Source organism: Setaria viridis, chromosome 8 (assembly GCF_005286985.2).
Source record: "Setaria viridis chromosome 8, Setaria_viridis_v4.0, whole genome shotgun sequence".
In the NCBI taxonomy this organism is placed as follows: Eukaryota; Viridiplantae; Streptophyta; class Magnoliopsida; order Poales; family Poaceae; genus Setaria; species Setaria viridis.
Window position 1 is genome coordinate 24719851 of NC_048270.2, and position 72089 is coordinate 24791939.

Below are 72089 nucleotides of genomic sequence, written 5' to 3' on the forward strand. Positions count from 1 at the left end.
AAGATGAGGGGATGGCAAAACCCGGCCCAACAAAATGGGCGAAGGTTACTGTCTCATTGGGATGTACCTCGAACGGCCATGGGTTGTTGAAGGCACTCCTACAACCCACGATTGCTCGGTCTTGCAGCAGCTTCACATGCACTAGCACCTAGATCTCCTCCTCCTTCATGGTCGCCCCTCTTCCAGGCCAAGGCCTCAACTGGCGGCGTGGTTTGGTTCGTCTTCCCGTACTTGGGCGGAGGTAGCTGTGGCTCCTTCCCCTTTTTGGATCCCTTCTTGGAACCCTCAGCACCCTTAGCAGCAGCAACTTTCCTCCCCATCCTGATTGTCGCAAGCTTCTTCACGCGCATATGCTTGGGGGCTCATAAAAGGGAGGCGGCGCTGGCAATCTAAGATCGGATTGCGGCGGCGGCGCTGGGAAGTAGGGTTTTTTCGCAAAGAGCAAATAGCAGATGGTAATGGTGGAATAAATGGAGGTAATGGCCCTGATATTTTTGCTTCTAGCCATCAATTTCGCATCTAGCCATCAGTTACCGAAGTTACCGCAAGAGATAAGGGTACTATTGGCGACGGTCATGATGACCAGTGGTTGACCCTTATACCTCCTAAAACTAGTCACGTAACAACTCGGGGACTGTGTGCCACGCGCCCGTCGACTAAAAATTTTTGTCCGGAGGTTAAGGCGAAGACAATGCAAATGCAGATTGACCCTCAGCCTGATTCTTCAATTCAACCTAAGGCTCGAAGGCTACTCCATATGAAGTGCGATTTCCATTATAAATTCAAGGACAGATATTCAAGACAGCGTCAAGTGAGGCATGAGCACATTCTAGCCGCATGATAGTACTCGAGTAACTTGAAGGTTCAACTTCGACAGAGTACTCAGAAGAGCACCAACAACTAGTCGGATGAAGCCTGTGAAGGTACTCGGGACAGCTGCATTTGACTAAAACGTACTCGGGGGCTTGTTGTACATACATCTATGGGCCCACTAGAGGGTTTGGACAGATCCGTATACTACACCGAGACGTGTCGCACATAGAGACTACGAAGTAGGATGGCGTAGTCTATGTGAAGGATAGGAACTAGTCGAGGACTCAGAAAACTACTCAGAGCAGTTAGAGTAGAACTCTCTTCGAATTCGACTAGTACTCCTGTAAGATAGACTGACCTACAACCCTGCTCCTCCGATATATAAGGATGGGCAGGGACCCCTCCAAACAAGTTCAATCCAATACAAGAAAACAGCACACAGGACGTAGGGTATTACCCGATCTAGCGGCCCGAACCTGTCTAAATCGCGTGCCTACGTACACCATCGAGCTCCTGATTTCGACGACACCCACCAACCAAAACTCTACTGCGGGTACTCCCTGGGTAGCTTACCAGGTTTAAACACCGACACTAGCCTTTAGTTCCAGATCTTTGACCCGAGACTTGTTTTGTGCTAAAAAAATATTAGAAATTCCTGGGAGGCCCCCACATGCGTACGTGGCAAGTCACAAGTCACGCAATTTTTCACGCGAAATATGCTCGTGCATGGTGCGTGAGATTCGAACCCACGACCTCAAGCCTCTCGCGTAGCTTCCTTACTGTCTCACCTACACAGCACATCTGACTGAGTAGGGGATGCAATCCTTTTATAGTAGCTCGTGGGGGACACTTTAGTTCCGGTTGGTAGTACCAACCGGGACTGAAGCCCTCGAAGGCTTTAGTTCGGGTTTGTAACACCAACCGGGACTAAAGGATCACTTGGACTAAAGGTGTTTCCACGGACAAGCTTTTTATTGAGGATCACCTTTAGTCCCGTTTGGTGTTACCAACCAGGACTAAAGCCTCTTTAATCCCGGGTCCAAAAATAATCAAGAATTTTGTAACTGGATGGAAGGTCGTTTCTCTAACAATGTACTATAGTAAAATGGCTCGAGCTGTTTCCAAAATGAACAAGAAGGTGAAGTGAGAAAAACTAGCTTCACTAGCTCTCGGTAGGAAAATGGAGGACTTGGGCTCTCTCAAACGGGAGCTAAGAAGCGATTTTAGAAAGCAATAAGAGTTACTCCACTTAGAAAGGGAAGCAATAACCAGTGTATGATAAATTGGGGGCACGTCAATGATAACTTTGCAGTGCAACCATGTCGTAGCCACGACATGATCCCAACCCAATCACCAGATAAAGCATACCCTACATAGCATACAATGTCCATATGCCATTGAGGCATGGCAATCACCACCAGCGATGACGTGAAACAATAAGAGGGTGATCTCTTGCTATGTAGCATTCAATTTAGTCGATGGCCGAGAGTTGAAACTTTTAAAAGAGGGAAGAACGAGTCATCGTAGTCATGATGTGATATAGAATACAGCAACTCAAAACTTGATGTGTTGGCATGCCATGCATGCAGTGTTGAACGAGGGGACGACACGAACAATCAAGGCTGCATATTGGATGACCGCAATGTAGCAGGCCACGCTCCTTGGCAAAACAGGGGGGGGGGGGGGGGGGGGGGGGGGGGGTTTGGCGGCGGCGAGAGTTGTTCATGCTGGGGAAGGTGCAACAACCACAGGATAATATAGGTTCATGCATGTCGACTGTCGTTATGGGAATATAGCAAACAGTATCGGAGAACAAAGAATGAAAAAGGAGATTTGGATATGCTAAGAACTAACAAGGTGTTTATAATCGAACTCAAACTTAAATTATAATTATTACTTTTGGTAGTATATATTAAACCATCCACCTAGATGTTCTACTAAAATATAAGGATAATTTATCATTGTAGAAAAAACTCACAAACAAAATGTACATTGCTAATAAAAAATAATAAATATATTCCTACTAAAAAGTATAAACATTTATATTGGTTTAGTAAATACCCCAAAATATTTTTTATGTGTACGGTATTCCCTTTTCTCATGAATTCATGTTTTAAAAATATATGCCACAAAATATGATGATATCTTAATTTACAATGGCGACTATTTGCATCCATTTATTTTAAAATAAAAATACTCAAAAAGGTATAAAAAGCTAGCTACCTGCGCTATTTGCGAGTAGACCTTGCTAGTTATATATACAGGGATGGTGTTATAAGCTATTTGGCAGGTGCCTAAAATGGGCGACATGAACAGGCCATGCTCTAAGCTATCAAATCTCCATGGCACAATCCTCGTTCCTACTTCTTGGTCCTTAGTTCATGCATTGTTCTTCTTCCCCAATCAACCCGACAGTGTGTAACAACCTGGCCTAGGAAAACAGCTAAGGCCTATTTTACATGTTGAATGGACCGCACCTGCTAATTAACTCGCTTGCCTTGCTTCGCAAGGAAGTTACAATCGGAGTTAACAGCTTCCTACAATCACCTATTTAAGCTGGTTTGGCTCCCTCTCCGTTTCCGATTTGGGACTATCCTTGCGTCGCTATAGTGTTTTGGCGCTATAGTAACCCGAATTCAGTCCGACCCATGGGCTAGGATGTCACATACACCCACGTCACATACACCCACCCTAAAGAACTCGACATCCTCGTCGAGCTATCAAACTAGCTTACTCTCACGGGACAAGGATTCAGGAACGACTTTCCTAGGCCCACTCTACATGTTGAATGGACCACACCTGCTAATTAACTCGCTTGCACTTTCGTCCTTGCTTCATACAAAAGGTTGCAACACGAGTTAACAGCTTCCTACAATCACCTATTTAAGCTGGTTCGGCTCCGTCTCCATTTTCGGTTTGGGACTATCCTTGCGTCGCTACAGTGTTTTTGGCACTACAGTAACCTGAATTCAATCCGGTCCAACCAGCCCATGGGCTGGGATGTCACACAGTGCCGCCGCCCTCACTTCCCTGCCTCCTACGCCCACCTGCCGACATCCTCAGCGGTGTGCACACTAGTTCCACTAGTATCTACTCACAGGCGATACGGGCCATGACTAATGCTCGGTTGTGAGCTGCGACATTCAGTTCTGGTGCGCATTTTCGGTATGCGCATGGTATAGGCCTGCGAGTGTGCACCGATGAAAAATTTACCTTTAGTCCCGGTTGGTAAGCCACATACCTCCCGAAAAACCAACTGGGACTAAATATTCAGGACTAAAGGTCCCCCTCTTTAGTTTCGGGTCACCCAGGACTAAAGACCCTAGAAAGGTTCAAAAAAATTAAAAAAAAAGTGCCGGCCGCTTGCGCCGGCCCCGTGGCGTGCCACGCCAGCCCCGCGCCCGCCTGGAAGAAAGGGAGAAGAGGGGGAGAGAACATAAGGAAGAAGATAAGGGTGAAAGGGAGAGAAGGAGAAGATAATAAAGTGGAGAGAGAGCGGGGGGCTGCGTGGAAAGGGATGTTTTAGTCCTAGTTGAAAACACCAACCGGGACTACAAGCCCTCACTTCAGTCTCAGTTGGTATGCCCCACCAGATTTTTATGCCCCACTAGCCGTTACAACCAGGACTAAAGGAAAGTCTTTAGTCCCAATTAATATTACCAATTGAGACTAAAGCTCCCCCGTCGGTGGCCGTTAGTGGTGGCTTTTTGACCCGGGACTATAGACCCTTTAGTCCTGGATTCAAAGATAACCGGGACTAATAACGTTGGATGGAAGGTCTCTCCTCTGCACGGTGTCGTCTACGAGCGGTACTCAGATTCAGACGGCGAGCGCAGTGCAGATTCAGATGCGGTGTACAAGGTTGCCGATACATCGGCTTCCTTTAGGGCGATGTCCGATTTGCAGATCGGTACGTGTGTATCTGCAGGATGCATATATGTGTGGTCTTTTCATAATCTGCCAGCGTACAAGCCAATGGCGAGTTTCTGGCTGTGACTGCTTGTCTTTGTGCCAGTAATGTTGTACACACAAAGTCCCCGTTTTTTTAATAATTTCATGCCCTAAGATACTGACGTACAGATCGTAAAAACGCTTAATCTTGCGAGATAACCAAAAGAGCTAGAGTAGTCATGTACTATACGGTGTAGATTGGGTTTATAGCAGATTAAATCTTCCAATTCGATGATTGGATTCACGGATCTAATCTACTAACTGAAAATATTCATACCGTGTAGCTTGATTCAACGAACGGATTCGAAGCCTGTCGCGTAGGAAGTTCGGCTAGGCCGGGAACCTGCCGGATCGGTGGAAAGTCGGTGCATGCAGATCCGGCTGCTAACAACGTTGATGTAGTCGACATCGTTGAAAGAGTCGATGGCAAGATCATCAGCATCGAGCTTGACGGTGACTCCTCCTGTGCGTGTGGTCGACGAAGAGCGATCGTGCTGATAATGTGTCTTGAAACACGTCATTAACGGTTGGATCTTCTCCCTCTCACGTTTTTCATGACAAGCACAACAACAAAGCTTCTCTTTATTTCTCATATCGATGTATTACAATAGGGGGTGTTTGGATACCCTTGTTAAATTTTAGCAGCTAAAGTTTAGCAACTTTTAGCAAAAAATTTGCCAAACACTCTTGCTAAAGTTTGCTAAACTATGGTTGCTAAGCTTTAGCCCTTTAGCAAGTTTTTGGTTGCTAAACCTTGCTAAAAGGTGGGGTGGACACCCTTTGCTCCTCATTATTGCTTGTCTGTTTAGCATTCATTAAGGGCAAATAGGTCTTTATCCACCTCATTAAATGTTGTTTAGCAAAGGTATCCAAACAGCCTTGACTAAACTTTAGCAACTAAAGTTTAGCACCTTTTAGCTGCTAAAGTTTAGCAAAGGTATCCAAACACCCGCTAGAGGTGCTCCACCTATATACATAAGCCTAGAGTTTTGGTAAGAACACGTAACCAACCAGATAAGGAGGACTTCTTCCATCTGTACGAAATCCGACAACATCCACCACCCCCAACCTCAACCGCAACCCCAACCCCTCATTTTCCAGCCTCGCAGCACACGCACACGGACAGGCACACACCGACAAAAAGGGAGAAAATGTTTGTTAGAAAGGGGAAAAAAGAGTAGGGATAGGGACCACAAAAAAATTATCTAGCCATTCTAATATAATGGGAATGCAATTTTCTTTTTTTTTACCCTAGGAATAACCATGACAATTTATGCTTGAAGTTGAATTGAACTGCTTTCACCATGTAAGGTTGTGGTTTTTGACTGGATGCTCTAAGACATTAGGATGATTATATACGGTTTTATTATCTGCTGCCTACGATATTCAAGAGTTTCAAATAGTGACAAAATTGAATCAATGTGTAGTTGAATGGCATTCCAGCATTGATCTGCGAAGGGGCGGTGCAGGAAGAAGTGCTCGACTACGGACACGCCTTTTGAGAGCAGTAGTTAACATGGCCCAAAAATATATTGTAGAAAACACTGCGATGACAAAACAGCGGAAAGAAATAGAAGAAAACGTCACTACAGCAGAGAATCTTGATGTCTATGTTCTAATCTTCAGCTCTTGTCGTCTCTGTCTGGCAGGTCTCCCGTGGTCTCTCTGTCTGCATAGTGCATATATAATAAAGTAGCGGACGTGGGGGCCATCATAGAAATTTCAGACTGTTCCAAAATAGAAATTGATAACTAGTCTGTTTCATTTGAAAAATCAACACCTTTATAATTAAATAATGTGTTTTTAGATAAGACTAACTATATAGTATGTATAAGAGGGATGTATTACTGATATAATACAATCATCTAAAATAGCTACATTTAGGTTTTTATAATTCAAAGTACATAAAATTTGACAAAGAAGAAGACACATAAAATAAGTAAATCATAAAAATATATTTTCGTATAAATTTGATTTAACTTAAGACTTACAAGAAATTTAAAACTAACTATATTTTTGGACAAAAAGAGTGTACGCCCATATTATCTCAATTAGATATACATCAAGGCTCATATTTAATGTTATAGAAAGTTTAAAGTACTTAATTCTACATTAGTAGTTAAAGAGGATCCTTGCTAGCTTAATAGGTGGATACTATGAAGCTTTGTTACCCCGATACTTAAAACATGACCTGTATTATGTATCCACGTATCCGTATTCGATACTCTGATATGCCTTTGTGCCCTTAACTTTTGCAAAAAAAAAATGATGTATCTATGTATTCGTGTCAGGCCAATACTGATACACATCCATATTGGTTCTGCATGGCTATGAAGTATTTGTTGGCGGCTCTTAAGTGCTAAATCTATACCGTTAACTCCTGCATAAACACATAAACGATAATCATCAGCAGTAGTGGTAGGAGTTATTACTAATGAATTCCACAATGTTGGTGAATATTTGTACGCAGGTCTATTAAAGGAGAAAACACACCTCAAGAGCAAGGAAACACACTCTCAACCAATCAGCAGCAAGCACACGGATCCATGAGCCCACAAACGGGAGGAAACTGACTAGATTCGTCGTGGAACACCCCGTACCCAAGCATGGACCCACAGGGCAGTGTTGTCTATGGCGGTTAGCTTGGGTCGGCCGAACCCAGGGTAGCCCCGCTCGCCTCCAGCCGCCACATGTCACCAGTTACCGACATTTCAATGGCGGTTAGGGAAGATTCCCCGAACGCAATCTTCATACATCGACTAAGTACGATTACATCGAATAGCTTATACTCAATGCCTGGAAAGGATACATCCAGTGTCTCTGGCACTGGCCCTATCTCTGGTTAGTTTTTGAACGGTTCTTGTTTTTATTTCTGTTCACGGTTAATAATGGTTTGAACATGAAAACATACACATGCCTTGTTATCCAAGATCACTATTCAACTTTATCTTTTACATAGTTAATTTCGGAATTAAAATGTATCCGCCTGAATATCTAACAGAGAGTATTAGATTATTCCGGTGTTCGAACCAAATAAACTAATTAGGTTTAAAATCAGGATGGAATGATTTGTTACCAAACCGGTCTCGTGCCAGAGAGTAGAGACTACTCAATACTCATGACTTGGTCTACCGGCTTTATTTTTTCTTGGCGCAGTGGGCCCTGCGACTGGTCTACCTAACTTTAGCACGGGCTGGTGGAACAGAGGGTCACTCTCGCTCTCGCAGTCCACTTGTGGAGTTGTGGACAAGAGCAGTCGATTGAATTGAAGATCGGAGAGATCCAGAGAGTGGCATGGCAGGAGCAGATCTGGAAAGAGTGGTGGAGTTGCTGCGCTCGGAGCGCATGGATGAGCAGCTCCGGCTGCTTGGGGCGGGCACCCTGCTCGCAGAGCTGCGTTCAGCCGTCTCCGTCATCCACAGCAACGGCACCGTCTCCAGGGGGGGGAACCAGAGGCTCATGCTCTTCATCCAGTCTCAGGCCGCTCCCCTGCGTGAGCTGCTGGACACATTGCTGCACACGCGGATAAGAGCAGAGGGATGGCATCAGGTGACTGCTGTCCTGTTTTGTCGCCGCTTCTCCCGCTCGTCCGCCCTCCGTGATCTGGGCCTGTTCTTGGACAGGTTCAGATCACTGGCATCCTACGTGGACAGGCCCTCCTACGGCCCTGGCCTCCCGGCTCCTCCGAACAGAGACGCCCTCCCAGTCCCAGCGACAGCATCCATGGTGGGAAGATCGGACCTGTTGGAGAAGATGGTGAGCGTCTTGCTCGCCGATCGAACCCGCTCCGACGGGCTGCTGGTGATGCCCATTGTCGGGGGTCCCGGCGTTGGCAAGACCGCCCTCGCCAGGGCCCTGCTGCGCGACGACAGGGTGAAGCGCAAGTTCGGCGTGCGGCTCGCGGTGCCAGTCACGCGGAAATTCTTCCTCGAGACGACGCTGATTCTGCTCATCTCTCCAGAGGTAGCCGCCCATGTCCAGTACAACTATACTCCGGAGGTCATGGCGAGCCGCATCAGCCGCTCGCTGAGGGGACGGGACTACCTGATCGTCCTGGATGATATGTGGAGCGACAAGGAAGGAAAATGGTTGGAGATAGGTGCCCTGATGAGGTCCCTGCCTTGGAATGGCGCGGTGGTCGTCACCACCCGGACTCGTGACGTCGCAGCCAAGCTTGCCGGCACCATCACAGAAGCCTCCTGCACAAACAAGCCCTTCTATCTGCAGTCTCTGGAGCCGGAATTCTCCTCCTCGTTCGTGGATGAATGGGCCGCCGCGTACTGTGGCGATTGGCCCGGTGAGCTCTTCAGAGAAGCAGGTACCAAGATTGCCGATAGATGCAGCGGCGTGCCATTGCTATTGCAGTATGCAGGTGCACGTTTTTGCCAGCCGCAGGGCGACAAGTTCTGGCAAGGATTTCTGGGGGATACTACGGATTCCAGCGTCCGACATCCGGGCATTTACTTCTGGCGAGAGGTGCTGTGGTGCATCGACGAACTGCCACACGATAGGTTCTGGCAGCAATTTCTGGGGCACTCTGGTGATCTGCCTGATGGGAATGCAGTCTTGGAGAGCGCTGCCGCCGGCTACCAACATCTCCCGTCCGACATGCGGAGCTGCCTCTTGTATTGCTCCATGTTCCCTTCAGGCTACGACTACGATGTCGAGGAGTTGTCTGATCTCTTGGCGGCGCAGAGCTACATACCGCCCGCGGTAGCCAAAGCGCAACAGAAAGGGTTTCTGCAGCAGCTCCTTGATGAGTGCTTCTACCCGTTGCAAGAGCATGAGTACGGGGACAAGTGTATGTACAGGATGCACAAGGTGCTGCACATCTTTGCACAGTTCATGGATATGAAAACTAGTTCAGTTGTCAGAGCTGACCAGGCAACTCAGCTTGCCACTAAAGCTGCATCCCAGAGTCTTACTTCTCTTCGACGTGCATCGCTAATTGTTAACCCACTGACAGCATCGTTTCCTACAAGTTTGTTCAAGTGCGAAGAATTGGGAGCACTGATACTAATTCAAGAAGGAGCAATGTGCACACCCGACCAGCCTCGATGTGAGATCTCAGAGATTCCCCAAGAGTTTTTGAATTCATGTCTTCGCGTACAGGCGTTGAATTTCAGAGCTACTAAGATCAGGACGCTTCCTACAAAGTTTGTGGAGACGTACAAGTACAACATGAGATATCTCAACCTTTCGCTGACAGATATTGACAATCTCCCCAGCTCAATCGCCAGGTTGGTGTCTCTTCAAACACTCATACTCTCGTATTGTGACAAGCTCCGGAAGCTGCATCCTAACGTGACCAAGCTTTCCGTCCTACAAAAGTTGGAACTTGAAGGCTGTTGCAACCTGGTCGAATTGCCTCAGGACTTGAGCAAAATGAAGAAGCTTGAGCACCTAAACGTTATTGAGTGCTCATCGCTCACTCAGCTGCCACGAGGGATAGGCCAACTGAAAAGGCTTCAAATGTTATTGGGCTACATTGTTTCCTACGCCGATGGAAATCCAATGTCAGAGTTGGAATCATTGACAAACCTCCATGGCCTCAGTCTGCAAAGTCTTGAAAAGGTTATTGATCCTTTAGATGCAAGATTTGCAAGATTGAATTACAAAACAAATCTTGAGTCGTTGACATTGCAGTGGAACATGGATGATTATTCGAACGATACAATACCAGCTTATGCCGTACTTGAATCTCTTCAGCCTCACCGACGCTTGAAAGCATTGGAGATTGTTGGATATGAAGGAAAGTACCTTCCTTCTTGGATGGTCGTGACTAAACCATATCTGGTGTCTCTTGTGGAGATCAGGCTGATTAATCTGAGGTCATGTGAAAAAGTATTGCCTCCACTGGGGCTACTACCATCTCTGAAGATTGCTGAGATAAGTGGGGCTGAAACAATCTGCAGCGTCAAGGATAATTTCTATGGCCATAAAGGCAGATTTCCCTCATTGGAGAAGTTAGTTTTCTCATACATGCATAACCTTGAAATCTGGGAACAGGAGCACCGCCCGGGCATGTTTCCCCGCCTCAGAGAATTGGTAATCATCCAATGCCCAAAACTGAGAGCATTGCACATGGAGCTCCCATCACTTGAGAAGTTGGAACTTTGGATGAATAACAAGATGCTGTACGGCCTGAAAGGAGCCTTGCGAGGTGTAGCCAAGACCCTGGAGCATATATCGATTTCCTTCGGTGAAGAGCTGCTAGCTTATTCACAATGCGAGGGCCTGCGGGATCTTGGTAAGCTCACCAAGCTGGAGATATGCGGGTGCGACGAGCTGACATGCCTCCCACAGGGTTTGCAGCATCTTTCATCCATCAGAATCTTGAGGATTGACAACTGCAGCAAACTGAAGACGTTGCCAGATTGGTTGGAGAACCTACCTTCTCTTCGAATTGTGCAGTTATCAGGCTGTCCTCTGCTGCAGCACATGCCTGGAGGCTTGCAACAACGTCCCAGAATCATACATGTCGAGGACTGCCCCAACCTACCAGAAGAACCGTTTCCTGGTTTCCAGCGCAGCCAATAGGTACATCATCTCTTGATGCATTCGTAATGGCATTTAAGTGTTATTTTCCAAATAAAATGGTAATAACTTCGTTAAAATGTTTATTTGAAGAATTTTTGTGGCAGTTGTTATTCTATTAATTGCCTTGGAAAAAACTGGCAGTTTCACTTTCATTTTCTATTTATTTTTCAGTAAAATCAATATCTAGTTATCTACTCATCCTAATCAAAGAACCTCCAACAAAATGGCATGAAATTTATTTTTGAGCTCTGTTTTTGCCATGATTGGAGAGGTACCAAGAGTTACTACTAATTATAATTTTAGTACCTTACGAGGACTGTGAAAAATCTCTTAATGTATATATGCAGTGACACTGGGGCCTTGTTTGAGTTCCAAATCTCTAAAAACCTCTTATTTTCTATGAACATGCTATTTTTGTATTTGTCAATACAATTTGACATCTTAAATTTTGGAAAAAATCCTATTTTCACCCTCCAAATATCGCGGAAGTCTGAACTTCAACATGCAACTAGAAAATCGGATAGAAAGGGACATCCAACCATCAAAACCGGGCAAATTTGACCCTTTGTGTGGTTTTGCATTTTCTAGAAATTTAAAAAGGTTAGGTTTAATTAAAAAATACATAACTAATTCATTTCAAATAAAAAATATCAAATTTGTGCAAAAAAATACTGAAAATGTAACCTATCTACCAGTGTCCTTTTTGGCATTATTTAAATCTTATTTGGTCATGTTCCTTGTATTTTATTACGAGCAATAAAACACTAGGAATAGTAACAAATAACATGTAACAACTCCAAAAAGAGTATAGACAAATAGCCTACATTTTTAGAAAACTTTATGTACCAAATTCATATTTTTTTGGATTTGAAATGAATTAGTTTTGATTTTTTTATTAAACCAAAACTTTTAAAATTTCTAGAAAATGAAAAACACCCTCAAAACCACTAAAATTCTAAATTTGCCCGGTTTTTTAGTCAGATGACCCTAATTGTTCGGTTTTTAGTTGTGGGTTGGAAATTAGACTTTTGTAATAGTTGAAGGGTGAAAATAGCAGTTCTGCCAGGAGACCCTATTGTTACCAATGGCAAAGAAATCATCTTCGAAGTTATTTAGGTTGCACACGCGGATAAATTCTTCAATGGTCGAGAGTGGATATAGAAAACTTAGACACCTCGCCTCAATGTTCATAAGAAAGGGGATAGTTAATAATTCAGTTCTGCTCTTTGCGGGTATGTTGCTGCTGATGCTAGAAGACTGCAAATAATCATTTTGCCCACTTGGGATTTATTTTTTTGCAAAACACAGTACTGACTATATACGCATGTACACCTACCCTTGAACACATGCATGTAACTCTATCTCTATGAGCACCTCCAAGAGACTGGAGCATCACTGTTGACAATGAAAAAATAGCACCCATTAAATCCTTAATAAATCTAGGAAAATGGAGCACCCATGCCTAGTTGAGGAATTGAACTCGGGTGAACACGTTCCACCAAAAGGCTCTAAAATAGTTCGCTGCCTATTTAGAAACTTTTTTCAGCTGTTTTCGGAACGCTACATTTTTTGCCCTATTTTAGAGATGTTTTCTTCGGTTAAGTTTCCTTTTGATGAAGTAGGGGAGCAGAAACAAGCAATAGTGAAGTTGTTCCAGGTTACCCAATCCTCTGTTTCATGTCAGTGTTTGATTTCAGGTCACTATTCACAGTCCAGCACATCGCATGACGAGAAGAGGAAGAAATGAAGCCCAATGGCCAGGAAAGGGTTGTTCCGTTGAAAGCCGGCGGCCCTCCAGCCATAGTACGTGTTCGTGGAGTTGGGCCTCGTCACCCCCTTTGGGCCCACATTTGACATGGGACATTCCTCCCTCCTAATTAAGAGGAACCGGCTGAGACTGCAAGTCCTGCCAATTAGCATACGTGGAGTTGGGTCTTGTCGCCCCCCTTGGGCTGACATTTGACATGGGACATTCCTCCCTCTAAATTGAGAGGAACCAGCTGAGACTGCTAGTCCTGCCAATTAGCATCCGGAGAAAGCTATATAGCTTTCGTTGTTTGAGATCTCGTGTAGCCCTAGTGGACCACACGATCTCATTCTCTCTATCTCCACTACTCTCTCGCGCGCTGTTGCGTTCTGTCCCAATGTCTGAGGTCGGGATGGAAGCTGGGTGGGAGTGGCTTGGTGGTGAGGTTGCCACCAGCCGTGCGTCATGGTAAAGGCCGGCGGTGGGTGGCGGAGGTTAGGTTAGGGTTCGTTATTTCCGGAGGGTTCCAATGGCCTCCACGCCGCCAGGGCTAGACATTCGATGGGAAGAGCCAGCGGCGGGGGTGATGAGGACAATCAGAGTAGGAAGGGCAGTGGTGGATGGTGGGTGGACGGCGCACTTCCACTAGCCAAGGCAGCGGAGGAGGGTGCGGAGAAGAAGGAAACCACGGCGTAGGGAGGGGGGTGAGGAAGACCGAATGTGGGCTGGTCGGAATGGTGGATGGTGGGCAGGCGGTGGACTAGCCGCCACTTGCCGCGGTGGTGGACGAGCAGGTGGAGGTGGGAGGCGTTGGAGGTGGAAGAAGACGTCGGCACTTCAAGGAAGAAGAATGCCGATTGGTTTGTTGTTGATGGGCCTAGCTCAGTTAACTACATCTGGCTTTGGAAGCCAGATAGAAGCCCCCATGAGCACCAACATCCGGTTCATCAGGCTCGTCAATCTTTTGACTGTGTCACAACAAGAACATCGACTTTCTGTCACAACCGTCCAAGACATGGTAGAGAAAAGAGGGCTAGGCGGTTCTTCAGTTATGCTCTTGGCCGATGCCTTGTTGCTCTTTTGCTCGTTAAGGAACTGTTTTCAGCTGTAATTGAACCCTCCCCATGAGATGTTTTCCTCTGATTAAACCCGACTATAATATGTGATAAACTCGTAAACTTTTACATTGTTAGTGAAGGGTGACTTATTATTGATAACGAACTAATAATTTTATGACGTATTAGACTATTAATTGGTTTCCCGGGACTAATGTTGAGATTTCCAGTAGTGTATTCACGATGGGAATTTAGATTATTGTGGTCCATGAGACAACTGCTTACCTTTTCTTGATTTTAATTACTATAACTTATAAATAGCGATATTGTTTCCTTTTGCCCATACATCATTGCACGAAATATTGTTCTTGGGTCAAGGTCCATCCACTGAGAAACAAAATAGCATTCCAAGTGCTTAGGAAGCAGAGTGGACGGCCCTCGCGTCGCCTCCTCTGGGGCGACTCAGACAGCGCCCCGACGTCCGCCGCCGCCGCCACCCTCCCAGCCTTCTCCCCACCTTGCCACCGCCGGAGTAGGGCACCGGAAGCCCGTGTGCTTGCGAGGAAGGTGGCAGTGGGGCCATCTCTAGCCGGCCATGGACGCCCGGGTCAACGATGGCACCGGCCATGGTGGCGGCAGCGACGACCCCGGCTGGCAGATCCAGTGTCCAGGGGACCGGATCCGGCGCCCCCAATGGTGGATCCGCGAGGAGTGGCTTGCGGCGTGAGGAGGCAGCGGCGGAAGGAGAGGAGACGGTGGCGGCAATTTGAGGCCAAGCCGGAGCTGCAAGGGGCTGTGCACGCGGCGGCTAGCTCGCCCACGGAGGTTCTGGCATGGCCGGTGATGCCCGAGGTGTAGGGATACGAGGTAAGCTACACTAGCGCAAAATAAAAATTTTCTACCACGTAAACCAGGAAAACTACCGTATAAGGATGACGGGATTACCACTCGACGCACTGATGCGGAAGATGTAGATTCGCGTCAATGCAACGAAGTCGATCAGCGTAGTCGAACATGTAGTCGATCACGTCGACGTCCAGCAGCTCCTCAGCAACTCGTCCACGTGCAGCAAGATCGCCCTCGTGCCGCGGCTCGTCGTTGGCTCGTCGTGGTTCGTCGGTGGCTCGTCGTGGCTCGTCGGCGGCTCGTCCAAGTGCTGCAAGCGCAACACCTCCAAGGTATCCACACGTGCAGGGAGGAAGCGTCGCAAGCCAGACTGCTAGGTCCGTGAGTTGTAACAGGCGAGGGCGTGGGAGGCGCGGCAGATGTGTTTCGCCAAAAAGGTGTAAACCCTAGGGTGCCCCACCCCTCTATTTATAGAGGTTCCTAATGGGCCTCTGGGTCCGAGGCCCATTAGTACTTCTAAACCTAATCCAACTCGGATCACATCCGAATTAGGCTTCCATCCCCTTAAGTGTGTGACCCTATGGATACAAATGGAATATCATCATCTCTATGATTGCCTCTAGGGCATACCTCCAACACGAGGCAGGGGCGCAAGGCGACTGGTGCACCCGAGGCCGCAGCCTGCGGGGCTGTGACAGGCGGGACGGAGCGTCCCGACAGCGAGCACAGGCACAGCCGCGGCGGTCGCTGGCAAGCCCCTGGACGCGCGCAGGTGTAGACCTCAGCGGTGGAGTAGGAGCGCACATTGGAGATCTGCTAGGAGGGCCGAGCGCCATGGCATCGAAGCACAGTGGCGGGTGGCGGCACCAGCAGCCCAGGAGCGCGGAGGAGGGCACACGCTCACAACTGCAGCGGCGGTAGGAGCGAGCAGGCAGGTACGGTGGCCGTGCGCAATCCAGCGGTCAGAGGCAGGCGCGGTCGAAGATATGGCGGCAGCCCTAGGCAATGAGCCGGTGCGCGGCGGTGGCCAGCCCCCTCTCCGGCAATGTGACAGGCGGCGCGGCGCCGCCGTGGTGGTGGGGCCGGAGGGTGCTTGTACGTTCGTGGCACCATGGTGGTGATGCGTGATGTACTGGGCCACCATTCTGGCATAGACGTCGCAGAGGTGATGGGTGATCGAGTAGGTGCTGCAAGCGATGCCCGGTGGCAGGGCGTGGGACGCTAGGAGGTGCGCCACCGGGGGGAGTGTGCGGGCAGGGAGGAGTGCGGTCGGGAGAGAGCACGGTGGTCAGGAGGAGCACAGCCAGCGGACACCCAGTGTTGGTAGGAAGGTGTAGGCGATGGAGCCACCAAACAAGGAGTTGTGGAGGAGGCGCCGCAGGATGAGACGGGGAGAGGCGCGGCGCCGCCCTAGCTTAGCGGTCGTGGTTGTGGTCTGTGAGTGCCAAGCTGAGAGCGTGCAGCGACGGATTGGGATGCTTTGGGCGAAAGCCCTCGCTGGCCTTCGTGCTTGTGCAGATGATGGCGGCATTCTAGGGTGTCGTTTTCCTTGTTGGGGCATCATGATAGAGCTACAACCCTCCTTCACGGGGTTCCTCCAGGTGAAAACCCTATCTAGACCTTGGATGAGCGACGGTGGCACCACTGGCATCGTGCCCTCCTTGGAGGCATTGTCTCTAGAGACCCAACTCGGCATGGCATCGCGGATCCACTGGTCATAGGCGGCAACAGCTGGTGATGGCAATCCCGTTGTGTGGCAAGCTCCAAGGGGGCTGTCGAGCTCACATGGTGGCAATCATAGTCATAGTGGCGGCCAGAGGTTGTTGTGCGGTTGTCGGTTGGTTGCTTCCAGCGGATCACGGTGGCTGGCGTTGCTTGGCAATGGTCAGTGCGGCGTGGGACTGCATCCGAGGACGGCGCTTGCAGCAACAGCATCATGGGACGACTTGGCTTGTAGCGGACCGTGGTGGGTTTCTCAGCTCAGCTGGGCCACCCAGTGCGATACATCATCGGAAGATGGTGCAAGTGACACGCTGGGCTTGCTGAAGTGGCGGTGAAGGCTATGCGCGTGAGTAAAGCAGCGAGGAGAGGTCGACCTACGGTGGCGGCCCGGCTGTTCGATGGAGATCTGAGGAAGCGGGGCAACATTGCTTACCACACCGACAGCGACAAAAGAAACGGATCCGTGACGTGGAGTTCCGGGGCGGGCGTGGTGGGGCCCCTGCGCGAGAGCGAGATGGAGTCCGGCGGATGTGGCGAGGCCCCCGCGCATTGTGTACCGTGGTGGCGGCTGCGAGGCAGCCTGCGAGAGGTCCGGATCCGGTCATATCACTCTATCAGGTGGAGTGTGGTGTCTGTAGCGGAACTTCGGTGAGGGTCCCGCATGGCGGCGGCCTCCTCGATGGGGTGCAGTCTGCTTCTGCCAGGTTCCCTATCGACGTAGGGCCACTCAAGGAAGTTTCGGCGACTACTTGAGGGTTTTTGTTGGTGGGTACCGCTAGGGAGAGTGGGAGTGGGGAGGCCGCTTTTGAGTTGAGTGGTGACCCGCGTTGATGTCCTAATCCAACCGGGTGAGTTTTTTCGTTGTTTTTTCTTTTCTTTTTCTTTTCCTGCCTATAGCCTTCCAGGGTTGTAGTCTTGTATTTTTCTGCTATATCAATGAAACATGTAGGTGGGTCATTCGTTAAAAAAAATAGCATTCCAGATAAACAGATAGGGGTCCATGAAGATTTGAGGTCCCGGTCCCCTACTCTTCGTACTGGTTGCACAACTTTTTCAAAGCAGCTTTGGCTTAGATGACATTCGATGTGCAGCTAGTCAAGGAAGAAATAATTGGCGCACGCATTTGCCAGGCGGGCAACAAATAAATATTGAGGCTGGTTGCATCTCAATAGATATTGTTACTTTGCCCTCTAATGCCCGCAGCTGCACTTCTGGTCATTCGTTCTGCCGTGTTTTTGGTCGTTTTCTATGTCTTGATTGATGTCTTTTACAGCCTAATCATCCTTATGTTAGTTGTACACATGTGTGCGTCCACTTTTTTTTTTACTTTGCTTTCAATAGGTTCAGTTCCTTTCATGCAACCTAAAGAATGATATATTTTGACTGGGAGTCAAACATGGAGTGCCAAGAAACAGTTGTGCACCAGCGTCACCTGTGTCTACACATCTCATTGCACTGCTGCAGCACGCCCCTCTTGTTTTCAACTACTTAGCAGCTAGTGGCCGCATCTTCATACACAAAGGATCTGTTTGTATCCGCTTATTTCCCGCTTATCGGTAGAAATAAGCCATAAGCCCATCCAAACATCTAGCTTATTTCCCGGTTACCACCCAAACCACTTAGCCCACAATCCATGATAGAACTAGCGGACCGATTTTCGTGTACGCGGCCTCGGGGGTGCTTCTCCCGCAAGCGAACGATTTTTCCCCGGATACCCCCACCCCACCGACACCTGTCGTCCACCCCCGCGCCATCGATCCTGCGCCCGCCGCCAGCTCCGGCCGCCGCCCTCCACCGGCTCCCTGCACCGAATCCCGCCCTCCACCGACTCCTTGGCCAGATCCCACCCGCCGCCGCCGCTAGCTCCGTCCTCCCTCCCCGCGTCCTCCCTGGCTGCCTCGCGTCCTCCCTGCCCTCCTAGTGTCAGTCCACCAGCTCCTTCCACCGGTGGTCGTGGCCAGGCTCACTGGGCACACAACGGCGAGCGTGCGTGCGAGCTGTGAGCTCTCCCAGGGTACCGTCTTCTGCCGCACTTGTCAGGATCGCTAGCAAGTAGATCATGCACCGTGGATATGCCAATTCCATCTTCATTTGATACCATATCCATTTGCATAGATTGCTCCTTTTTATTCTAGATATGTAATTGTTGTGTTTGGTGAATTCGTGACCGTGCGATGATTCTAGACATTTGAGTTGGGAGGATGGCTTCCTTGGAGTGTTCTTTCATGTGCTGCGGGCAGTGTTTTAAGAATTCGGTATAGTTTTTTGAACCTGGAATGGGTTATTGTGTCTTTGTAGAATCTATCTTGTAAGTCCGCTTGCTAGATAAGCGAGTTCCAGAAAAGCGTATACAGTCAAAGTCATCATCCGCGGGTTGCAATGGTCAGAATAATTGCAGGTAAGGAGTGAACTCAATTGGCGTTTTCCAGAGCTTTCTTTGGTCCGGGTTTTCGTCATGTTGTGGGCTGCTTTCGCTCCCGTGACTCCTAGGAAGGATGCTGCTCGTTTGTTTCTTTTCCCAACATTTCAGACTTGCCGTAGACCTTGACTTCTGCCGGCAGTAGGAGGAGAGGATGAGGATGTCATGATGTGGAAGATCGCGGACGAGGAGACGTGGAGGACATTTGCGTGGACCGGCAAGCAGTGAGCTTCGGAGCGCCTATAGAAAGTTGGATTGGGGTTGCGGCGGTGACATTTCTGTCCTCTGCTTCCAGTTTGCACACCCAATGCAGTATATGCGTCTGGTGATTGCTGAACTGGGAGGTACTTAGCTTCCTTCATATCAGATGCCTTACTTTGTATAAATTAAATTCTTATTTTATATTGACTTCTGAATTATGTTTGTCCTGTTTCTTTATATCGACTTCTGAATTATGCGTTCTGTTTCTTTCCTACACCATGCATGTTATCCGTCAGATCTGAAACAAGCATGATCCATGGTTTTCCCTTCTTTTTTTCAATGCAGAGGCAAATTTTCCTGAGCTGACAATTTATTCATATCAATTTAATCTGTAAAGTAAGTAAAAATACCAATTAAAGTATGTTTGCACCATAACATACTTGCATACCTGCTCCCAGATCATCCATGTTAATACGATTATATTCTCTGTAATGTTCACTTTGAATCCAACAAGTTCCATAATTTTTTTGTAAATATATATTCCTGATCAGACATGTTTCATGTTTCCCCTTGCACTTGCTTTGCTCACTGGGCATTTTATTTGCTCAAATTTTGGCAGTCTCTTTCATTAGTTGGGCAACTTTCATCAGTGGAGCGGTGATGCTCTGCACATGTTTCTACACATAACAACACTAAGATTCTGGCATTTTCACTGCACAAAAAACTGCTGAATATAATTCTTATTGCCACTTCTTTTCAGATAACTACTGAGCACAAATGTTCCCTAACTATGCATCAGTGTTCCCTGTTCTGCTGCTGCTGCTACTGCTACCTCATGCAACCTGCTCGTGGTTGCAAGGGAACCAAACTGATCGCATTGCGCTACTTGATTTCAAGCTCTCTTGTAGCGATCCCCATGGATCTTTGTCCTCCTGGAATGTGAGCAGTAACTTCTGCTTGTGGAAAGGCATCTCATGCAGCCGGAAGCATCCGCAGCGTGTCACTCAGCTTGACCTCACTGATCAACGCTTGACGGGCTACTCCGTCCCTCGAAAACCTTACACATCTCTGAGCTCTGCGCCTGTCAAATAACAGCTTCAGTGGTGAGATCCCTGCTTCACTTGGTCATCTAAGCCGGCTGGAGGTGATTTCGTTGAGCAATAACTCACTCCAAGGATGGATTCCTGATGAGCTCTCCGATTGTTCTAACCTCCAGATCTTATCCTTGCGCTCCAATCATCTAAAAGGGAGGATTCCTCACACTATTGGCTCTCTGTTGAAGTTTGTGATTCTGAATCTTTCAGCGAATAAACTTACTGGGTCCATTCCACGTTCTATTGGTAACATGACAGCTCTGAATGTACTTTCTCTTTCAGAGAATTACGTTCAGGCCCCGTTTGGGTCCAAGGAATTGGAATCTATTTAATGGAGTAGGCTAATTTATGTTGGAATGTGGCATTCCACAACTTTCCAAAGTTTAGATATAAGCCTATCTTAAATTCATGGGGTGGGAGATGGAAATTGATTCTAGAGATTATGGTTATTAGATGGAATTCAATTCTTATAGCACGCTCCTAGACTCGCTTCTCTATAGTAGAAGTGCAGCATACAAGTATCTCTCCCATATCACCAACTATAATATACAACTATATTCCACATACAATTATATTAGCTTAATTAATTTGTGTCTAAATTATGATTATTAGGATGGAATTCAATTCCAATGATCCAAACGGGACCTCAGGGAAGCATCCCTGAAGAACTTGGAATGGTCATTGACGTGTCGTACTTGGGTCTTGGAGCCAACTTTCTGTCAGGAAGGGTGCCACCAACGTTGCTCAACCTTTCTTCTGTGATTTACCTTGGACTGGAGCTGAATCATTTTGACAAGGCAGTGTTACCTTCTGATTTTGGCAGCCATCTCCCCAAACTGCAGCACCTTGGGTTAGACTCTAACAATTTTGAGGGGCCTATCCCAGCTTCTCTAGCTAATGCTTCAAGCCTCGTCGATATTGGGCTCTCCAGCAACTTTTTCAGTGGTAGAGTGCCAAGCTCTCTTGGCAGTTTACATGATCTCACCTTCCTGAATCTTGAATCCAACAGCCTTGAAGCATCTGACATGGAGAGCTGGGAGTTCATGGACTCATGGGCCAACTACAGCAAACTTCAAACAATTGCACTTTCTATGAATAACTTAGGAGGGGGTGTGCCAAGCTCTATTGCTAACCTCTCCTCTCAACTCCAAATATTGTACCTTGGCACAAACAAGTTATCTGGCCAGTTCCCCTCCGGCATTGCAAACCTCCAGAACTTAATTGCTTTATCACTTGAATATAATCAGTATGTGGGCGCGATTCCCGAGTGGGTTGGAAAGCTAGGGAATTTGCAGGTATTGTACCTTGAAGCAAACAGCTTCACCGGACCAATCCCGCTTTCCATCAGTTATCTTTCTTAGTTGTTACATCTCTATATTCAAGATAATAAGATAGAAGGGATCCTTCCTCCCAGCATTGGAAAGATGAAGAACCTCCAAAGATTGAACATCACTAACAACAGCCTCCAGGGGAATGTTCCAGCTGAGATTTTCAGTCTGCCCTCACTGATAAGTTGCAACTATCTTTTAACAAGCTTGATGGCATGTTGCCGCCTGAGGTTGGCAATGCTAAACAACTCATGGAGCTGGAATTGTCGTCAAACAAGCTATCTGGAGAAATACCAACTACTCTGGGTAACTGCCGGGGCTTAGAAATCATAGAACTGGCACATGACTCCCTTGTTGGAAATGTTCCAGTATCCTTACGGAACTTGGCGAGCTTGAAAAGATTGAATCTTTCTCACAATAATTTGTTAGGAACCATCCCCACATCTCTTGGTGGTTTGAAGTTGCTCAACCAAATAGATATTTCATACAATCATCTTGTAGGTGAGGTACCAAAAAAAGGTGTGTTCCTGAATGCATCTGAAACCGTGCTTGAAGGGAACTCGGAGCGTCTGGTGCCAAGTAAACCTTATGAATTCCCAAAAAAAGGTGTGTTCCTGAATGCATGTTCAAGTTTGGGATCTTTTGTTATTTTATTTTCACTGAAAAAATATGCGCCACCAGACGCAGGAGGTAACTTTTTGGTCTAGTCCCTTAGATTCACCGTGGCTTTGACTGACACCCATCTACAATGGCAACAGAAAGCGATCCAAATTTCCAATAGAACCTTTTGCAAGTTCTAAAAATGATGCCGTGGAGTTCGGAGATTCATGACTAATGATTTCACATCAGTGTTGAGCGTTATTTATTTCTTTGTGGAGGTAAGTTTAACTGACCATATGACAGAGATTATCGATGACCAACTGCTGGAAGAAGTCGACGACTTTGAAGTCATGAAGGAGAGCACGGTGACAGGCTGACAGCTAGGACTGGGTGCGCTCCACGATAAGGGTTGGGCTGTCCTGCTGCACATGCCAATCCCCGAATGAGAGGATGAGCATGAGAGAATCTCTCTCATGCTCATCCTCTCAGAGAGAAGTGGCCATGAAGCTGCAGGTAATCAGGAAGTCCTATGTAGACGAAGCTCTGGAAGTGGCCTGTTGAACTTCAGCAAACTACATGAATTTGTCAGAATGCCATACAGTTAACAAACACACTAGTACCAGTGACTATACTGCCACTAAATAACTAAAATCACAAACTGAGTCATAATTGCTGCACCAAATGTTTTTAGAATCTTCCCACCTCTGTAATTTTCAAGTCGCGTATAGCGTAAAGGAAGCGCGGACAGTCATAAAGTCGTGACCCTCTAGAAACCCGTCATGACGTCATCCAATCCTGAACAGAAGAAACAGAGGTGCATGTAGAAAGAAGAACTATACATTGTTGTTGGTGTTATGTTGTTACTTGATTTGGCCTCCCAACACGATCAGGACCTTACATTAATTAGTAATTAACCCGAGCTTTTGCTTTTGGATCGAGCAAGATAAGCATCCAGCGTGTGCTTCTCATCGACGACGACTTCGCCGTGCTTCTCGAGCAGCTCCCTAACCCACTGCTGCGTGTCCCGCATGATCCGCCGGAGCTTATTCCTCGCGGCCACGCCCTCCAGCTCGGCGGCCCGGGATGCCTCCTTCTCCTCCTCGGAGAAGGGCAGCCGGTCGATCCTGTCTAGGTTGGGGACGACATCCGCAGCGACGTCCCACGACAGGATGAAGTCCACCTGGTGCGGCGGCACCCTCCACATTTTCTTCCCCTCGGCCGGCGGTGCCGCCGCCTGCGGCTCGTCGCCCTCGGCGTCAACCTCCTCCTCCTCTTGCTCCGCCGCCATTTCGGGATCAAGCATCTCCGTTGTTCCCTTCTCCTCCGATGGCACCACGGTACCGTTCTTCACGAGGTCGCCGGCAGAACTGGCCATCTCTCCTCCCGTGTCGGCGCAGGCGATCGAGGTTGCGCCTCACGTTCGGGACTCGTCTCGTTGGGATCGGAAACGGGACGCCCACGTTCGGACTCGTCGCTGCAAGGAGCTCAAAACATTAAACGGCCGAATGCGAAGGTTGTGGCAAATTTGGCCCAGCCCAAGCGACAATAAACAGGGGTTCGGCCTGAACAATTTTTTTGTTCGTCTGGTATATACTCCCTCCGTCGCAAAGAACGTCTTTTAGGTTTGTCAAAGTTAAAATATTTTAAATTTTACTAAGTTTACAATTAAGAATATCAATAGTTATAACACTAAATAGGTATGCTATGAAAATATATTTTATAACGAATTCATTGAAACTTGCTAGACATAAGAAGCATTTATATATTTTTATATAAATTTGGTCAAACATAAGATGGTTTGACTTAGAACATAACTAAAGGGATACTCTATTACGAAATCCAAAAGAAGAAAGGTAAGGTAGAAGTTGATGTGTTCGAATTGTGTACAAAGCTTTTGTATGAGCTTAGAGCCCGAATGGACTAAAGTTAATGTTCTAAACTTTAGTCGGCCCGACCTTGTCTTTCTTTGGAGCCAGGTTAACTTTTATCTCATTTATTAGTAAAAGTTAATTCTATCCTTAGGCTATTCTCAATGCTAATTTTATTTCACTTTTTCCAAGACTGCCGCATCATGTATAGCATGATGAAATCATGAATGAAATAACTTTTACAATGCATTCACTGTTGCTAAGGCTATTGATAGCATTTAATTCATGGATGACGTGGAAGTGTTTGATTGGACAAGAGATAGGATGAAATGAAATTATAGCTCTCAATGGATATGTAGAAGAGTTTCATTGTGTTGGTAACCATATAAACATAGTTTTATAGGGATGAAACTCGTTTCTTTCTCTTCGTAACTTCGATGCCATGTCACCATATTTGCTTATGTGGTATGTCATTTATGAAGAATGAAACTCCAACTGAGACTGGCTTTATAAATGTAGGAGAAAAAATGGTAAGATTTTAGTGGAAGGGTATTTTTATCATTACCATTCATGTCTAAAATTAGTCCCCATTAGCTAGTTTGGAGGGCTAATGAACTAAAGTTTAGTTGAAGGGTTGTTTAATTTTTAACTCACCTTTAATCACACTATTTGGATCATTAGAGGTTAATTTTTAGCCGACTAAAATTTAACCGTTGGATCCAAACAGGACACGAATCTTGACGATGCAAGAACCACATGTTTGCTTACCTTAGAGCACCAACAAGTGGTGGACCCAGCAAGAGTGCGAGGTAGGGCAGCTGCCCAACATAACCCTAGGACCCACGACCCCTCACCCCCTTGTTTTTCTCTAGAGCCTTGTTTGGTACGGTTTCGGATTCATCTAGAAACGTTTCGGATTCAATTTCTACCTTGAAACGTTTTTTCGGTGAATCACTGCATTTGTCTCACTGATAGATTCTGATTCTGATAAAGGATGATAATTGACATGAGAAGGAAGTGAATCAGAAACGGGTAAAACACTCTTTTGCCTGTTTCTCCCTTGTAGTGTAAAAAGGTGAAATGATTCTCTCATTTCTGATTCGAAATGCTTAAAAAACACCATTTGTTAGGGATTCTCACTACTAGAGAACTCGGTATTAGTACCGGTTCGTAAGGTGCATATCTCCCGAAAATGCACCCGGGATTGATCCGTCGAGATAAAAGGGGGGTTCTTTTATCACGGGTCCCTCAACCGGTATATAAGAGCCTCAAATGGTTTTGCAAAAAAATTGCAAAAATAAAAAACATCGAGGGTCCCTGGGAGGCCCCACACACGCTGCAAGTCACAAGTCACGCAATTTTTCACGCGAAATATGCGCGTGCGCGGTCTGTGAGATTTGAACCCATGACCTCAAGCCTCACGCGTAACTTTCTTGCCATCCCATCTACACACCATATCTATCTTTATAGGGGATGCTATCCTTTTGTATTAACTCATGGAGGACCCTTTAATCCGGATTGGTAACACCAACCGGGATAAAAAGGTTCGAGGGATTTAATCCTTTCCTAGCCACACATGGGGGACCCTTTTTATCCCGGTTGGAAACACCAACCGGGATAAAAAGGGTCCGAGGGTTTTATTCTTTTTTCAGCCACCCGTGAGGGACCCTTTTATCCGGGTTGGAGTTTCCAACCGGGACTAAAGGACCCCCTTTTATCCCGGTTGCTTTAGTCCCGGTGACCTTTTAGTCCCAGTTGATCTTACCAACCGGGATTAAAGGGTCCCCTACGTGTGCCTGAATTTTTCAACCGGGACTAAAGGATCTCCATGGGTGACTGATTTTTGAACCGGGACTAAAAGGTCCCCTTTAGTCACGATTACAAATACCAACCGGGAGTAAATTCTAGCGCACCCCTTTTCTCCCGGCTGAAATTAAACCGAGACTAAAGGAGGTGGGATCTAAAGTCAGTTCTCTAGTAGTGTCTAGTGATTCTGGTGAGGAACTGAAACATTTCTTGGAGGCAAACGGCGCCTAGCGTCGGTGTTCTCCGTTCTGCAGCTTCGCTGTGAGGACGAAGACGATGCGTACGTCGATGCAAGAAGCCAAGCAGTACGCATGGGCCGGTCCAAGTTTGATGATGATTTGATGACTTGATGGCCCAATATGCCTGCCACTGCCACTGCTAGACATCCATCCCAACTTCGTCTCCTTCAGTCAATGTCCTGTTCGAGTACCGCATGAGCTGCGAACTATAGCAAGCCACCGTTTCTTATGATTTTTACCAACTTTGATGATGTGAAGATTTTCACTCTGTTATCACTAATGAAGTTGTTGTCTGTTCTACAATGAGAGGTACCATTTTCATTTTATATCTACAATTCATTTATCGTTTGATTCTGAGATAAATATGGTATATGTAGATACTCCGTACATACCTAAATCATATTTTCTTGATTGCTGTTAAAATATTGTTCTCTTTTAGTGCCAGCTGTAAAATCAGAGGAGCGGATTTGTGATCAGAACACCGACGCCCAAACTCAGGCTGACGGTGGTTTCGTGTTAATTGGCGCAATACTCAAGGCACAGGGATTACATATTTATATCCCGAGTTACTTGGCCAGGACTCTTCTAGATATTGTAGTTACAACATATTCAAACTGGTTACAAGAGATATACATCAACCTATAGAGTCCTGACGCATATACTCAAGATATGATTACATTATCTTTATCTCTAACAACCTCCCTCAATCACAACTTAGATAAGTTGAGATTGACTTTAAAGTTTTCCAACAGCCGCACAGAAAGAGCTTTGGTGAAGCCATCTGCTACTTGATCCTTGGAAGACACAAAATCAATATCTAGCAATTTCTGCTTTCCTCGATCCCTCACAAAATGATAATCAACTTCAATATGTTTCGTTCCAGCATGAAACACCGGATTACTCAACAGGGATTTTGCTCCCATATTATCACACCACAACTTTGCAGCTTGAGGACTATTAACTCCAATTTCCTCTAACAAAGTTTGTACCCAAATAACCTCAGCTGTAGCATTAGCAATGGCCTTATACTCAGCTTCTGTGCTAGATCGAGACACAGTAGACTGCTTGCGCGCACTCCATGAGACCAGATTAGAGCTCAAAAATACTGCAAAACCTCCTGTAGACTTTCGATCATCTATACTGCCGGCCCAGTCTGCATCTCAAAAAGGCACTCACCAACATGGACGATGACTTGTGTATTTTCAGACCAAGTTTCGTACACTGCTTGATATATCTCAGAATTCTTTTGACAGCTTCCCAATGAACTGTAGTAGGCGCATAAAGGAATTGACATACCTTATTGATAGAGAAAGCAATGTCCGATCTTGTGAGAGTTAAATATTGCAAGGCTCCAACAATACTTCTATATCTTATAGCATCACTAGCACCTAACAACGTTCCTTCATACATAGATAATTTTTCACTAGTAGATAGAGGAGTACTGACTAGTTTGCAATCTGCCATCCCAACTTTCTTTAATAAATCCGAAGCATACTTATCTTGAGTGAGCACAATTCCATCACACACCTTGTTTACCTAATACCAAGAAAGTAGTGCAAATTACCAAGATCTTTGAGAGCAAACGCTTCCTTCAGATCACTGAGCAAGGCTGACGTGCCCTTCTCTATTGAGCTTGCAACAATTATATCATCCACATAGACTAGCACAAACATAGTGATGCCTCCCTTTCTAAAATAGAACAATGATGTATCAGCCTTTGACGCCTGAAACCCAAGTTTAATCAATTTTTCACTCAGTCGAGAGTACCAGGCTCGTGGTGCTTGTTTAAGTCCATACAACGCCTTGTCAAGCTTGCACACATTCTGGCCTTTCTGGATCTTCAAAACCAGGAGGTTGCTGCATATAAACTTCTTGTAATAGCCCATGCAAGAAAGCATTTTGCATATCAAGTTGCCGAAATGACCAGCCACACGAAATAGCAAGAGATAGCACAATACGTATAGTTGCAGCTTTGATAACTGGACTGAAAATATCTTCATAGTCAATACCGTACCTTTGTTTGAACCCTTTTGCTACAAGCCGAGCCTTGTACTGATCAAGCTGCCATCCGATTTCCTTTTAATTTTATACACCCATTTGCACCCTATAATATTCCTCCCTTTTTGAGGTGGAACCAAATGCCATGTCTTATTTCTCATCAAAGCTTCATACTCAGAATTCATAGCATCTTTCCAGTGTTTATCATGCAAAGCTTCATCAAGATCTTGAGGTTCACCAGTAGAGGTCAACAAGCCGTACCTGATCGTACCATCTGTGTACGTTTTATTTTTGCGGATGCCTCGTTGCAATCTGGTAACCGGTCTTATATTTTCAGCATGCGGCAAAGAAAATTCCGGAGCAGATGCGCCTGGCCCTCCTCTGTCCCGCGCTGACACGCTAGGCCCGCCTGGCTCGAGCGCGTCGCCTCCGTCCTGCGCTTCGCGTAAGGCTGACGCCAGCTCCAGCGCGTTTTTGCGCGAGTTGCCGGGCCCGCCTGGCGCTGCAGATGGCGCGTCTCCGTCTTGTGTCTGCGGGCGCGTCCCATGCGTCGCGTGTGAAATGGCTGTTCCGTCTGGTGCAGGCGTGTCGAGTCCGGCTCTAGTGCCTATATCAGATGCAATAAAGCCCTGTTCACCTAGTAAATTGCAACCAAAAATTCTAGGAGTGCTAGATGGTAAATTAGTTAGTTGATCTTCTGAACTACTGCCCCCAGTACTAGCCGTAGGATCAGGTGAAAGAAGTAAAATTTCAGAGCTCAAGCGAGCTCCTGCATTGGGATGTAAGGCAGAAAAGGGAAAGGCATTTTCATCGAATGTAACATCCCTAGAGATGTAAACGTGTCCAGACGATACATCCAAACACTTGAAACCTTTATGAAGCGTGCTATAACCAAGGAAAACACATTGTTTAGATCTGAACTGAAGTTTATGGGAATTATAGGGACGGAGATTAGGCCAACAGGCACAGTCAAAAGTGCGTAAGGCAGAATAGTCAGGCTTTTGATGAAATAAGCGCTCTAGAGGTGTGGCATGATTAATGACTTTACTAGGGAGTTGATTAATGAGATATGTGGTTGGTAGGAATGCTTCGTCCCAAAATTTTAGCGGCATCGCGGCGCGAGAAAGGAGGGCTAGGCTAACTTTGACAATGTGTCGATACTTTTCCTCGACAGCACCATTCTGGTGGTGCGCATGAGGGTAGGAAACGAGATGAGAAACACCAATTTTGGTGAAAAAGGAATTTAATTTTTGATATTCGCCGCCCCAATCTGTTTGCACAGCTTTAATTTTCCGATCAAACAATCTCTCTACTAGGTTTTGAAAATCATGAAATTTCTGAAAAACTTCTAATTTATACTTAATGAGATAGATCCAAGTAAATTTATTGTAATCATCAATGAAACTAACATAGTATTGTTTTCTGCCAACGGACTCAAGAGCAGGACCCCAAATATCTAAAAACACAAGATCTAAAGGAGCACTAGATTAAATTATGGATTTAGGATAGATGCACCTTGGCTTGCTGACACGCATTGCACACATACTCATGATTAGACTCAAGGGTACATGGGAGACCATTATTGCTAACGACCTGACGAACTATGGTAGAAGAAGGATGCCCCAAGCATTCATGCCACCCGGACAGGGACGGCTTGCTGATGCTGAAGGCGTGCTTGACAGAGGGTGGCGACGGAAGAGGGTACAACCCACGTTGACAGCAACCCCTAAGAAGAGTTTTCTTGGTTTCCTAATCCTTAACCAAACAGAAGTTGGGGTGAAATTTCATGAAGGTAGAATTATCGGATGTGAAGCGAGGAATAGAAACAAGATTTTTCTTAGCTTTGGGAACATGCAGTATGTTATTTAGATGAAGATTACAGCTAGGGGTAACAATAGTAGAATGAACAACATGACTAATTGCCACACCTGCGCCACTTGCAGTGTGGATATGATCTCCGCCATTGTACTTCTCACGAGTTGATAGCTTCTCCAACTCGCTGGTGATGTGATCAGTGGCACCAGTATTAGTGTACCAATTTGTGTCGACTCCATATGAACTGGTTGCTGTCGCTGCATGTCTCTCTTCTGGAACGTAATCTTCATCAAATCGGTGCCAACATTCAGTAGCAGTGTGGCCTTTCTTGAAGCACACTTGACAAGCAGGACGACTGTCACTCTTGTTGTAGCCATAGCCGCCACCTCCTTGGCGTGCAGTATTGTTGCCGCCATTGCTGCGACCGCGACCACCAGTAGGGGGCCCACAACCACGGCCACGCATAGCGCCACGACAACGGCTGGTGCCGTGGCCTCCTCCCCGCCCAATCATGTTGACCGAGCTTTGATCTCTTCCATGGACCAGATCCAATCTAGTCTCAAAAGTGAGAAGCTGTGAGTACAGCTCATCCACCGTGACAGGCTCCACCCTCGTAACAAGGGCAGAGACCAACGACTCGAACTCAGGGCTCAAGCCAGTGAGGATGTATTGGACGAGCTTGTCATCGCTGATGGGGCAGCCTGCTGCTGCCATCTCGTCGCTATAGCCCTTCATCTTGGCGAAGTAGTCAGGAACGGATGAATTTCCCTTCTTTGTGTTGGAGAGTGCAATGCGCAGATTGACTGCATGAGCACAAGTTTGTGAGGCAAACATCGCCTCTATGGACCTCCATGCATCTACCGTCGTCTTGGACTGGGCGACGGATGTCATAATCTCCCTGGAAAGAGAGGCGAAGAGGAAGCTGAGGATCTGTTGATCTCGAGCCTCCCACTCTTCAAACGCCGGGTTGGCTACCCAGTTTCCTTCCTTGTCGATGATCTCTGCCGCAGGCTGCTTCATCGCTCCTGTAAGATGACCTTCCAACCGTGCGCCGCGCATAGCAGAGCGAACTTGAGCTTTCCAGATGGCATGGTTTGCCCTGGTTAGCTTTTTGGTGACGGCATGCGCCACCAATGGATTGGAGGGAAACGAAGCTGACGAGCTAGACATGATGGACGAAGAACTAGGAAGGTTTGGCTCTAATTACCATGCAAAATCAGAGGAGCGGATTTGTGGATCAGAACACCGACGCTCAAACTCAGGCTGACGGTGGTTTCGTGTTAATTGGCGCAATACTCAAGGCGCAGGGATTACATATTTATATCCCGAGTTACTTGACCAGGACTCTTCTAGATATTGTAGTTAGAACAGTTTCAAACTGATTACAAGAGATATACATCAACCTATAAAGTCCTGACGCATATACTCAATATATGATTACATTATCTTTATCTCTAACACTAGCTACCAACAGATGGTGACGCCATTGATGCAATCTATAGAATTTCAGCAAAGTAACAGATTCCAATTACCCGCTCTTTTTCAAGTCAGTTTTCCAATTACCAGTCTCATTTTTTCAAAACTTATTCTTTCTTCTTTTTTGAGTTATTTCTGCTCATTTCTTCCGCACCCATGTTATCTCTGTTCCATAGTCTATACCCACTATTCTATATTTTATTCCCCTCCCTCACCCTTTCTCTACCTTCCTAACTCTCTCTCTCCTTTACCGTGCGCTGCTCAACCGCTACTTCTCGCGTTTCCCCGCGCGGCCGGTGGCGCGCGGTTGGCGTCCTGCGGTGCGCCTGAGTCTCATTTCAACTGTTCGCTGTATATTTTTTTCAGTCACTTTTTGTTCCTTCTTTTCCTGAGTTGTTTCTAACTGATTTCTCAGTTGGTTCTTACTTCTCAGCCAGTTTTTAATTGGTGTTGTTTTCTACGCAAAGGCAAACACTGACATGTCACAACGCTATTGGTTAAAAATCTAACTGAAATAATGACTAAAAAATAACTGGTTATTTAATAGCATCTCCCTTCGTGAAAACTACTAAAGAAAATTTTTACAGAAACTGGCACACAAAAGTTTAGGCAAATTCAGAAGAAAATAATGCTAAAGTTTACTTAGCAGTTGATTGATGTGTTTTGAACTGCTCGGTATGAACCTAATGAAGTTTGATGATGCAAGAACCCACGAGTACCAGCAATCCCTGCACGACATCGTTCTGATTTTGAATATGCAATTACTTCTTCAGGACATGAAGACGCCGGATGGCACTCCATAATGTTCCTCAGATATTACCTCTTGACACGAAAACATAGAAAGTTTTTAAGATCGATGCCACGAACTATAGATCCAAGATAGGGCATTGCAAATCACATTGAGAAAACTGAATCGTACAAACCAATTGAAACAAATTTACAAGAAGAGCTCGGATTTCTACCAAACTACAGAAGAAGAAAAAAGTTCAGAAGCAGAGCTATTATTAGTGCTCGGATCTCCCTCAGTCGCTGTAGCATTTGCCGTTGTTGCTCCACTTCCCCTCCTTCCTGAGCTTCTTGGCCCGCCGCCGCCGGCGCTCGGCGTCCTCCACTCGTCGCACGGCGCGCTCCAGCGCGTCCACGCGCTCCGCCAGCGCCCCGATCACCGCGCACTGCTGCGCGTTCCGCTCGCACAGCGCTGCCACCATCTCCATCACCTTCGCAGTGTCCAGGCCGGCGCCGCCGGCCTCCGCCGCCGTTCTGATCTCTGTTCCCGCCGATTCCTGGTGCTGCGGCGCCTCGTGGCACGTCGTCGGCTCCGCCGCGGGCTCAGGTTCCTCCGTCACCATCTCCCACTCGCCCTCCGCGTCCGAACCTTCCGGCTTGTCGCCGGCAAGGTTCTCCGCATCGAGCGCCTGTTTCCTTTCCTCCGCCTCTCCCTGCTCGCCGTCGGCTCCGTCCGCGTCCACCTCCATCTCGGCAGCGGCCTCAACCGCCTCCTCTTCGATCTCGCCGCTACGCTCCACCACATCAGTAACCTCCGAAGCAACCGCGCTCTCGTCAGCCGTCACCGCGGACTCGATCTCCTGATCCGAAGCGGCCACCAGCGCCGGCGTCGCCTCGAGGGCGTCCACGGCGTCCTGCAGCGCGAGCACCCGCTTGGTGACCTTCCTCCGGTACTCCCGCGCGCCGCGCACCGCGTCGAGCCGGAGCAGCATCCTCATGAGCGCCTCCCCGACGGCAACCCGCGCCATCGCGTCGACGCGCAGCGCCTCCACCTCGCGCGCGATCTTGCCCCTAACCTCCTCCGCCTCCCTCTCCACGTCGCGCACCGCCCGCACCGACCTCCTCGCCAGGAACCCGCGCGTCGCCGCCTGCACCCTCAACGCGGCCTCCTCTGCCGACGGCGCCCGCTTCCTCGGCACCGCCGTCGCCGCCGGCGGCGGCATCCTAACCGTCCCGCTCTCAGGCTCCAGGTCCGACCCGACGAAGCGGACGGGGATGGAGACCGGCCTCGACGACTGGACCCTGGGCCGCGGAGCCACGCTCACCGCCTCCGGCGCGGCGTCCGGGAAGAAGCCACCGGCGCCGCAGGGTGGGGCCGGCTGCTGGTTTTGGTAGTACGGGTAGGTGTAGTGGTACGGTGAGGCGTAGTAGTAGTCGTAGGGGTCGTACGCGAAGAATCGGCGAGACGCCATTGCTGCTGCTGCGGCGGACCTTGAGCTTTTCTTGGAAGTTGGAACTGAGATTTGTTTTCTCGCTCGGAGTTGCTTTTCGAATTGCTCTGCGATGAGAAGGGGGTGTTGTGGCGGTGCGCATGTATGGAGGACGAAAGAGAAAGTTCGCGAAGGTGTCTGGTTGTGTTTGGTATGTTCGGGAGTTTCGAATTGCTTGGAGAACTGGGACGAAGGCCGAGGGGTCGTTGTGGGGGTCGAGAAGGTTCTGGAAGGGTGGGGAAGGAGCGGAGGCCGGAGGGGAGCGGTCAGCTCTGAGTGTGGGTCCCGAATTTGTTTTGGTTGTCACGGGTATTGTTTTCAAATCGTTAAATCGAGCCTAGTCGTGGGCAACCGATTAGATGATTAATCGTGACTAGATAGACATTGATTAATCGTAATTAGTTCTAAGCTAGTCGACCACTCGGTCCAGGCAGTTTATAGCCCGATGGGTTGCCACTTTTAGGCAGAATAGTTGCATCTGCAAGTCAAACAATGGGACATGGCAGTCTATACAGTCTATAGCTTAGTTAGTTGCCACTTTAAGACAGAGAATCTATATCTGTAGGTGAAACTTGGGAAATACAAACAATCAACCACAACAAAAAGCTAGATAAACAAGAAATTTTCTCGCCACTTTAAGACAGAGAATCTATATCTGTAGGTGAAACTTGGGAAATACAAACAATCAACCACAACAAAAAGCTAGATAAACAAGAAATTTTCTCTCTCTCACTCATGTTTAGCGAATGGTGGCAGCTGCAAATCAGGCTATGAAAATAACCAATCTTCACACAAGGTAGACTTGGTACTGAGCTGGAGCTCAAATTATACGCTCCAGGACTAGTCACTTGACTAGACATGCTTGATTAGTCGTGACTAATCGATGATTAATCGCTTGATCGATCGACTAGGTAATATAATCGAATCGAATTCCTGATCGATCACTACTAGAGAACTCGGTATTAGTACCGGTTCGTAGACTGCATATCTCCCAAAAATGCATCCAGGATTAATCCGTCAAGATAAAGGGGGTGGTCTTTTATCACGGGTCCCTCAACCAGGATATAAAACCCTCCTTTAGTCCCAGTTTGTAAAACCAATCGGGACTAACGGGGCTGCCACGCCAGGCGGTGGACAGACCCATTTAGTCCCGGTTGGTGTTACAAACCGAAACTAAAGGTCTCCTCTTTAGTCACGGTTTGTTTTACAAACCGGGACTAAAGTGCGTGCGTACAGCATCATGCAGGCACCTGCATGGCGCCTATAATTTCATGCATATCTCACATACCCTTTTAGTTAACCTTTAGTAGTTGAGAACTTTTTTATAGTGAAATCAATCAAACTAGTATATATATGATGATCTTCCTATCGAGGTGCTGGGAGCGTCTCCTTTTGGATTTACCACCTCGTTCACCAGGAATCCAATGAGACTTTCACATATTGTCGCTACTCTTTCCTTCTTCAAGAGTCCCAATTGAATATTCCACATCTGTAATTTGGATACATATATGTGAATTTTACACGAACAATTGTAGAAAATAAATAACTATTAATAGTTTTATTTTACATACTTTAAATTCGTGCTTCGTGGCCTTGTTGGTCTTGGGTCCTAATAAATTGTGCATGTGCTCACAGATATAGTAGCCACATAGATTATCATTCCCAGGTTCCTGTCTTAAGCACTGTTGTGGGGAAAAACATTTAAGTTATTAAATATTCATGCTATAGAATGTACAAAATGTGTATACTTCATACGTACCGAGAAGTCTGTTCTCCATGTAACTTTTCTTTGAATTGACCTGATTTGTCTACCCTAATGAATTCTCTCCATGCTATGTGGATTAAAATAATGAATGATATAGTGTTAGGTGAAAATTTAGGAAACAAAATTTTGTATAGAGATAGAGGTCCAGAATTATTACATGTCTAGCGTCTGTTGAACGTCTTGGTACTCCTTCGGATCTCTCCTCAACGAATCGAAGACAGTGACGTGACTTCGATCAATGTTAATAATAATGAGGATCCAGTGAGAGCTGCGTACATAAATGTTCATATATATTAGAGGTAACTAACATTAATCAGGTAAGGAAAAAGAAAATGAATATAGACGGTATGCACACACTTACTTGAAGTTGTATGGAAGTAGTATGTAATCCTTTAATTTTTGTCTATCTAAAGAATTGTATACTGCCAGCAACGTTTTGTCTGGATAATCTCGTATCTGGGCTTGGTTCACTATGGATAGATCCATGAAGCCAATATGGAGGTACGCTTCAGGTTGGCACGTCTGAATTAGCATCCTATATAAAATGGAAGACGAAGTTAATTAGTACGGCGACGCATGCAAAAAAAATGATATGAGCCAACATTTACATGTACATATAAACGGAAACTTATAGAGTCCAGGCGCTCATCAGAGAGACGTCTAGGGCACCATGATGGTACACTTCGTATATATCCTTGAATCGTAGCCACAGGACTACCTCGCCTTCGCTGTGAAAATCTATTAGTTTTATCTTAAGACCCAACATGCCCCTCTTGTCGGCAAACAACTTCATGTACCATTGATGGAATTCATACATCTTTGTTGATAGCTTCTTTAGCGAATCAGGGCTAACCATAGGCTTGTTCTTCTCATCAACCTTTACTTCTCATCAACCTTTAATAATGCTCGTTCATAGTTCAATACTAGTGGTTGACTCTTCTTGGCTTGTTCTTGCGTCTTGATGAATTTATATAATTCTCTTCGATTTACTAGCGGTGGCTCCATCTCCCTTACTTTTCTTAATTCCCTTTATTCCCTCAACCACTCACTAGCTTGCACTTGGATTTCGGTCTAGTGTTCCTCATGAGTCATTGCCTCCCAGTGTTCTTCAGGAGTCACCTCAGGCTCCTTTGTTTTCTTCTTACGCTTTCTTGTCTTGGGAGGCGGTAGTCGCGACTTCTTAAATGGTGCTCTTAGTCCCAGCGAAGGTGATCATGGAGGGGTGTTGTTGTCGTCATCGTCGCTACAACCACAAGGATGTGGTGGAGATGGAGACCTTGATTGTGGAGCAGGTTGTGGTGAAGATGATGGTCTGGATGTTTGAGGAGATGGTCGCTGCTGTGGATTTGCGGAGAGTGGTCTTGAGCTCTGAGGAGGTGCCTCCACGCCGGAGATGATGATGTATCGTTTGCGCCATAAATGACCCCGTGAACCACTTCTCCTAGTCTTGTTGACCTATCGCCTGCTGGGAAGTCGAGCTCTAGACCTTTAAATTGGCTATCAGGGATTCTCTCTACGCCAACACTGGCATAGCCAGGTGGAAGCTCCATGCCATGGCATGTATAATTTGGCAGGATTGACAATGCACTCCCGTACGCCACCTGGATATTTTAGAAGAAATGAAGTTCTTAAACTTCAAATTGCCAAAGCACTCCCGAGGCTCTGCTGCATAAATATTATGTATATATACGTACCTTAATGCTGAGGTTGCTGATAGGTACATGCAGCTCACATGTGGTGCGTTGCGTGATGGCATCCACAGGGAATAGTTGCTCTCACATAGGTAATCCTGGCGTATGTGAATGCACAGCTGCTCCCGAGGTGTTAAGAAGGGCTGCCAACTGCGTCGGCTATTCGTCTACTGCCTCCCTCTTGCATTCTTACTTCTACAGATTGCAGTTTGGATTCTATCGTGCGATGCCACATGTCATCCTCTTGCTCCTTTCTTCGGTTCTGCCTTGTGTACTTGCCCAAGTCGCCTTGGAATGCGAACTTCCACAGAACAAGCCCGAACCCTCGGGTACGTACTGGGTGTTCGGGATTCCCGAGGGCCATTGTGAGCTCATCATTCTCTCGGCACATCGTCAACGTCCCATCCTTAACATCTTTAATAATCTTGTCAAGCTTTGTGGCCGCTTCACGTAACAGGTCATCGAAGACCAGCGTCCCATCATCTGGGTTTATCTCACCTCCATGAGCGTAATACCAATTTTTCGATCGTTCGGGCCAATCAATTGTTCCTGGTATGATACCCCGCTCAATCAGGTCTTTTTCCATCTAATTCCATTTGGGAATTGCTTTGGCGTAACCACCTTGCCCTAGCTTATGATGGTACTCCTTCCCCCCAGCATTGCCTGTGTTCTGGGTGACCTTGTTCTTACTATCTTCGGTGCTCTTGTATTGTACAAATGCCTCCCCGTGGTCCTTACACTATGGATACACAGTAAAATATGGAGTTCGGCCCTTCTTAATGTAGGTGGTATCCAACATCTTCTTGAATGTTTGGAATTGTGTGACCATCTTCTTCAGTGTCCATGTTTTCACATCATTTTCAATATATCCGTCGGGAAATATGAAATGTTTTCTTAACTTCTTCCCACAGCATATTCTTTTCTGGTTCCTGGAGCGCGTATGGATTAGTCGTTTTGAACTTCCATTCCCTTATGCTGATGGGCACGTTCTCCCTTACGATTGCCCCGATCTGACTCACGTACTGTGTTGCCACTTTTTGAGGAGCAACCGGCCTGCCCTCTTCTGTAACTTCCGTGATGATAGCCTTTTTTGTTCCAGTCTTCACCTTGGAAGGACCTTGAGGCTTCGGACGATGGTTCGTCGATCCAGAGGGCTAACGGTTCAAGATTCATTAATTAATTAGTACATAGTAATAATGAATAACATCATATATTATATATACAGAGGGTTAAAATATGATCTATACCTCATTGGAAGCTTATGCCACGGTAACGTTTTGCTAGGGCTCGGGCTCTTCAATACCTTCGGCAGACAGGTTGAGAAACATGTGTACTTGACTACCCTCTTCATCGGTGTACGCTATGGGAAGGTTGGAACTACTATCATTAGCAATAATTCGCTCCATTAGATACCTTCTGACCTCGTCGTTTGCCATCGATCTCAACTACTTTGTACATGAAATCATATATAGAACAACCATGAAAAAAATTCATTTCAACAAATTTTTTTGAAATATAAAAAATGTAATATTCAAAATTTAATATACAAAATGTAATATACAAAATGTACTATGCAAAATGTAACATACAAAATGTACTATATAAAATGTAACATACAAAATGTAATATATAAAATGTACTATGCAAAATAAAATATAAAAAATGTAATATAAACAATGTAATATACAAATTGTACTAAATTTCAACTAATTTTTAAGCATTTCAACAAAAATTTGTAAACATGTGTACCAAAGTTCAATTAATTTCTAAGCATTAATTAGCAGTATACAACTATATTCCACAAACAATTAGAAGTAACCAAATTTCTAAAATTAATTTGGGCCGGGGGGACGGCCGGACTTGGAGGTGGGCGCGTCGGCGATGAGGACGCACGGCGACGATGGGGGAGGTGGCCGGCCGGCTGGTGACGGGGATGGCGGTCACGGCGACGAGGATTGCTACGACGACGGGAGGAGGTGGCGCCGGTGCGCGATGAGGGGCACGCGCAGAGGTCATGGCGACGGGGATGGACGCGCCGGCGGCGGCGACGGGGACGGAGAAGGAGGCTGGCGATGATTGCGAGCGAAGATAATGGCGGCGACGATGGAGATAGAGGAGGCCGGCGAATAGGATGGGCCGCCGGCGGTGACGGGGAGCGGCAACGGCGGAGGCAGGTGACGCGCGGGACGAGGACGATGACATGAGAATTTTGCTAAGTGTTGGATGGGGGGAGTGTAGAAGACGCTATAACTTTTATATAGGACCCCCCTTTTGCTAAGTGTTGTAACTACAACCGGGATTAAAGGATATTTAACCCCGGTTCCTAATACAAACCGAGATAAAAGGGGGCCTTTTATCTCGGTTTATGATCACCCGCGATAGAAGGTCCCCCCTTTTATCTCGATTTATGATCAACTGGGATAAATGGGAGCCTTCTCCTATTTTTCATCTAGTTTTTGGAAATTTATTCGATTTATGTTTTCACTGGATTTCAGGATGCAAAAAATAAGATATTTACATATTTCAGACATGCAAAAATATATTAAATTAGCAAGTTTGTTTGCAATAAGTTTTAACTAGTCATAAATTCTATACTATTTCTTTTTCTTCTATTTGGAAATTTATTCGATTTATGTTTTCACTGGATTTCAGGAAGCAAAAAGTAAGAAATTTACATATTTCAAACATGCAAAAATATATTAAATTAGCAAGTTTGTTTACAATAAGTTTTAACTAGTCATAAATTCTATACTATTTCTTTTTGCTTCTATTTGGAAATTTATTCCATTTATGTTTTCACTGGATTTCAAGAAGCGAAAAATAAGAAATTTACATATTTCAAACATGCAAAAATATATTAAATTAGCAAGTTTGTTTACAATAAGTTTTAACTAGTCATAAATTCTATACTATTTCTTTTTGCTTCTATTTGGAAATTTATTCTCGCCGGTTGGAACTTGTAGGCATCAGATCTCGCTGGGTTTCGCTGGATTTCATGAAGCAAAAATTAAAATAAAACTATCCATCACATTGCTAAAATTTTAGATAGAAATACACAAATTACAATTTCAGAAGCAAACAACATGATACACTATGACAAACTCAAATATTGCTGAAAGTTTACATAGAAATACACAAATTTAAACTTGAGAGCAACAACAACATGATACACTATGACAAACCATCCACTAAGTAATATCTAGAAGGACTTCAAGCATCCTTGGGAAGCGAAGACGAAGGTTTCGCTGACGCAACCTCATCATGTGGTTTATTTGTACCTCTTGCAATGGTAGTACTTATAAGTGGACCTAAAACACCCGGGATTGGCAGTGGAGCATAACGACCACCAAAAGGAGGTTCCTGACCCGCCGCAACAGCATCTTCAAGACATCTTTGCAAATAACGAAGCATTGCATTCTCCCACGCACTCATTTTCTTCAGCTTATCGTGAGGGCCAACTATGGTTTTTCCCTTGCCGCGAGAGGAACGACGATCTCCCCCACCATCGCCACTACATCCAGCATCAGAAGCCATCTCCATGTACCACAAAATATTTAGCTTATATTTAATTTACAGATAACTATATTATTAAAAAATTCAATATTTCCCACATAACGTACTTATTCTAAAAATGGCTAATTGCATACCTGTGGCGGATCCACTTCGGATTAGCTTGATTAAATAGGATTAAGTCCCTAATATGCGACACTCATGCCTTAGCCAAGTTAACACGAAGTGCCGTCGGATTTCATCTGATTTAACCACTTGAACAGGACCGAATTAGCAAACTCACACGAAGGTGAGCGGTTCTAGAGAATACAACAAGTCCACTGAGTTAAACAATCTTACTATTTTTGTTCAACATTAAAACAAACATCAGAGTTTTACAAGGTTCAAAGGAAACGACAAAAGGTAAAACAGGCGAAAGCTAAACGTAGGGGTCGGGCGTCCTTGGTGAGGCCTGCCAAGACGTCAGTGATCCCTCTCCTCGCCGTCCGAGGAGGGATCCCACTCAACCGTCCAACCCGGAGGGAGTTGGGGCGGCCAAGTGCCAACAGAAGAAGGCTCGGGAGCAGCAACTTCACCTAAAAAAGAAAGCCACAACAAGGCTGAGCTAGTAAGCTCAACAAGACTTAACCGACCGGGAGTACTACTTACTCCACCACTTCTAGACATGCAAGGCTCTTTGGCTGATGGGTTTGTTTGCCAAAAGCACTATGTAGATCCCTACTTTCAAAGTTTTAGCTCAGGTTCTAAGTTCATTATCCGGTCTAAGTTAGCAACTTACTCTAAGCAAACATAGAACCAACCAAAGGGTATATATCATCATCAAGACCATGTCATCATCAGATTCCTTTATTACTCAGTGTAGCATAGCGATCAAGCAGTCTCAAACTGTGAGAGGCAGACGAATCGATTCGAGTTTTTTAACCATGCATGGTGAACCTAACCTCACAACATCCGCGCACCACCAAGGGTCGCTTCCTGTGTCGGCCTTCCCCATTAGTCCCCTAACCCGTGTCGGGCCCATTTCCTTTGGTGCAAGGTTCCACAGACCCGGCCTCTCCGTTCTGTGACCACGCTTGCCACCACCTGCGACAGCAGGGGAAACTCCGTTCCAAGGACAATGGGGCGACCGCTCACGTCTAGGTTCAATCCGGTACTAGGCTTCCTCATCCCATAATAAGTATGAGGTTAGTACTTTCAAACACTTGATCACGAACACCACCACTGTCGGGCCTTAGCAAGTTTCATAGATAGACGGGGCGATCAGCCGACCACCAAAGAGTTACCCAAAACCCTGCCCCGTCCATCGTCCTTATAGTTGTCACAGAAGGAGAACCAACCAACTCCTACAACTCGCGAGTGACAGAAAATCACTTGACTTTTACCGCTTCTTATTTAAGCATAGCAACTACTCGGTCCAACAGCTAGTGTTCAGATTAGGGAACTAAGTCATGCATCTACGATTCCAAACAACTCCTTTACGTAAATGCACAAACAAGATGAAGAAGGCATGCGCAAGTTTGGGGAAAACTGGGTTTATGCTCCGGGGCTTGCCTTCAAACGAGAAGGAAGGAATCTGCTCTTCTGCTTGGGCTGCTTCGGCTTCTGGAGGCAGGAGCTCTGCTGCAGCTTCGTCTTCTGGCGCTGGGTACAACTCGTAGACACCGTCGGCGAGACGCAGCTCTACACGAAATGCAATGGTAGGGTTAGTACTTTAGACGGTTATTTCAACAGCAACTCTTGCGAGGTTGTAGCCCAAGGATCTTGTAGCAAGGCTACGGAAAAAGGTGGGGAAGTATACTTGGGTGGGTGGAGATCAAGATATACGGGTCGGATGGGAAGGAACTTATGATCAGACCCTTAAACTAGAGGAAAAGATATGCTGGGGGTCCTCAGACTCAACGCCGAGAAGTCCCCGATTTTACACGTATACCCTCGAGTCAAGGAAAAAGGATACAGCCAAGCCCTCGGGCGAGACGGAGAAAGGGTCGGCGAAACAGACAGGGTTGGGCGAGACGGAGAAAAGGGGTCGGGCGGACAGAAGGGGTCGGACAAGGCGAAAAAGGGGTCCGCAGCTTACCTTCGTCTTACAGGTGAAGCTTGGGGTCGGGAAAGAGCAGACTTGGGCGGAAGGATTAAGGCTTCGGCAGCGGCGAGGTCCGGCGGGGTTCCGGCGGCGGCGGTGCTTCTTGTGGATCACAAGCAAGCTTTTGCGCAGCACGGAGGAGCAAGCAGCTGGGTGGATTGGGGAAAGCGGTGTGGAGCGGAGAGGAGAGTTCCTCAGGGACTTAGGCGGTAGCGCTTTGAAAACGAACAGGAAGCAAAGGCGGGAGGGCAGCGATGGCGAAGGGGAGCTCCGACGGAGCTCTGGCATTCCCTTTTATAGCTGCGCGGAAGAGAGAAGGTTGGAGCGGCACGAGGACCGGGAAGAAGCGATGGAGTGCGCTGCCGGGGCGGCAATTGAGCAACGAGGGCGGTGGAGCAGGACTTCGGGGATGGCACCGGCAGTCATTGGGCACCGAAGACAGGGCGGCGCAGGAGCGGTTCTGCCGGTGGTTGAGATTTGGCGGAGGCGGGCGTCGTCGTGCGGTGGATCTGATGGAAGTGACCGGGGGAACGGCGCTAGAAGCGAGGGTGCATAGGTGAGAAGACAGGCGGGCTGCTGCCGCGCGGGCGAGCGCGAAACAACAGTCTGTCAGGGCGCAGATCTGGCAAGGCGGAAAGGAGCTGTCGCGGCCGGTGTCTGGGTTGGCGGAGGGGGAATCGTCGCGTAGCGCGGACCGGGGCGGCGCGACTGTGGAGGGGCGATGGAAAAGACGGGCGGCATCGGGCTCTGCAGCCGGGAGTCTAGCAAGGTGATGATGGGCGCGGGCGGCGAGGCGTTGCAGAAAGGGTTGCAGAGGGCTTCCGCTGCGATTGGGGAAGGGGGCGCGAGAATCCATCCGGTCGCGGCCGGCGACGGGGCGGAGCGGCGGGTGTCGGAGAAGACGAGCCACGCGGCGGAGAAGCTCTGAAGCGGGCATGCTACTCGAGTGCGTCTGTCACGGGAGATCTGGGGAAAAGATTTTGTGGGTCCACCGGTTAGTCTCGGTTGGTCCATTGCTCAGATTGAGAGAGACTGCTGTTGGGAGACTTAGAAGAATCCGGTGGGTGAGTTGGGGTCGGCGGGGTCGGAACTGGGGGCCGACGGAGAGGGGTCGGGTCTTAGGGGTCGGGACCGGACTGGAGGTTGAGCACTTAAACTCGGGAAGGCTAAGACAGGATTAGGGACTTAGATTAAGATTAACTTGAATATTTTTGGGTCGGTCGTTACAATACCTCTATCTGAAAAGTACTAAAGTATCAAAGTATCAAGTTACACCTACAATTTATATGGCTAATTTATAAGTATTAAAAACACATTTACTCTAATTTTTCCCTAATATTTAAAATTGAAATAATCTCAATTCTACCTCACATTTACTATCCATTCTCTCTCACATTCAAACTATCCATCACATTGTAGCTCAAAAACATGTATAAATACAAATCCTCTACATGCTTAACAACAAACAAACTAATTTTTCTCCCTCTCTAAAGTATAAAATAAAGCTTAACAACAATAAATGAACGGAGCATGAAGTGGCTAACCTTCACAACACTTTGGATGGGTGAAATTCCCACGGAAATGAGGAAAAAAAATTTCAGCAGCACCTCCCCTAGGCTTGCTTCGGCGCCATGGAGAGGATTCACTTCTCCGTCTTTGTGGAGTGGAGTGGCTCGAGCTGGAGGAGTGGAGGAGGAAGAAAGGGTACTTGTTGATAAGATTTTATCCCGATTGGTAAATCCAACCGGGATAAAAGATTAGAGCTTTTGTCCCGATTGGTAACGCCAACCGGGACAAAAGCTTCAAACTTTTGTCCCGGTTGGAATTACCAACCGGGAGTAAAACGTTTATCCTGGTTGGTAACTCCAACCGGGACAAAAGGTTGAAGTTTTTGTCCCGGTTGGTGGTTCCAACTGGGGGTAAAGGGTGACGTCGTCGGTGCCCGGAAACTAGCCATTTTAACCGAGACTAAAGGGTGGCCTGTAGTCCCGGTTGCAAAAAAGGAACCGAGAGTAAAGGTGCGCCCCATTCCAGCCTACCGTGGCGCACCCCCTTTTCTCTCGGGCCGAAATTAAACCGAGACTAAAGGGGGTGGTATCTAAAGTCAGTTCTCTAGTAGTGGATGTCTATAGACCGATTCGTTGATTAATCATTGATAAACCATGATTAATCGAACAATTTGAAAACACTGGTCACCGGTGACAGCGGCGCGGTCATGAGGTTTGCAACTTTTGCGGGGCTAGAAGCAACCCATAAAAATATCGTATTGCAATATAATATACTCCTTCGTTCCAAATTACTACTTCCTTCATCCCAAATTATGTATTTAGAAAAATCAAAATGAATAGTAATTTGGGATGGAGGGAGTAATTAGAAACAAAACTGTGTATTTTGTGCTTTATACACTTCAAAATAGAAAAAAAAACCATCATCCAAACATTGTAATTCGCAAAAGAAAAACACCTTAAATGGTCTTGGCAGCAGAAATGTTGCTGTCTCATGAATCACCACGAACACGCAAAACCTTCTTCCATCTGGTAATTGTGCTACTGCCTCCAACTCATATTATTTGATGTTGCTTAGTTTATTTTTGAACTATCCAACGTCAAATAAAAGAACATGGAGGTAGTATTATTTATTTATTCTAAATTTGAATGTGATAGAGAGAGACGCTTGTTATTTTTAGCCAAAAAAAATTAAATATCTACTTTTTGTTCGAGTCATTTATAGAATTCTATTTATTGTTCGTGTCCACATGAACTGTTGCTAATAAAATAGAAGACCCACACTTACTAAGTTTTGTTGAAAAAACCACCCCCATTAATGTGATATAAGATGATTTTGTCAAATTTGCTAATGTGGAACCACGAATACAATCTTTATCGAAGTTGCATACTTCTAAAAATACAAAACCAACATCTTTAGAATCTTTCAGCAACAATCATCAATGAAAAACATAATTTGGTCATACTAGTTTTGTATAAGTATCCCTGGTGTGTTTTTTAACACCCCTGCTATTAATCATAGTCATTAACATTTAAATTAAACAAATAAATGTATCTAATAATTTTGTTAGCATGTGTAGCTATGAATTATCAGTTAAAATGTGATTATTGAGGGGTTTATGCTATTTTTACAGCTAAATATTAATTAAAAGTATAAATGTAAGAAATATAAAATTTTTGCTTAAATATGTTTTAAAGTCTCGAATACATTATTGTTGACTCTCAAACATGTCAAAAATCCAAACTAAACTGGCTAAGAAACACCTATTGAGCTCCCACACAAAGTTTGGTTTGATGTTAAGTTCATTTGTAACTCAGTGTTTTGGGGGTCCTCTCTGCTCGAGCTAAAATCGGAGGTTACAGTTTTGGAAACCAGAAGTTCTGGTCTTGGTAGAGAGTGTTTTAATCCGCTGCATTAAGTGTAATTTTAGGTTACACCTATTCCCCCTCCCCACCCCCTCTAGGCAACATCAACGTCCTTTCAATTGGTATCGGAGATTGGTCTCACATCCGAGCTTAACCGCCATGAGTAAAGATGTCGTTAAATGAGTATGTTCAATCCGATCCTCTCATGATTTATGGTTCCAACTATCAATCATGGAGTTCTCATTTTCTCAATTACTTCAAGCCTATTGTCCTCTTGTTGAGCACCTTGTAGATGTGAGCCCCCTCTCAACTCTAAAATTGATTGGAAAAACCTAAGGAGGAGGGAGCTGTTTGCTTGCAGCTTAATGCTCATGTTGTTTGCCTATTACGCAGTGTTATGAGTAGGGAGGTCAAAGATTCACTCATTCACATAAAAGACACACATCTCATATGGACCACTCTCAAAGAAATGTTTGATACTTGTGAAGATCATGGTCAAGACCATAAAACAAGTGAATCAGAGGAAAAGGCTCAAGCAACTCAACTGAGGGATCATAAGAACTCTCCTACCTTAGCTGCTGCAGCAAAGCCAGAGGTTCCAGTTTCTCAAAATCAAGGATTCCAATTTTAGCAGTGAGGTGCCCAATGACTATTCAAATAGTGAAGATCACTCACGTCATCAGCCTCATGAAGGATCCACTGCACCAAGCTACTCATTTTCACAATAGTACACCAATAAGTGCTTCATGGCTAAGTGTGGGAAGAAAAGAGAAAGTGAATATGAAGGGTTTAAGTTTGAGTTTGGTAAGATGATAAAGAGAGACAAGAAAAAGGTGTCAAGATCATGAAAAGAGTGGATAAACAAAAGGGAGAGCTTGAGAGGCAGGAAGATTTGGAAAAATCAAGAACTCGAGTCTCTCGATGAAAAAATGGAGAATCTCAAGGAATCCAATGTATCCTTATCTAACAAATGTAAATAACTAGAAAAAGGATATGCTAGTACCCCACGTGGAACCACAACCTAGAAACTATCAACAGAGGAGGTGCGAGGGCTTCCACCATACAAATCTTGCACATGGCGTCCAAACCCTAGGGGGTACTGTAGCACATGGTAATGTTCACATGAACATGATGTAGGGTTACGAGGTAGGCTACGCTAGCGTAAATCAAAATTTCTACCGCGTAAAACCAGGAAGAACTGCCGTATAAGGATCACGGGATTACCACTCGACGCACTACTGGTGCGGAAGATGTAGATATGCGTCGATGCAGTGAAGATGATCACGTAGTCGATCAACGTAGTCGTACGTAGTCGATCACGTCAACGCCAGCAGCTCCTCAGCAGCTCGTCCACGTGCAGCAAGATCGCCTCCCGTGCCGCGGCTCGTCGTCGGCTCGTCGTGGCTCGTCGGCGGCTCATCCAAGTGCTGCAGGCGCAACACCTCCAAGGTATCCACACGTGCAGGGAGGAAGCGTCGCAAGCCGGACTGCTAGATCCGCGAGTTGCAACAGGCGAGGGCGTGGGAGGCGCGGCAGGTGTGTTTCGCCAAAAAGGTGTAAACCCTAGGGCGCGCCCACCCCTGTATTTATAGAGGTTCCTGACGGGCCTCTGGGTCCGAGGCCCATTAGTACTTCTAAACCTAATCCAACTCGGATCAGATCCGAATTGGGCTTCCAGCCCCTTAAGTGTGTGACCCTATGGGTTCGGATACGTATAGACATGGCCCGAGTACTCCTACTCGGCCCAATAGTCGGTAGCGGCCTCTAGCAAGACGTGCCAACTCCTATACGCACACGAAGATCATATCACACGAACCATCACAACATAATATACATGCTATTCCCTTTGCCTCACGATATTTGGTCTAGCTTCAAGCCGACCGCTCTTTCTCGATCCTGTGATTCGGAATCCCTTTGTAGGTTAACTCTTAACCGTACGTAGCATGGCCATGCATTTTCGGATCCGATCACTCGAGGGGCCTAGAGATATCACTCTCAATCAAAGAGGGGCAAATCCCATCTTGATTGACCATGTCTCATAGCATGCTTCTTGACAAACCCGAAAGCTACCTTTATAACTACTCTGTTACGGCGTAGCGTTTGATAGCCCCTAAGTAGGTCGATCCACATCTAGAATACATGCGACAATCTCAGGTCTAAGGACAAAGCGTATATGTTGTTTAAAGAGAGAACTACTTCTCGTGTTGGGTCAGTCCTAGCACATGTCTCCACATGTGTGCACATTATTAGTTCAACATCTCCATGTCCATGACTTGTGAAACATAGTCATCAACTAATAGATGTGCTAGTCTAATATTCATGTGTGTCCTCACATGAACTCCGACTAGGGACAACTTTAGAATAACCATACAAGTAAAGAGTTTCACATACAATTCACATAAGTGCAACTCAATTCAAGTAGCCTTCAATGGATATTCAATGAACACAACATACAAATCATGGATACAAATGGAATATCATCATCTCTATGATTGCCTCTAGGGCATACCTCCAACACATGACTCGTATGAACAATATCATCTGTTGTATAAATCTAGCTAATGCATCTTCAAAATTTGTGACACATTGTGACTTTGATACCCTAATGGATCAAATATATTCGAGTCCATTAGTGTATCTAATGCAGTCGGCTCTAAGACATCCAACTACCTATTCAATGGTTTCAAAATATTTATTCCAGTTGGCTCTAAGGTGTACATCCAACAACCTATTCATGGTTTCAAAACATTTATTGTAGCTTTGTAACTCCATTTTCAATGCACTATTGATCATTTTGTTCAAATATTTGAACATTTTTTGGGCTATTTTGTTCTTACCCCTTCTCTGAAGTACAATTGTGATTTTACCCTCATTTTTCTTCACTTTATGATTTTACCCCTACTTTTTTAAAATGAACACTCCATTTGCCCCTATTCTTGACTCTGCTAGCTGCATTCGGAATAAAGAAGTTACAAAAGAAAAACCTTTCAGAATATGGTGAAAAGATAAATTTGTCCCTTATCCCCTCATTCTTCATCGTTTCAAATATTGTATCAAGTTATGGAATTTTAACAATTAGTACCATTTTCCATTAAAATACTTACGACTCATTTATAGTACATTCCTTTATTAACCTAGTCATGAGGTTGTGAGTCTATGTATTGGGAGGTGTTTCTAAAGCCCATGAATCTAATCTCTCTCTCTCTCTCTCTCTCTCTCTGTGTGTGTGTGTGTGTAAGTCATATAAAAATAATATTATATTAATCATCAGGCTAGATTATACAAAGATTCAATTTGATTCTATAATGTTGAATATAATATACGATACCACTGCTCTCCTACCTAGTTTCATCTTAATGCAGAACAAAAAAAATATTGGCCACTTTAAACTACTTGTTCTAAATAATAGGAATGCTATATAAAATAATAATATCTAAACACAAAGATGTGTTTCCAATAAATACTACTCCATCTATCCTAAAAAGAAAACAAATCTTGTTTTATCCTATGTCAAATTGTATTAAGTTTGGCCAAGGTTACACCAAACATTACGATTATTTATGATACTAAATAAATAACATTAGACTTACCATGAATATATTTACATATTATATCTATTTAGTTTCATAAATATCGATACTCTTATTATGAACTTGGTCCAACTTGGGACAGTTTGATGGAGATAGTATGTGCCATTGTATGTGCCAACTTGGTCCAACATTAGACCTGTTAAGAGAATCTTCCATTTGTTCGAGGCTACTTATGCATATATACTTGGATTGCTGATCTCTAATCTGGGTTGCTCCCACACGATCAAGATCGCTTGTGGGAACTTTGTGTGGTTGATGGTAGTACCAACAGATGTAGGGGTCATATGGGTCGTAGACCAAGAACTGGAAGGAAGCCATTGCCGTGAGTCAGTGGTGTTTTTCGTGTGGTTTTTTTAAATTTGAATTATGTTATGATGGGAATGGAGGATTCTGTGGTGTTGTTTATATGTTGGATGAGGGCAAAGGTTTGAGGAGGAGTGGGGCATTTTTTGAAGGTTCTGGAATGTCGGATTGCTGTCATCAAGATGGGTTCACGAAGGTTTAGGATGTTAGAATGTATAGGCCAAGCCCATGTAATATTTTCAAATTTTCAAATAAATCTCAATAGCCCATGTATGGTGAGAGGATAGTAAATGTGGTGGAACCTTTAGTCTCGCCCTGTTAGTGGAAGTGGAGAATGACAAACTTAGGGGGTGTTTGGCAGGGAGGGGCTAAATTTTAGCCCCTGTCACATCGGATGTTTGGACACTAATTAGGAGTATTAAACATAGTCTAATTACAAAACTAATTGCACAACCCCTAGGCTAAATCGCGAGACGAATCTATTAAGCCTAATTAGTCCATGATTTGACAATGTGGTGCTACAGTAACCATTCGCTAATGATGGATTAATTAGGCTTAATAGATTCGTCTCGCGATTTAGCCTATGGGTTCTGCTATTGGTTTTTTAATTAGCTCATATTTAGTCCTCCTAATTAGCATCTGAACGTGTGATGTGACAGGGCTAAAGTTTAGCCCCTGACATCGAAACGCCCCCTTACATATTGAGTTTGTCTCCACCCACTAAGTCAAGATGTGTGAAGAGAAAGGAAACACACATTTACACGCTCGCCTCCCCTCGGCATGAGCCAAAGCTGTAGAAAAGGGCACCATAACCTAAAAGTTTGAAGGACAAGTAAAACTAATCAGTTTTTACTGATGCTATCTAATATGTTAGGCCCCATTTGGTTTTCTGAATTGGGCCCAAAAATAGTGAGTTGGAAATGGGCTTTGTTCAATAAATTGGATGGACTATGAAACCAAATTTAATTGAACCTTGTTCCGTCAAGATTTGAGCAGCTCCTAGGGAAGCCCATTGTTGGCGCTAGTTGTAGACACCTTTTTAATGCTATTTGGTGATGATTAATTTCATATTGATTCTTACACTAACTTACTACTTGGCATCTAAAGGAACCTCATATCCATATGTGTCTCGTATTTTAGATCATTTAGCAAAATAACAGGAAACGCAGGCCAAACGGAAGCACAAACTCGAAGGCGTTGAGCCTAGTAGAAGAAGCCCAGCCATCCACCTAATGGGTAATGTGGGTTTTCATAGCCTAACCTATGGTTATAAGGTGTCCACATTGAATTAATCTTGTGCTAGGGAGACTTAAGCATGAAAAAAATTGGAGTTTGAAAAAGTTATTTATGAGATCAATTCAACTCCAAAGACATTCACGCAGACTAGGACATCACAATCTCCTAGTGTAGATTTGGAGACCGAAATGACATCTAATGAAAAAAATGTGAGTACCATAGTTGTAGCTATCGTCGCAAATTTTGATTTGGACATGTGGAAAACAAAATTTGGATTCCTGATATAGGAGATAATGCCTCAAAATATATGCCACATGGAAAAGTTGAAAATTAGACAAGTTATCTTGTGACGCAATTTTGTGGATCGTAGCTTCGTTTCAAGGAAAGCCATCAATACCAAAGTTGAAAATCTTATCATGCTACACACTGTTGCCATCAGGTTTGCCTCATTTGTAGTTTGTAGGTGGGAGATATGACATCTGGAAGGAAGGGGTGTGAAAAAGGAAAGTTTTAATGAATTAGATTTTTGGAAATAAAGTTTTGATTTATCATTAAGCAATGAACTCGTGCAAAGGAAGGTGGAGCACGCCACAAGACTCCTCAAGGGTATAAATATAACCTCCTAGGCACCCTAAATCGATCATCCATCCACTGGAACTCAAGAAAACACAGGGACAACATCATAAGGAACTGAAGGCTGCTGCAAGTCTTTGGGATTGTTTAAGAATGGCTTAGAAGACCCTAACCGTTGTGCCCTCCTTATGTGGTTGTTCCATAGTGGAACTTAAGAGCCAAGCATTCATCATCGTAGGTCTGGCTTAGGCGGAGATGGTCTAATAATGTATACTTTTGTCTGAATAATGTTGATCATGTCTACTAATCTATTAGAGACTCAGTGCCTCCTTTTATACTTTCTACTATTATGAATATGCTTGTTCCTAGTCTAGTTCTGCATTAGACTATCTAACATGCTTTATGTAATCATGGTCATCGTAAGGAAAATGACCCTAGGTCATAGTAATTTGGGTGATTAATGACAACATAGTTATTGGGACTAATTTTTTTACAAGATGTACCTTTGTAGGTGTTCTATAGGTCCGAAGGATGAATTCCAAAGCCATCAAAATAAGAAAAAAAATAAAATCTTAGAATAGTTCTATGGCATCCAAATGATTGAAAAATCCAGAGCCTTTTTCTAAAGCATCCAAATGATGGAAATGAAGCTGGGACAAAGACACGCGAAGAATTGAAGCGCCTATAGGAAATGTTCACCTACAAACTCTACCGATTCATACGATGACCATTGCCAAAGGCACCGAATCAGTCGGTGATAAGAGGAACAACAGCTGGGCCAAGGGACGTGTACTATGTACACCGACCCATTCGGTGGACACAGCATATTACCACCGAATCAGTCGGTGTGATTGGAACGGCTCAGGATCGTCTGTGGAGGAGTTACCACAATTATTTAGCGTCAAGATGCTTTTTTGGTAAATTATGGCACACTCGATTTGTATTAAATTATGACATATAAGAATGGACATATTAATTCTAGTAAATTGACTACATTGTTGTCTGAAACCATTCTAGTGTGTTGGATGGGCTGACCACAGAATAAGCTATTCTATGACCGACCATAGAGTATACTCTCCCTATCTATCTATATATATATATATATATATATATATATATATATAGCGAGGCATGCGGTGAGTACCGAGTAGGACTGTCACAAGCATAGCAGCACGACCGGCTGAATTTTCGGTCTCGCCAACCCGCAAAGATCCTGAGAATAAACTTAATCAAGGAATATACCTAATCGCGCACCCGCGCGTGCCGTATCCCCTGAAAGCGACCCCGAATAGTAGCTCAATAGTGCGCAATAGTGAGTGAATAGTGCCGCCACATTTAGGTGCTCCACCCACTCCCCGGCGAGTGCTCGGGCGCTATTCATATTCCCAAATTTGAATAGTGAGCTGAATTTAAATAGTGCCACGAATTTGAATAGTGTTCGCCAAATTTGAATAGTGCTGTGAATAGTAACTCGAAATTTGAAATTTGAAATTTTTTGAAGTCGCTCGTTTCCTCGCCCTCGCGTCGATAATCTGGTATATGGTCGGTCATAGAATAGCTTATATATATATCTCACCGTATGTTATTGTGAAGGCGCCCTGAATCAGTCGGTGCTCACAGCCAGGGAAGAAGCAACGGTCAAAAGAACCGCCGATTCATACGGTGATGGCCAAGGATGGGCACCGAATCAGTCGGTGTCCATGGGGCCCAAGTGTCAGCTGCAAAATGGCTAGCTGGAATTGGACCACCGATCCATTCAGTGGTGCTCAGCTGGGGGGCACCAAATCATTCAGTGATCACATATTCTATGACTGTTGGAGAAATGACTAGTTCTTGGAGTTGGGGCAGTAAATACCCCATTGCCCAGCCATTTCTAGTGTGTTAGTGCTTGGAGAAGCTATAGCCTTGGTTTCCACACATAGACCAGTGCTCTATCCACCCAAGTGCTCACCCAAGTGTTCAAGAAAAGATTAAGACAGTTAGCATAAGGCTTAGGTCTTGATTAGTGCTAGTTTAGGCTTTTTAACGCATTGCTTTAGGATTTAGCCTAGAGTTAGGTGAGATTTGCACAGCTCCTTATTATTAGTGCTTGCGCGCACCAAGAGTTGTGAATCCAGGGCTTGTAAGTCTTTTGAGACCCTCCAACCATGTTTTGCCGAAGCACTACCAAGTGAAAGAACGGCAAGGATCATCCAGGAGAGGCTAGGTAGAGACCCACTTGCACGTGGGGAAAACCTGTCGAGTACCCTACGGAGTTACTTGACTGGGGAGCTTACATCATTGCGCGGACATTCCCTTGAGAGGGGCTCCAACAACGAGGACTAGTGGAATGCTTTACTTTCCAATATCTCGATAAAAATTACCATATCGCCGTGACAGGAGTTTGCCTCCTCTACCTCTTTTGGAGCTTTCAGCAAAAGAATCACCGACGCAAAACTTTAGTTATACTAGTTTTTCTTGTTTCTAAATTTTGTCAATGCGACATATTAAATAATCATAACCGAAACAGCATAACACTGGACACACTCGACTCAGCTTGCCTGGCTTGTGGTGGCTGTATTTTGAAAAAAAAATGATGGAATCACATAAGTGTAATGACCCAGCCTAGGAAAAGCTCATGCTCACTCTCTGCATGCTGAGTTGACCACAACTACACTGCAATCTGCTTACGCTTTCAACCTCGCTTCGTGTAAAAGGGTTCACCCAAGGCACGCTAAGTTGACCACAACTACACTGCAACCTGCTTATACTTTCATCCTTGCTTCGCGTAAAAGGGTTAACCTAAGGTTGCAATGATTCCTAGAGCTAGCTATTTAAGTGGGCTCATCCCACTCTCCACATCCCATTTGAGACTATTCTTAGAGCTACTATACCTCATGCATGGTACTCAAATTGTTAGCCCAACTTGGCCCATGGGCTGTTACAATAAGCATATGTTTAGTGGGGTGCTTTTTGCAAGAAATCGGAATTGGAGGTGAGTCTTGCAACAAAACATATTGTAGGCTAGTATCTAAAAAATCCAAGTGACATAAAAGGGTGGTTCTTGCAATTTTATCTTTGCATAAAGTATTGCAAAAGAAAAAAGGGAAATTAAAGACATATTCAGCTAACTCACACAAACTATTATACAAGTCTTAATGTTGAGGAAATACAGCAGATGTCATTTTTACTTCAAATGTACGTTTTCATTGCCATGCATGAGCTACATGCTCAAGTTCCATATGATCTACTGACATTTGTATGTTTTGAGTAAAACCTTTATCTGAAACTTAGGTCTTGGTTAGCTGAGAAAATACAAGTGAAGTAAGGAAAAAAATTGGATAAATATGTGAGAAAATAGGTCAATCTCCTTGTTAAGCTACTTCGATCCAACTTGTCAACAAGTCAACCTTTTAAAACCTACAATGAATTGTTCATGTCAACTTCGAGAATATTTTTTTGTCTAAGATCAGCTTTTATTAAATATATAACATTTGAGGCTTGTATTTCCTTAAGCGGAATATTTTTCTTGGGCACAATATTTTTTCATAACCGGAATACTTTTCAGCTTGATCACAATATTTTTTCTTTAAGCATAACATTTTCAAACACAACCGATCGTTATGCAAAATTTCTGTCAACTTTTCCTGTTCAAATATCTTGAAAAGCGTAGCAAATGCATGCTTTATATTTGTCTCCCTGATAGTCAGATGCCCGAGCCTAATTAGCCTCTTTTACTTTAAATTTCTTTTGTTACTAAAAAATTTAAGAGAAGGTTAGAACATATGTGACTATCCACGAATCTTTCGAGGCTTGCAATGGTATGTTGGTATTCTCTCCACCAGTTCTCACGAGAAGAAAATGTAAGAGATCTCTACTTTTATAGTGTGATTAAAGTTTGGCAGCATCCCTGCTAAATCGACATCAATGGAATCCCTGATAGAAGTATTGCGCAAAAGTAACATGCAGCCGTGCAGGTTCAGGCAGTTCTCAGGCCAAGACAAAAGCATAATCCTCTTTACTTGCAGATACAAGGGCTCAAAAGTTTCAGAAGCAATGATGAATGGATTATAAAGAATTCATCAGAAACGAGCTATATGAAATAAGCTCAAGATATGGATGAATTATAAAGAATCCATTGCAAACTAACTATATGAAACAATCTCTAGAACTGGGCATGGAAAAGGCCCAAACTAAGAGCAAAGCTGAACTGAAAAAAGAATCTCAGGTACCCCTACTTGTTGCTTCCTTCGCCATCTTTTTCTCAAGCTACTTCGCCATCCGCTTGGCGTCCTCCATCCGCCGCACGGTGCGCTCCAGCGAGTCCACGCGCTCCGCCAGCGCGCGGATCAGCACCCGCTGCCGCGCGTCCCGCTTGCACAGCGCCGCCACCATCTCAATCAGCTTCCTCGAGACGACGCCGGCGGTAGCAGCGCTGGCATCCGCATTGGTGCTGATCTCCTGCCCCGCCCGTTCTTGAGTCTCGGCGCAGCACCACGGGAAAACACGGCAAAGCGCGCGGCACCATCTCCCACTCGCCCTCCGCGTCCGAATCCTCCGGCTCGCCGACGTCAACCCTGGCGTCGCCCGGCGCCGGTCCTGCTTTGGGCTCGCCGGCAGCTTTTCTTCCGTCCACCTCCATCCTGGTGCGCGTGTCCACCGCGGCCTTGCTTCCCGTCTCACCGCTGTTCTCCGCGGCGTCCGGCAGCTCCGGGGCCACCACCTGTTCTTCACGCGGCAGCACGGAGGGCCACCACGGCAAAGCGCGGCACCATCTCCCAATCACCCTCGGCGTCGGAATCCTCCGGCTCGCCGACGCCAACGCTGCCGTCGCCCGGCGCCGGCTCCCTGTCCCTTCCTCTTCCGCTCCGGGCTCGCCGGCGGCTGTTGATCCGTCCACCTCCGGAAATTCGTAGGAAGAGTCGTAGAGTTTCAAGCTGTACCTGTCTAACGGGGCGGCGGCGTGGTGGTGGCCGTTGGCGTTGTAGGAGGGCCGGCCGGAGGCCATCGATCGCCGGCGCTGACCGTCGATCGCTAGCGTGTCCGGCGATAATTCGCCTTGATTGTGGCTGGCGATGCGACGGGGATTGATTGGGGAAGGATTCCTTCGCGTTGGGTTTTTACACGAGGGAACGGGGTCGGCTGGGAGGTGTTCGGGTCGAAAACGTGCGGGTCCCGGCGCGTTTCGGCTGCCACGTGTGACGGCGGACGCGAGGGGATTCCTAGGAAACGAGAGCAGCGCTCTGGGTCGTGCGATTCAGAAGCGATGGCGGTGAGACCGGCCTCCGTTGGCACGTGGTTTTATGGGACAGCCCGTGTAGTTTACGTGTGATAAGAGCTCTCGAGTCGATCAACGGGTTCTAGTATAGAAGACAGAAATGATGCTCTGGGTATTTGACTTCGAGTTTATCTTCTTTTTTATCTTGTGGGATATTTGGTTGGGACAACGTAACATGATCAGACGAGTACGTATTTTGGTTGGGACACATCGAATTTTAAAGAGATGAACGTGCCACGCGCAAATCATGTTTAACATAAGAAGGAGAATTTAGAGGGAAATGAAGAGGAACAATCGATCATCGTGAGATAAAATCGTGCAGAATCCCACGCGATTGCAAGGCACGTTCTCCGCATGCACAAGCCGGAGCTCCTTGGGGGTGGTAGCCTCGAGCAGTTCGCCATGGTGGACGTGTGGCTGGAGGTGGAGGCGCACCAGCACCACCCGGCGGCGGGCGCCATCGTGATGCAGTGCCTCATCACGCCCCTGATCGGCGGCGAGCGGGACCAGGCGGTCATCGACGAGAACGCCGACAAGCTCCGGGCGATGTTCGAGATCTACGAGGCGCGGCTGAGCCGGAGCAAGTACCTCGCCGGCGACTTCGTCAGCGCCGCCGACCTCAGCCACTTCCCGCTCATGCGCTACGTACTTCATGGCCGCCACTGAGTACGCCACGATGGTGGAGGCGCTGCCGCACGTCAGGGCGTGGTGTGAGGACCTCGCCGCCCGGCCGGCGGCCAGGAAGGTGGCGGAGCTCATGCCGCTGGATTTTTGGCTGTCCAAGAAAGATGAGCAGTGATGAACAGTGTCATGCATTGTTTGTGCTACTGCTTTCAGTGTGATAATAATAATCTTAGAGTTTCGAGTGATTTTTCTTTTCAACTTTTCACAAGAATAACAGAAGTTTGATGTAAGGTTTCACTAACGGCTTAACGCTAAACAGTCCCTTGTTGTAAGAAGTTATGGAGTTTCAAGTAGTTTTTGTTTGAAATTTCCAAAAACACCAGAAGTATTAGAGATAATTCCTTGTCTATTGGGCTAACCCTGGAGGGGTAGCTATATAGTGGTCATACATGGGCCTTATTGGGCCATAATACACACATACTCCAACACTCCCCCGCAGTCTGAACTACCGACGCAGCGGAGTTGTAGACTGGACATGAAAAGAAGAAGGACACACACACACGAGCCCCCCCACAGACGCAACTAGCCACAGGTGATGTTGAGGCTGGAGCGAAACTCAGTGAAGGCGGGTGACGGGAGGCCCTTGGTGAAGATGTCGGCAAACTGAGAGGTAGTCGGGGCGTGGAGGACCCGAACATCGCCGATGGCGACCCGATCCCGGACGAAGTGAAGGTCGATCTCCACATGTTTGGTCCGCTGGTGCTGAACAGGGTTGGTGGAGAGGTACACCGCACTAACATTGTCGCAGTAGACAAGAGTGCTCCGGGAGAGAGGAGTGTGGAGCTCGGCGAGGAGCTGCCGAAGCCACGATGCCTCTGCCACACCGTTAGCGACAGCGCGGTACTCCGCCTCGGCACTGGAGCGGGAGACCACCGGCTGACGCTTGGACGACCAGGACACCAGGTTGCCGCCCAGAAAGACGGCGTAGCCGGAGGTAGAGCGCCGAGTGTCCGGACACCCGGCCCAGTCAGCGTCGGTGTAGACAACGAGCTCAGTGGAGGGAGACCTATGAAGGAGGAGGCCGTAGTCCACAGTGCCCCGGAGGTAACGGAGTAGGCGCTTGAGAGCAGTGAGATGGGGCTCCCTGGGATCATGCATGTGGAGGAAAATCTGCTGAACCGCATAAGTGATATCCGGTCTAGTGAAGGTGAGGTACTGAAGGGCCCCAGCCAGACTCCGGTACGCAGTAGCATCTGTCACAGGAGTGCCGTCGGCCTCTGACAACTTGGCCTGAGTGTCAACTGGAGTGGAGCAGGGCTTGCAGTCAGTCATTCCAGCTCGCTCCAGGATATCAAGAGTATACTGCCGCTGGTGAAGAAAGAGGCCAGCCTGACGAGGCTCAACGGTGACCCCGAGAAAGTGATGGAGCACACCCAGATCCTTCATAGCGAACTCCTGCTGAAGTGAGGTGATGATCCACTGTAGGAGGGATGGACTCGAGGCAGTGAGGACAATGTCATCAACATAGAGCAGCAGATAAGCAGTCTCAGCACCATGGTGATAGATAAACAGAGAAGTATCGGACTTGGCCTCCACAAAACCCAGCGTTAGTAGGTAGGCAGCAAACCGCGAATACCAAGCTCGAGGGGCCTGCTTGAGGCCATAGAGGGACTTGTTGAGCTGGCAGACCATATCAGGCCGAGAAGAATCAACAAAACCCGCTGGCTGGCTGCAGTAAACTGTCTCAGTCAGAGTACCGTGCAGGAAGGCGTTCTTGACGTCGAGCTGATGCACGGGCCAGGAGCGGGAGAGAGCCAGTGAGAGAACAGTCCGGACGGTAGCTGGCTTGACCACCGGACTGAACGTCTCATCGTAGTCGACACCAGGGCGCTGAGTGAAACCCCGGAGAACCCAGCGGGCCTTGTACCGATCGAGGGTACCATCAGCCCGCCGCTTGTGTGTCCAGATCCACTTGCCGGTGATGACGTTGGAGCCAGGCGGACGGGGCACCAGATCCCAAGTCTGGTTGGCGAGGAGCGCCGCGTACTCCTCTTCCATCGCGCGGCGCCAGTGAGGGTCCGACAGGGCGCCGCGGACAGAGGAGGGTACAGGAGAGACCTGCGACTCGCCGGGCATCGCTGTAAGAGCCCGGGGCTGCAGGGTACCAGCCGCATGTCGCGTCACCATAGGGTGAACATGACGCGGGTGCCGGTGTAGGAGAGGCGGATGGTACACCGACGGCGCGACACGGGCAGTCGGGGCCGGCGGAGGTGGTGGTGTAGGCGTCGCCGGTGGAGAAGAGTCCACAGGAGGTGACCGAGGCGGCGACGGCGGTGGCGGGGCCGGCTCCAGGTGTAGTGGAGCCGGCCGCGCCCGGCGCTGGTAGACGCGCACAGGCTGCGCGAACCGGGCAGCAGGAGCTGAGGGCGGTGCCTCGGGCCCCGCGCAGGGCGAAGGGGTAGGGGCAGCACCAGAGTCTGGCGCCATCAGACCCTCGCTGGGCGCAGGGTCAGGGGCAGCACCGGTGGACGTCGAGCCCGAGGCAGCACCAGTGGGCGTCGAGCCTGGTGAAAACCACGATGGAGCAGTACCTGCAGGACACAACGTCAGCGGTGGCTGGTCCACCGGGTCAGTGGGAAACAGGGAGGAGAGATCAGGGTCGGATGTGGAAGGGGGTGGGGAGGTGGTGGAGTAAGGGAAGACGGACTCGTCAAACACCACGTGGCGAGAGATAAGGACCCGCCGAGAGGAGAGGTCAAAGCAACGGTACCCCTTGTGATCCGGGGAGTACCCGAGGAAGACGCACTGAGTCGAACGGGGAGCCAGCTTATGAGGAGCGGTGGCAGTGGTGTTAGGATAACACGCACACCCGAAGACACGAAGGTGATCGTAGCGGGGGGAGGTACCGAAAAGAGCATGGTGTGGAGTGGGAGCGGGGCAGGCAACGGAAGGTAGGCGGTTAAGGAGATAGGTGGAGGTGTGAAGACTCTCAGCCCAGAAGGGGGCAGGGAGAGAAGACTGGAACAGAAGAGAGCGCATGGTATCGTTCGTGGTACGAATCATGCGTTCAGCCTTACCGTTCTGGGAGGAGGTATAGGGACATGACATGCGTAGGTGCACACCGTGAGAGAGGAAGAAGGCACGGGAGGTGGTGTTATCAAACTCGCGGCCGTTGTCACATTGGACGGCCTTGATGGTGAGGCCGAACTGAGTGGACACCCAGGCGAAGAAGTGGGCAAGCGTGGGGAAAGCATCAGACTTGGCACGCAAGGGAAAAGTCCAAGAATAATGAGAGAAATCGTCAACCACAACAAGATAATACTTATAGCCAGAAATGCTCAAAACAGGCGATGTCCATAGGTCGCAATGTACAAGATCAAACATATGGGTCGCATGTGAAGAGGTAGGAAATGGAAGGCGAACATGACGGCCCAGTTGGCACGCCTGACACAGGTGCTCATCATGAGCCCGAGTACATGGTATGTCGGAACTACGACTAAGCTGTGTCAGGACATCACGGCCAGGATGACCAAGACGCCGGTGCCATGTAGTGGAAGAAGTGGTGGCGGCAAAAGCAGCTGAAGAAGCGGAGGGCGAAGCGGAAGAAGTGGATGCAGGAAACCGAAGGGAGTAAAGGGGCCCGGTGCTGTCACATCGGAGAAGAGGTCGCCGGGTAGCCAAATCCTTCACAGTAAGACCAGAGGAGTCAAATTCAACAGAACAAGAATTGTCAGTGGTAAAACAGCGAATAGAAAGAAGGTTGTGAACCATGGAGGGAGCAACAAGAACATCAAAAATCCGAAAAGAACCGTGAGTGTGAGCGGTACCCACAGAAGTGACAGGAAGACAAGAGCCATTTGCGACCATGATGGACGAAGGGTGGGAGGAAGAAGGAGGGTGAACAGAAGAGAGTATACCAGGGTTGGGTGTAGTATGGAAAGTGGCACCCGAGTCGGCGATCCAGTCCTGGCCGACTGGAGGAGTCAGGGTCATGGTGCCGAAAGAGCGGGCCAAGGCTGTCGGGTCCCACCCGACAGGCCCAGGCGAGGCCCCGGGAGGTGGAGCCCACGGCGACGAAAACGGAGCGACCGGTACAGCGCCAGCGAGCATGGCGGTCGGTGGACGAGCCTCGCCTCCAGTGGCTTGGAAGGGCCACATGGAGATGCGCCCTGACCATGGGTTGCCAAAGGATGGCCAGGAAGAGCCCCGTGGAGGCGCCGGTGTGCCCGGCGGTATGCCCCCACGACCATTGCCCGCACCACGCCCCCCACCGCGGCGACGGCGGCCGCCACGGCCCCCCCACCCCCGCTCGGCCCAGGAGGAGGAGGACCAAGAAGGGACGACGGTGGTGAAGCGGAGGGACGTGGCGTAGGAGTCACAGCAAGAGCGGTCGAGGAAGACGAAGAGCCCGGCGCAGGAAGGGACCCAGGCTGGATGCCCTGAGTAAGCTCCTCCATGACAAGGTCATCACGGACCTGCAGGAAAGTGGGGAAGGGCCGCTGCCGGGCGATCTAGGTGCGGAGGTGGGCGTAGCGCTCGTTGAGGCCGCGAAGAACGTTGAGAACCAAGATCCGGTCCTCCACGGCCCAGCCAAGGTCACCGAGGGAGTCCGCCATGGTCTTCATCTTCCGGCAGAACTCGCCAACGGAGAGGTCGCCCTGGACGAAAGTGCGGAAACTCGCGTCGAGACGAAGGGCCCGGGCTTCGGCGTTGCCCAGGAACTGGCCCTCGAGCGCCAGCCAGGCCCGGCGAGCGGTGGTGTCGGGGGTGCCGCGGACGAGGTCGTGGAGGTCGAGGGAGATGGTTCCCAGGATCCACGACAGGACGATGCTGTCGAGGCGAAGCCACGTAGCCGTCCGGGCCGCAGGGAAGGTGTCGGTGAGGACATGGTCGTCGAGGGCATAGCGGCGGAGAATGAGCAGCACCATGTCCCGCCAGCGGGCGTAGGAGGGCGACTCAGGGTCGAGGACGACTGGGACCAAGCTCTTGATGTTCTGAACACCCCCGGCCTGGTAATGTAGCTGCGCGACGAGTGGATCGGCCGGGTCGGTCCAGACAACCAAAGGCGGACGGGGAGCCCCGGAGCCGGAGGAGGTGGCAGTGCTGTCGTAGGACACCGGGTGGGCGAGGAGCTGCTCCGCCTCAGCGATCTGACGGGCCAAGACGTCGGCCGCATCACGCTCGCGCTCCCAGGTCAGGGCTGCTGCGCGCAGGCGTGCCTGACCCTCGGCAGCAGCAGCCCGGGCAGCGACGAGGGCCGCAGCGAGGGTCACATCAGGAGGTGGCAGAGGAGGTGGGGCAGGGAAAGGAAGACGTGCATGCCCCCCTCCGGCGCCCGCAGGGAGGACGCCAGTAGCAGCAGCAGCGGCTGGATCCACACCGGCGGGATCCACGCCCGCGCGCCCACCTGCGCCCGCGCGGAGGGCCGCAGCGGCGGCGGCGGCGTGGTCCGCGCCGGCGGGATCCACGTCCGCGCGCCCGCCGGCGCCCGCGCGGAGGGCCGCAGCGGCGGCGGCGTCCAGGGCCCCGGCGTGGCCCGCGTCGGCGGCGTGGCCCGCGCTAGGGAGCCCGGCGACGGCGGCCAGCGCCGTGGGAGCGGCGGCCGCGCCCGCGGGAGTTCTCCCCGAGGCGATTTGGGCCCAGGTGGAAGGAAGGGAGGGGAAGGAGGAGGGAGGAGGGGGAAGAGGGCCGCCGGCCATGGCGCCCGCGGCTGCCGGCGGCGGCGGCGGCCGGGCAGCAGCTGGGAGAGAAAACCTAGGCTGATACCATATTAGAGATAATTCCTTGTCTATTGGGCTAACCCTAGAGGGGTAGCTATATAGTAGTCATACATGGGCCTTATTGGGCCATAATACACACATACTTCAACAAGAAGTATGGGAGTTGATGCAAGATGTTCAGTAAACGTTTAATGATAAACAGTCAACTGGTGTAAGTTAGAGAATTTTGACTTTAAATAGTTCCTGTTTGAAATTTCCACAAGAATGACAGAAGTCCATCGGCATCGCCATCACTAACCTCATCAAGTGATCCGTGCGCCGGTTTTGGTAGCTTCTCTCTAGAATGTAGATTATGAGAGGAGTGCATTGTTACGGTAACGTCCTTTACAGACTGAATAAACGTTGTTTAATGTAATCGCCGTTCAATTTTCACCTCCAGATTTTGTCCATCCAGACATTTAATTTGTGCACGTTCATCTTCAGCACATTGATATTTAGGTCAATTCCTTGCCTTTATGCCAAAAGGAAAACAGAGCACGTGAACCATCGGACATACTACCATACAACTTCACTAATGCAATGAAAATCATTTCAAAATGACAAATTTGTGGATCATCTAAACCATCGTCCCGATCGTCAAACTGATATTCTTTCTAACCTTCGAACGAAAGCTTACACAGCGTGATTTTCCGTGCCGGAAATTTACAAGAGCGAAAGAACACAGAAGAAACAAGAAGCAACAGAATTAACCCGGTTGGTCATAAACATCATTCCCGTGTTTTGACATACACGTTAGTTGTTGCAGAGCTTGAATATTGCAGTTCGGGAGGCCTGTGGGCATTGGAATCAAGGAGAGGAGAGTGGGTGCTGGAATTAAGGAGAGAGAGGAGAGAAAGTGGGGCACATGCATTGTGTATGTTTTGTCCAGGTTGTAAACACCAATCGGGGCTAAAGATCTCCCTTTAGTTCTAGTTGGTAGTTGCAACCTGGACAAAATGTACCACCAGATTCCCGAGGACCACTGACCTTTACAACCGGGACTAAAGGGGTTCTTTAGTCCCGGTTGATATTACCCACCGGGACTAAAGAGCCTCTCATTGGTGATCATCGGAGACTGATTTAACTCTCTTGCTTGAATAAACAAAATTTTTATTTAATGGGTACTTGAGTTGAAGGAAATAATTAAGTCAAAATTCTTTTGGTTTTCTATTAAATGTGTTTTGGTTTTCTATTAAATGTGTAGACATCCAATAAGTGGAATAAAAATTTAGTGATGGAAATAAAAAATATCATTAGTTTGGAAAACACAATTGATCTTTTACTGTAGCAATGCAAGGGCATTTTGCTAGTATTTAGAAAAGGAATAGTTAAGTATTGCACATTATTATCAAAATCATGTAAATAAGCGAACCGTTAATAAATGATATATACTCCCTCCGTTCCAAATTGTAGATCGTTTTAGCTTATCTAGGTTCCTATATATTATTATACATCGAGCCGTACTCTATGGTACCTATCTTAAAAAAAATGAATACGATAATACAACTCTTTTCAACATACCACCAAGAGTTCAAAGAACCAACCAGACTACATGAAAACTAAATCAGTTAGCGAGCGATATACATGTAACGATATATGTGTTTGGAAGACAGGGACTAAACTTTAATCCTGTCACATCGGATGTTCGAATGCTAATTAGGATGACTAAATATGAGCTAATTACAAAACTAATAGCAGAACCCCTAAGCTAAATCGCGAGACGAATCTATTAAGCCTAATTAATCCATCATTAGCGAATGGTTACTATAGCATCACATTGTCAAATCATGGACTAATTAGGCTTAATAGATTCGTCTCGCGATTTAGCCTAGGGGTTGTGCAATTAGTTTTGTAATTAATCAATGTTTAATACTCCTGTATGCCAGACGAAGAGTAGCACTTTACGCAATTAGTATCAAACATCCGATGTGACAGGGGCTAAATTTTAGCCCCTGTATGCCAGATGAAGAGTAGCACTTTACGCTTCACGTTTTGGGCCTTTGGGTCTGCTTCCCTGTCATTGCCTCCCTGGCTGCGCCGGCTATATATTGAGAGCCAGGCCAAAAGTTGCCCAACGTCCAAGCTGTTCATCGTGTAGTCGACCGCTCGGTGCTTTCAGGAGATCCTAGGTATTCATCTCCAATATCATTAAAACCGGTGACCTAAAATCAGTTTTAGGTATAAGAGAGAAAATTTTAGGTACTTCAAAGTTGCTCTCTCCAATAACATATCTAAAACTGATAACCTATATTTCATCCAAGGACTAATCCACAAACGAAATCTTTTTTGGGGTCTAATTTGCAAAATCTCCTCTCCTTATCCTCTTCCTCCCCTGCCGCCTATCGTCATCCTCCCCCGCCATCCTCTGGCAGCCACCATTGCCCTCTGCTCCTTCCTGTGCAGCTGCTCTCACCATGCCGGCCGCCGCTGCTCCCCTCCCTGCTCCACTGCTCTCCCTTCGTCAGACCGCCCATACTCCCCTTCCCGCGGCACCGCTCTCCCCTTGTCAAGCCACCCCTGCTCCACCCCGGCTCGCCTCCTCACGCTACCGCTCTCCCCACACCGGCCCGCTACCGCCATGCAGCGGAGGGTGAGGCGGGTCGAGCCAGCTGCCCGCCCCTCACCTCTCCTCTTCGCCATGGAGAGCAGCAGCAGAGGATGAGGAGGGTGGCGATGGTCATGGTGCGGGGAGGATGATGAATTGGCGGCGGTGACCTTGAATCGGAGCCTTGAATAGGCAGTAGCAGGCCTCGAATCATCAGATTCTTACTCGCCTCCTCCCATCGGGTCAGGGCTGGCGAGGCAGGCGTGCCCAGGCAAGTGGAGGCAGACCCACCAAGTAGGGAGCGAGTCGGGGGTGGGGCCACGGGCGGCCAGGTGTGGCGCAGGTAGCTCCGAGGCTCTAAATCCATGGTCTGCGGGCAGCGGGCGGTGAGCTTTGGGCACCACTCCTCTTCTTCCCCCTCCCCCGCACGCTCTGCTCCCTCTCTTCTCTGCGGCAGGGCTCGCAGAGCAACGGCTGTGCGGCAAAGTGGTGCTAGCAGGCGGGTGGTGAGTTTAGTAGGGAGGTGCAGCAATCAGAGGAGTTGCGGCCGGATGGCAGTATGGTGATGCCTCGATTGCTGGAGGAGTCGCTAGAGGGGAAAGCACGGTGGAGGGCGTGGGGTGGAACACTCCCGAGCGGGGTGGTTAGCCTTCCCGCATGAGTGCTTCCAGTTTTATCAATCCAGAGTTGGATCGGTATATTTGCATATTGAAGAGAGAAATTTAGGTCATATCTTAAAAAATTTAGGGATAGCAATCCATATAGATATACTGTTGGAACAAAGTTTTAGCTATTTTTAGGTATCCTGGCTGTTGGAACAAAGTTTTAGCTGTTTTTAGGTATCCTGGCAGTTTATAGAGACAACAATCTATTTTACATAAGCTATTGGATCGGAGATGCTCTTAAGGTGGAAGCACCTTGTGACATTCTAATTTGAGATTCATGCACATGACAGTCAAATCCAGCAGCTTGTCTCATCCGAACGATGGCTCTCAAGTGCCCCTCACACCGGTAGCCGCCGACGAGGTGTTATGGCTGCCGGTTTAGAAAGAGGCCCAAGGTGGTCTGTTGGCCCGACGGTGGAGGCAGGTGAGACGGGGAGAACCGGATTGGGGGGGGAGGGGGGGGGGGGGGGAGTTGAGCTGTTGAGGAATCTAGGTGATAGTGGTGGGCGTGGTGACAGAGCAGGAAGATAGCGGCTTGCCGCCACAGGTGGCGTAGGCAGCAGGGGCGTCACGCACAACTTGATTTTGTGTAGCGGGGGGAGTGCTTGGGATGCTCCGGAGAAGCTTTGAGCGGTGGCGGTGCATCGGGGAAGAAACAGTGCCGTGCTACCGTAGGAAGAAAATGGGAAGACGAGTAATGGGCCTTATGGGCCATGCAACGTGTAACGTCCTACCTTATGGCCCTGGCGCTTCCTGCCTCTGATTTTACGGATAGGTTTGGCCAGGTAAGTTTGGTAGGACTCGAAGCAAACAAGCCCTAAAACTCCATAAATTATGTTTTATTATGGGGTATCTTTTGATCCACTCAAGTTGTCAGATGTATAAACTTGCAAAGATTTCATTAAATCCTTTCTTTTCAAAATCTAACGTGGTACATGCCGCGAATATATTTTTTTCAAATGTAACAAAAAATTGAAACAACAATAGGACCTTAATGCAATTACTTGTCGATATCAGTACAAATAAAGTGTATAAATCAAATGGAACAATCTATTCGTAGGATGCAATTATATCGGATTCGTATGGAATCAGATTTGTACAGAATTTTTTTACCATATTTTATTCAAATACGATTTCAGATTCAGATTTTGTTGAATGCAATTACAAAATTGATAGCTTGAATTTGGATTCGCACTACGATATCCACTTAATTTGGATGATAACAATTAGCAAGCATCCATTTGTTTTATTGGTAGTTTTGGCCGAACGAAATCATTATAAAAGACATACGTAGGCATGCAAGATCATTCGTTGAAAATATTTTTTTATAGAAGAATTATAAAAAATAAATATAGAAAGTTAAACATTAATTCATAAATAAAGCATATACAATATTTACAATAATAAATTTTTTTAAAAGTATCTGACATCAATAAATATAACAGTTATATAATAAATCAAAATAATATAGTTATTGCTTCTTTGGAAAGTTGTTTATGCTATACGGTTACGGATGATATCAGCATATATCTATGCACATCCACATTATTTTGAATATGAATACAAATTCGGATCGTGAAAAAAACGTATTTGTAGAATAAAATGCATATGAATAAAACTGACTGTTATGTCAGTGTCAGCAACGGTGGTGGCGTTTGGGTGTCGTTTTCCTCCCTTGAGGCGTTTGTTGTGATGCTTTCTGCAAGGTTCTACGATCCTCTGGATGAAAACCTTATTGCGGCTTGCTGGATGGGTGGCGATTGCATCTCGCCGTCGTGTCCTCCTTGGTGGTCCTCTGGGCAGCATTCTTTATTTAGGTGTAGTCTGTTTCTATGATTTCTGTGCGCAAGGTTTGGCAGGATGATTCCAACATCAAGTTTCTAAGCAGATGAGAGATATGATAGTTTATTGGTGCTGCATAAACACAACACAATGTTGAAAAATGGACGAAGAAGAAGATTGAAGCTTAGTCTTTTAATTGTGTTTTTTTGTCCTAGAGTTTTCTTTCTTGTGTTTTTGAGCTCCTCTTTTTTTAGGATTAGAGTCTAAAAACTCTTTATAACCCTTTGCTGTATATATAGTAAGTTGGATTTTATACTTTATCTAAAAATATCTGAATAAAACCATGTGTACAAGAAATTACAACTAAAATGTCCGTGCTATCACTATGGGTTGCAATTTGTAAACTGATTTTTTTAGGACGTAATTTGTAAACTGATTTTGTAGTGAGGAAATGCGCTGAATGTGCAGTCTGCTACTTGCCTGGTCAGCCGTGCTGCTTGGGCAGTGACACCGTGAATCCGTGGAGATGAAGCTATTACTGGTAGTCTCTGCTACAGGTGACACCGTGCACTGCCGTAGCAAGGTCCGTATCTATTTGCACCGTGAACAGGTCACGGTACGGTGCAAAGTCCGTGAACCAGGATTTTTCCAATGTTCGAAGCACACAAACAATATCAAATTTATACATCCCTAGTTGAACTTGGTGCTCGCGTCGTAACCGGTAGGTACGCCCCGGCCGTATGCGTAGACGATTGCAACAATTTGGATTCAACGGTTCACGGGTGAATGGACATAAAGACTCAGGGACTACCGAGCGCCATCTGTCTCTGACTTACCGGGTGAGTTGCTTCTTCTGGCTTCTGAGATCACCCGGCGGCACCGAGAGCCCGGCGACGACCATATATGGCGGTGTTGGTCGTGTGAGTAGTGTCGGTTGGAGACAGTCATATCTCTCGAATATCTAATCGGAATTTTACCTGAATTCTTTTCCATATTAATGCTAATTATTGCTTCACTTACATATATATACATCTATACGTATACATCCTTAGCGTACACTACTTACATGTATATACGCTCGTATTGTATGCATGTCGTATATATATTTCATGATAGTATATGCATAATATTAATTTTAACTACTATATATACAATTCTTAGTAGTTCATACACATCAAACTAGTATTTATACAATTACTATATATACAATAATTTGTCCTCGTAATTCTTAGGATCCTCCCGTCGTGGTGTTGCTCGGTTCGGCTACTGAATGTCCATCGTAATAAAATTCTCCATTGGAATTTATCACCTCATCCACCAGAAATCCTATGAGAGTTTCTTGGATTGTCAAAAGTCTCTCCTTCTCCGAGAGTTCTTCTCTAATATGCATCATCTGTAATTTGTAAATATGTGAATGTTACACCAACAATTAAATATAAGGAGCTAGAAAACGATTAATTATTAATAGCTTTATTTTACGTACAGTTATATGATCCAATATCACCTTGTTTCTCATGCAATGGTATATGTGTTCACAGACGTAGTATTCAAGTACTTTAGTGAAAAGCACTTTAGTGAAAAAGACTAGTTTGTTGCCAGACGATCGGATCATATGAATGCAGCATTGCTAGCTGTTCCATGAACTTGGACGTACATGCTGCTGCATAAGTATTGCACTAAGAAAAAAATAACGGCACGCTAATACTCACCCGTGTCATATTATCACGTATGGAAATAAAACTAATTGGTTAACATGAAAAAAAACATCTTACATTGTCACATTACAAAATGGTATGCATAGTTAAATTGTCATACCTGATCACGTATGACACTACGTTAGAAAAATTTTGTGCTAGCAGCTAGAAGAGGTTTGTGCTAGCGGGTACCGCACTCACCAGCAACCTTGAGCTAGTAAAAAATGGCTATTTGCCTGCCCACCAACGCAGACGGTTCTGTGCTGGTGAGCCTCTTAAGCTACTCGCTAGCACAGATGGTTTTTATGCTAGCGGGTGCTTATACCACCCGCCAGTAAAGATTTTTTTAGGAAAATAAAAAAAGAAGCCGCGCATGGCAAGATCTGCTCGATCTGCGTCGGCAACCGCTCCTCCGCCGGCTGTCCAGTGCTCGCCGTCATGCACCGGCGTTGAAGCTGCAGAGCCGCGAGCTCCACCTAGAACTCCAGCTGCGGGGGACCGCTCTGGGGCAGCCGCCCCATCGCCACCTCCATGCATCCTTTCCTGTCAAATATTTCGCGCAGAGAGGGGAAGAGGCAAAAAAAGCGGTTCCAGCACTAGTACAGCACAGTGAACAGGAAGTTGGAGCAATCGCTAGGAATTGAGGCGCTTTTGCACGGGGATAGGGGACGGGGTTGAAGAATTAGAAAGATGGCGGCGCTTGCACCCGGCGTCCCTCTAGCCCGCGCGCCCGCACCCGGCTGCCGCCACGGGAGGATTGAAAGGGATAAGGGGGAGAGATAGAGAGAGAGAAAGAGATGTGAGGATACGAGAGGGAGAGTAACCAGATAAAAAGGAGAAGGCAGTGCGTTTTGCTCGCGCGCTCACGCATGTGAATTTTCGTTTCCCGTGCCACATTTACGCCATTTGTGCTGGCGGGCAATAATTATGTGCTGGTAGGTGCATATACAAACCCGCGAGCAAAAATCCTTCTAAACTTTTTATTTTGCTTTTAATTTTTTTTAAACCAAGTGAATGTGTTTAAAATTATTGAAACTCCTACAAAAGAATGTATATATGTAGTCTAATACATGTACAAATTATATTGAGATATATAGGATGATTTTTTTTGCAAGTTAGTTCACAAGTTGGAGAGTTTGAGTTGAGTCTTATAAAACATTATAAGTAATGTAACCATTTAATAACAATGTATGGTTCAATTTTCTTGAAATATGTTGAAACTTTTGTATCAAGGTTGTGCACTCGTAAAATGATTTTATACCAATTTATATGACTTTCGGATAAATTTAGATATTTTTAGAATTTGATTTCACAAAAGTTTAAATATAAATGATAAATATACCTAATATATTTTGCGAACCTTTCATTACTTTCATAATTTGAGCTAAAATGGAACATTTGTCCTTAACATCATTTTTTTGAAATTTTGTGTATCTTATATCTGAAAGATTTAGTTCAAATATCAATTAATATCAATAAGTATGCTTATAATCATTTAAATCTTATAAAATAGTAAATGACTTCTAAATTTTTTGAAACTCCTACACAATACACAAATGTCTTCTAATATATAACAAAAATGTATTTTAATATGTAATATAAAGTTTTTAACTAGTTAAATATGTTTTGTCCTTACCAAAAATTGAAAAAGCATTTGTGCTGGCTAGTGGCATAAGCATCCGCTAGCACAAATGCATTTACGCTGGTGGATTTTAACGCGCCGATCCCGGGACCTTTTGTGCTGGCGGGTAGCAATTAGGCCCGCTAGTAACCAAAAATCAATGCGTCAGCACAAATCATTTTTGGCGTAGTGTGAAAAAACCATGATACAAAAATATTGCATTGTTAAATTCATTTAGTCAATTTACAAAACTAAAATAGAAAGATATTTTTCCTATTAATCATAT

The 72089-nt window shown here is 46.6% G+C and overlaps 4 protein-coding genes and 1 pseudogene across 4 annotated transcripts; 3 read left to right on the forward strand and 2 right to left on the reverse strand.

Moving 5' to 3' along the window:
- Positions 1–7978: 7978 nt before the first annotated feature.
- On the forward strand, positions 7979–13449 carry LOC117833692 (putative disease resistance protein RGA1). Its single transcript, XM_034713286.2, has 2 exons — positions 7979–11304; positions 13002–13449. Exon 1 carries the CDS (start codon positions 8059–8061, stop codon positions 11302–11304), a length of 3246 nt encoding a protein of 1081 aa, XP_034569177.1. The 5' UTR covers positions 7979–8058; the 3' UTR covers positions 13002–13449.
- A 7613-nt stretch (positions 13450–21062) lies between these two features.
- On the forward strand, positions 21063–21749 carry LOC117834405 (uncharacterized). The gene has a single exon (XM_034713996.1). The coding sequence runs from the start codon at positions 21063–21065 to the stop codon at positions 21747–21749; it is 687 nt and encodes a 228-aa protein (XP_034569887.1).
- A 10640-nt stretch (positions 21750–32389) lies between these two features.
- On the reverse strand, positions 32390–34355 carry LOC117833756 (uncharacterized). The gene has a single exon (XM_034713352.2). It carries the CDS (start codon positions 33714–33716, stop codon positions 32541–32543), a length of 1176 nt encoding a protein of 391 aa, XP_034569243.1. The 5' UTR covers positions 33717–34355; the 3' UTR covers positions 32390–32540.
- A 23004-nt stretch (positions 34356–57359) lies between these two features.
- Positions 57360–58871, forward strand: LOC117834406 (glutathione S-transferase 4-like; annotated as a pseudogene).
- Positions 58872–62248: 3377 nt separating this feature from the next.
- Positions 62249–62665, reverse strand: LOC140220256 (uncharacterized). Its single transcript, XM_072290271.1, has one exon. The coding sequence runs from the start codon at positions 62663–62665 to the stop codon at positions 62249–62251; it is 417 nt and encodes a 138-aa protein (XP_072146372.1).
- Between the last annotated feature and the right edge of the window lie 9424 nt (positions 62666–72089).

Bases quoted from the DNA above. Each gene is read 5' to 3' on its own strand.
- LOC140220256 (XM_072290271.1), bottom strand. From the start codon at position 62,665: ATGGTGCTGCTCATTCTCCGCCGCTATGCCCTCGACGACCATGTCCTC.
- LOC117833756 (XM_034713352.2), bottom strand. From the start codon at position 33,716: ATGGCGTCTCGCCGATTCTTCGCGTACGACCCCTACGACTACTACTAC.
- LOC117833692 (XM_034713286.2), top strand. From the start codon at position 8,059: ATGGCAGGAGCAGATCTGGAAAGAGTGGTGGAGTTGCTGCGCTCGGAG.
- LOC117834405 (XM_034713996.1), top strand. From the start codon at position 21,063: ATGGTCATTGACGTGTCGTACTTGGGTCTTGGAGCCAACTTTCTGTCA.